This window comes from Cornus florida, unplaced genomic scaffold (genome assembly GCF_030987335.1).
Source record: "Cornus florida cultivar Cherokee Brave unplaced genomic scaffold, ASM3098733v1 CherokeeBrave_3.0.0_Hap2_Chr11, whole genome shotgun sequence".
Taxonomy (NCBI): domain Eukaryota; kingdom Viridiplantae; phylum Streptophyta; class Magnoliopsida; order Cornales; family Cornaceae; genus Cornus; species Cornus florida.
This window is the reverse complement of record NW_026775581.1, coordinates 81430234-81502322: the sequence shown is the minus strand read 5'-3', so window position 1 is coordinate 81502322 and position 72089 is coordinate 81430234. Positions and strand designations below refer to the sequence as shown.

Sequence of the window (72089 nt, the reverse complement as noted above, 5' to 3'; positions counted from 1 at the left end):
GTCACGAGTAGAGGTTGTTCGTGCTGAGCGGGGATCAGTCTACTTCATTCTTCCGATGCTACATAAGAGTTCCTTTATGATTCAGTTTCCTGTTTTAGATTACTATCATTTGTTTAGCTTGGATCTTCTAGGGGTCCACACAGTATGGATTCCCGAGTTCTATTTTGGAGGATCAATTGTATCAGGAGAGTTTATTAATTAATGGAAATATATTATGAGGTTTATTATTAGATTATCATTTTAGTTTCTTGTCAGCATTTTATTTATTCTTCTTTATTCTTTTGTACTCTGTGTTCGTTTATTATCAATTTGTTTTGATATCCTCGGGTATTCGGGCGTGGGCCTGGCCAACCTGCATTCGGAAATCCGGGGGTATCACAATAGACTACTTTACTAAGTGGGTGGAAGCAGAGCCATATCCGAGCGTTACTCAAACTCATGTGAGACGATTCATTTGGAGTAATATTATTTGCCGGTTTAGTGTTCCGAGGTCAATCGTCATGGATAATGGGACCAACCTTGACAGTAAGCAAGTAAGAGAGCTGTTGGAGGAATATGGAATTAATCAAAAGTTGGCGGCAGTAAGTCACCTATAGGCCAATGGACAGGCGGAAATTATAAATAGAACAATCTTTACTTGTATCAAAAAGAAGCTAGAAGAAAGGAAAAGAAGGTGGTTAGATGAACTACCGAACGTTCTATGGGCCTACAGAACGACCCTTAGACGACCAACCCGAGAAAGCCCATTCACCATGGCGTATGGTACCGAGGCAGTTATACCAGTCGAACACTTAGTTCCGACTGTTCGAAGCTTGGCATGGAACCGTGAGCATAATGACAGTATGTTAAGGTTTAACCTCGATTTGCTGGAAGAAAAAAGAGATGCAGCAGCGGTAAGGCTCGCATCCTACCAGCAGACACTTGCGAACAGCCATAACAAGAAAGTAAAGCACAGAAACTTTAGACCAGATGATCTGGTTCTGAAAAAGAAGGTGGGGATAGTCAAAAAGATGATGCCACCATGGGAAGGCCCATACAGAATTGTAGAAGCCATAGGAAAGGGGGCATATACCTTAGAAACCATGGCCGGAAGGCTGGTTAACAAGCCTTGGAATGCTACTTCTCTGAAGAGGTATTATCAATAAAAAGTTGAGATTCAATACTGAATTTTGTTCATTTTTAATTGAATACAGTCGAATGTACAAGTTTCTGAGAGTTATAAAGATTATACTCCTCTTTAAAAGGTTGAGCAAAGTAAGTGGCAGCTGTCACTATGAGCCGAACGCCAAACACTTATTTTTAAAAAAAAAAAAAAAAAAAAAGAGGGGGCCAAGTGGCAAGTGGTATTCTAGCCGAGCGCCAGGCACCTGAGCAAAGTAAGTGGCAGCTGGCACTATAGGCCGAACGCCAAACACTTGCTAAGAAAAAGAGAGGGCCAAGTGGCAAGTGGCATTCTAGCCGAGCGCCAGGCGCCTGAGCAAAGTAAGTGGCAGCTGGCACTATAGGCCGAACGCCAAACACTTGCTAAGAAAAATAAAGGGCCAAATGGCAAGTGGCATTCTAGCCGAGCGCCAGGCGCCTGAGCAAAGTAAGTGGCAGTTGGCACTATAGGCCGAACGCCAAACACTTGCTAAGAAAAAGAGAAGGCCAAGTGGCAAGTGGTATTCTAGCCGAACGCTAGGCGCCTGAGCAAAGTAAGTAGCAGCTGGCACTATAGGCCGAACGCCAGACACTTGCTATAAAAAAAAAAAGAGTTTACATAAAGAGCTTGATCAGAAGTCGGCCATCTCATTAATAAAGTTCAGAGAGTTAAAAAAAAAAAAGATGAGGTGTAAAGATGGCGAATATACCAAAGTCAGTACATTTAAAAAAAAAAAAAGAGAGAGAAAAAAGAGTTCTAACTAAGAGGCGTTCGCCTCGTCAGCCTCTTGATGACGCTGCGCTGTCTCCTCATTATTGTTGGTATCACCATCCTCACGAGGTGGAGAGTCGAGGTGAATGACTGAATCGTTCTGTTGAGTCCTACCCTCAATAGCGTTGGAAGAATCATTCCGCTGAGGGTTATCTTTAGCAGTAATAACAGATGGAGTCAAGGTGGACAGGGGAAGAATGTCCAAAGTCAGAGCAGCAGAAGGAGTAGGAGTGATCTGAGAAGAGGCAATCTCTTGGCACTCATCAAATATGCCCTCGACAGCGGAGGAGTCTGGATCGATTTAAACACCAGGAGAGTCAATATCCAGTTCCTTGTCAACATTATCAGGGGTAGAACCGGTCTGACCCTCATTCGGAACACGATCGGCGTAACCCTCTCGGAACCCCTGAGCATATTTGAGAGCTCCAACTTTAGAAAACCGAGCATGCAGAGTTAGCATACCACTGTTTACCCTACTGATGGTATCGAGTAAAGCGTTGCGCTCGTCCAAGGCCCTTTTCTCAAAAGCCATCCAAGCGGATTGTTCATCACTCAGAAGGCGTAGCAGTTCTTCCTTTTCAGCCTTAAGGGATTCCCGCTCGGTATGCCAGACACTCTTTTCAAGCTACAATGCATTCCTCTCATCCTGAAGAGAGTCAGTCTCCTTCCTCAACGAATCCCTCTCCTTTTCAATCTTACCAAGCTGAACCATCAACCCGGTCTTCTGAGCAGCCAAATCATCGTTCTCCTTGTTCGCTGCATTAAGGCTGTCAGAAAGTGCGCGGACCTTGGCATTCACATGCTCCACTTGTTTCTGTATAGCCATCATCCCGTACAGGGTCTGTAGAGATATACAGGACAACTGTTTAAGCCGAGCAGATGGTTAGAAGAAAATAAGTGTAAAGAGTGTATAAAGACTTATTGACTAAGGGGCAGAAGTTAACTCCATGGCGAATAAGGGAAATCGGCTAAACACTTCCCTCTGAGACAGACCTTTGGCCACCTCAATGTCCTTGGGAGTCCACATGCTCCTGTAGTAAGCCATTGCAGTCTGACCATCTTTGAACATGGTCTCGGTCGGTTTAACAGACGATCCGTCTGTTCGAATGAAGCGAGGGTTCCATGGTGCCGTTCCTGAAGCGGAGGCATGCCCAGAAGGGGTAGGGGGCCTAGTCTGAGGAGGTCTCGCTAGGGGTACCATATTCGGCCCAAAGGACCTAACCCTCTAAGACAAAGGAACGTCATCAATGCTGAGGGCACTGTCAGGTTGGTGCCTCTTTCCTCTGGCCTTTTCCCGTGCGAAAGCAGTGGTAGAACCAGGAAGATTGTTGACAGAAGGGGTAACGTTCGGACTGGCAGTCGTTGTGTTAGCGACCGGGTCAGCAGCCGTCGCGGATGGATCGGTGGAAGGAGTGGTATTAGAAAGGGTAGCAGAAGAAGATGCTGAAGCCGGTGAGGAATTTGATCCAAGGGTTATAGCAGGCCTGGGAGCAATTTTCTTCCTGCCGAAGGAAGGGATCTGGAGTTGGCTCATTGTCTTGCCGATGACTGAGATATCGAGGAGATTGTCTGAGGTGAGGAGGTCCGAGCATGAGGGAACGTTGGTCAGAACATACCGCTTCAGGTAGTTATCCCTATCCCAGCACACACCGTAGCTCAAATCATCACAAGGAATGCCTAAGGAATGGCACAAGAAAGTACAAAAATGAGGAATACAAATCTCGCAAGGACAGTCACTCTTATGGTTTTTATATTTCTTGTAAAAAGAGACAGAGCACTCTCCAAAAGTGCTCGGGATAGGGAAATCCTCCGCAGCTGGAGAGAACCAGGCTCCCCTAACCCCAATTATATTTTTCCTCCAGCCCTTCTCGAATTTGATTTTATCCTTGCAGATGGACCTCTTCTCAATGGGGAAAAAGTGGTAAAACGGTTCATCAGTTCTGATCTTGCTGACCTTATAACAGAGGAGAAGATCTACGAGGTCCAGATCCAGACCTCTGTCACGAATCAGGAGTAGCATAACAGACAAAATCCTAAGGAAATTGGGGTTTAGTTGCAAAGGGGAAAGATTTAGCTTGTTGAAAACATAGCAAAAGAAAGGATGCAAAGGAAACCTAAGGAGATTAAGATGGAGGAGTGAAAACAGGACCTCGCCGGGAAGAAGGCCAGCACCAGTTCTAATATTCACCTCTCGGGGGCAGTTTCTAATTTCTACATCATCAGGGAGGTGAAGTTTCATGCGAAGAACGTCTAGATCTACTGTCATGGTGAGAATGAATGAAGATTCTGAGGAGGAGAAATAAGTCTTCCAAAAGAAAAATGCAAATGAAACTAACCTTAGAAAGTGAAAACGGCAGAAAATACTGCAAGGCCACTGGAAGAAGAATCTTTTGCAAGAGATCGCCGGAGAGGATTCGAACAACAGAAAGTGAGATGAAGACGGTAAAGAGGATTGATGGAACATCTATGAAGCTTATAAAGACAAGGTGAGCCCAAGAGCAGAGGGGTTAAGAAAGCGATGAGTTTTTTGAATCTCGAAACGCCGACCCCTAAATCTAACTGTCCATTCTCCCACACGATCTTCTCGAGCCGTCAGGTTATCATTAGCAGCCTCTAATAATTACCCCCTAATCAATAAGGGGTAATTATGGGGGCAGTTGAGGATGCAGCAAATGGCATGGGCCGGATACAGTTCGCTGGAACGGGATCGGGTCGAACAATTGAAGTAGAATCCATGCTAAAGTGCCCGGAATGGGCCAAACCTGGGGAATCCACCGAGGAAGATCAAGCCCAGAAGGAAGAAAACCTTTGAATATAGGCCCAATGTAATCAGTTAATAACAATAATGGTAATGGCCTATAAATAGACCAAGACAGGTGGAAAATAAGGGGGGAATTTTTCTGGATTCTATTGAAGGGTAAGAATTCTAGAGAGAGAAAGAAGAAACTAATTCTTGCATCTTCACCAAATAATTGCAGAAAGAAGATTAACAATCTAGCAATTGAAATCCAGTATTAATCCATGTAATTGCATTGAAGAATTTAATATTCTAACAATTAACATCCAAAACATGCATAGTTCAAATTTAATATAACAATGACCCTATTATGTATTTAAAATAAGTTCTATAATAATATTATAGTCCAATAAATCGCTAAATTAATTTAAGCGATTTAGTTCCCTCCATCCGGTAACAGCGTACCAAGTTGTATGCTTATCTTCTGTTTTATCTTTTAGCACAGACCCACACACTATGCCACAAGTCCAAATTATTAATTAAAAGACTTCATCATACATCTAAAATTTAATTTAGATTCATATTATAGCCCATTAAATTGTCAAATCAAAATTAGACAATATATTTCCTTCCAGCCATTAACCGTACGAAAAGTTGTTAAATAGCGCACTGTTAATTCCACTAATACCAAGAGGGTATTTGATATAATTCAAGACCTTGATTACATCATAAATTATTTATTCAAAAGCCCATTAAAATTTTAAAACTATTTAAGAACCCCAAGTGTCCAAATAGTAGCCAAAAAAATCACTATACGCATCAAAATGGAAGAGCCTGCTCTAGAAAAATAAAGCAAGCTCCAAATCAGCATAAAGCCGGTTCTACCACCACCTTGGAGCTGGCTCTAAACAGGTGGGAGCCGGCTCTTGGCATTCCGGAGCCGGTTCTCTCTCCCCCTGTGAGCTCCCCTCCGTTTCAGCTTCGTTCTGAGCTCTGTTCCAACTCCGGCCAATTACAACCTTTCTGTTTGATTTTAAAACTAATTTAAGAGTCTTATTTAAGCCTAGTATCATATCCAAGATTTGATTACAATAATTTGAAACCAATTATAGAGATTAAACAAAGCCATTAAACTAGTATGCTTGAAGAACAACACTGAAATCTAATTTAAGAAATTTCAGTTCTCTTCCAAACCCTCTGTTCCTCTTCACCACTGAACCTAAGGATCTTATATCAATCCCAATAACATCCCCATGGTTCATTTACAGAGATTGAAAATAACTCCAAAGACTAAAGTTACAACAAAGCAACATGCTTAAAGAACAGAAAACTGAAACGAGACATGCATGAACTGTAACAGATTGGTTTTCAACATAAACAAATCATTCATATGACATATATTAAACATATAACTTCCAGTTATTGATTGATTAAACCCTAGAGATAATCTAGGTGCATAGAACACGAGCCAAAAAGAAGGAGAAAGAGAAGAAATTGTCTGTGATTTTAATTATGAAATCCCGACGTCGTCTCTAAGTTTTCCGGCAATTCTGAACGCCGTCAAGCTTCCTACTACTCCATCTCTAATCCTTAATCAACCTCCTTGGTCATCTCTGTACAATTTCTCTTAAGCCTCGCTCTGTTTCCTCACAACTGCTCTATGTTTCTCTCTCTGTATCTTTGGTACGTGATAGGGTTTGTACGTGAATAGAGTTTTTCCAACCCTTGATACAGATTATAACCGTGTATTTATAGGCACAAAAATAACCTAAGTCTACTTAAAACCCTAGACCGTAATTTAATCGGCCCATAGAAAACCTAAGTCATACTCTGTCGGCTATCAATACAGAACTCCTAAAACATACGTGAAAACCTACTTGCATAACCAAAACATTTAACTTATTTATTTAACTTATTTATTAATAAAAACAACTAATAAATCCACGTTAGATAATTAAAACATTCAATTAAAATAAACACAACAATTGAATTAAACAAAACAACTAAACAAAAATAATCAAGGAATTCATTTAACTCAAATAATTCAAATAAATTCAAATAATTCAAATAATTTCAAATAAACAAGCAACAAAACCATTTAAAGAATTAAAAATATAAGTAAATACTTAATTAAAATACCATGACTATCCTTTTAAAATTAGGGGTATTACAAGGAATGACCCTCTCCTTAAGTTTGCTATTGCCTTTAAAAAATGACTTTAAACATTCAAGATAGATATCAATTAGAAGCAAATTAATTAAACAATAAATACACCTGAATCTGCAAACCTTTCTTCATTGAACTTGACTGATTACAATGATGAATGAATTAGAAACACTTGATTGAAATGAAAACTAAAGTATTGAATGCTGAAAGATGAACTAAGTACTAAGCTGATAGTGATAAACTGAACTTGAGCAAATAAAAACTAAACGCTAAGTGATATGAATGCTAAATGTTGAACTTTAGAAATGGTGCTGGACCCCTCCTTGTGAAACTTGAGTGGGTCTTTATAGAAGCCTCCACCTGGTGTTGTCCCTTTCAAATCATTTCTTTAGAAATTAATTGGTTGTAAGCTAAAAATGACTTCTCCTAACCACCTTGCTGAGTTGGTCAGGTTGACTGACTTGCACATCTCTCTATGGGCAGATACAAATATGTCTGACATTGTATTTTTGACTTAATGGTGCATATTCTTTCATGCTTGATGATTTTGGTCTTCAAGCCATTTTCAGCTCTATGCACCTGTCATGCTTGGCTTGATTTGTACATTGGCTTGGAATCAACTGATTACTGACAATTCTGACTTTTTTCATCAAATGTATGTGAGAACCTTCCATCTGTAGTTTTGAACCTCTAGACCTCTGACATGATCAAGTTGTCCTTTTCTATTTCAAGCTTTCTTTACGTTTCCATACCTGACTTGTTAAGTTCTTGAAACATTGGGATTCACAGCCGGTCTTCATTTGAATAATAGCAAAGATTCTTCAAGTAATTATGACAAAAAGAGATATCAAATTCATCTTATCCTGAGCTTGTCCGTCAATTAGGCGTACTCTCGATCATTGGTAGAAACTTCCAACCCCAGTTGGTCGAGAAACTTCCTTAGGTCATAATGACTGAGAGATAAATGTCCGAGACTCCTAATCATGACCATAGTTGGCTATGAGTCTTGGTCATGATCATAGTGATTGAGAATCTTGGTTGAGATTCATGATCATGACCATTATGACTGAGAGTCTCATGATCATTATGACTGAGAGTCTCATGATCATAGTCATTGTGACTAAGGGAGTTATGACGATCGATCTTCTTCAGGGTTTGTTTTCTCGTCAATAAGCTTCATGCCCAATTTGCTCTTGATCGAAATCAAGTTCTGATACCACTTATGTTGGCTATAGTTTCAACCAACTAAATAATTCTATGAGAAAAATGAAGAAACAAATATTTTTCTGTATTGAATTCTTTATTGTGTTGATATCTCTTAACAACAAATCCCTTAGACTATATATAATATTATCTCAAAAACCATTGAACTTATCAAGACAATTCTCAACCACTCACATGATGCATGCACTTACTTGATACATGTACAATAGTAGATATATACATGAATAAACCCATGGCATTGATTTAACTTTAACACCATTGACCGTAAATGAAACAAAATACATAGTTTGTAGATGGCAACTGATCTTACTCCAATTTAGTGTCCATTCTTGTGATCCGCCCGCCTTTAACCTCAGATTGCTTTGACATTTAACCGTGTAGCAGAACAAGTGTGCAAACCACAATTCATTGAGATGCGGTTGAACAATTATATAAGCAATGAAAATTCAAAATTGCAGTTGTAAGCACAACATGATGTTTTAACCATCACAAATTCACAATCAAATCTTTGATGCCTACATTGCAAAGATGTGAAGAAATGTAAAAAAAAAAAAAAAAAAAAAAAAAAAAAAAAAAAAAAAAAAAGGATAAAAAAGAAGATTCAATAAAAATAAAGACCACAGTGTGTATGATGTTGGAAGGAAGATTGATTCTCATAATCATTCTTGAGACAGTTACTGCTACACTTGTGATCTAGCACTGCAGTATAATACAGAGCAAAAAGAATAAATATTAGAAGAATAATAAAGTGTAAGTAAGCTTCAGCAGATACTTCTAAATCAACAATAATACCAATCTCATCAAATTAATTTACAGCACTAATCTGAAATACTAATCTAAAATTCAAATTTGGAAGGATCTCAAGTTTAGAAAGCCTGGGACTGATATGAGGAACAACTAACCTGCGAAACTAGTTGTCATAGGTAGTTTGTGACCCACATGTCCAGCTCTCCTTTTTGGGGAGAAATTATTAGGTAGTTCCTTGCAACGTGCCAGAAATTATTAGGTAGGACCGGAACTTGTGATACCCCCCGGATTTCCGAATGCGGGTTGGCCAGGCCCACGCCCGAATACCCGAAGATATCAAAACAAATTGATGATAAACGAACACAGAGTACAAAAGAATAAAGAAGAATAAATAAAATGCTGACAAGAAACTAAAATGATAATCTAATAATAAACCTCATAATATATTTCCAATAATTAATAAACTCTTCTGATACAACTGATCCTCCAAAATACAACTCGGGAATCCATACTGTGTGGACCCCTAGAAAATCCAAACTAAACAAATGGCAACAATAACTGTCTAAATCAGGAAACTGGATCATAAAGGAACTCCTATGAAGCATCGGAAGAATGAAGTAAACTGATCCCCGCTCAGCACGAACAACCTCTACTCCTGACGAACACCTGAAAAATAATGGTGGGTCAGGCCCACAAACAAGTTCTACTCTACTACAGTCCAAGCAGATATCCGATACACGTATACATCCTAGTCAATCCAACTGTAACTAGTAGTCCGTATATATATATATACATACACTAAAGGAACCTCACTAGACTATAGGGTTGTCTCAACCTGAATAGAAGGCAACATGCAAAATGTACATATAGTGGGCATGAGTACCTAAACCTACCAGGGTACACAACTACACTATATCTAGCTACACATCCCTGGCGATATACGCACCCTAACCACTGATCCTGAGACTCAAGTTCATATCATGGCACCATACTTATATATATATAATCTAGTAACCATCCTATCCAGTATAAATTAATCCTCCATAAGTCATTCAACTTGTTCAGCTGACCTGACTTGAATATAAGTAGGACTTAACATTTTAGTTAATTCATTCCCTTATATAATAAATTAATCATCCATAAGTCATTCAACTTGTTCAGCTGACCTGACTTAAATATAAGTAGGACTTAACATTTTAGTTAATCCATTCCCTTATATAAAATAGGTAGGACTTAACTAATAAGTTAATCCATCCCTAGAATGCCACCGTCCCATACCGGTGCATTAAACCACACAATCCAACAATTGATGTAACAATTAAGGAAATACATCAAACATTCCATAAATAACTATGATAAATATGATATCAAGTTATCACATAATAGGAATGACTTATTATTTCTTTAAACTTCCTATATCATATGTCCTACACAAACTGAATCTTATACATGATGATATTTTATTATACCGTTAAATAAGGATTCTCCATATCCAATTCATCCTACACATTTAATCTCAATTGCTAAAATATTTTAAAAGATTAAATCCATTCGTTTGTTTAAAACATTCAAATAGCAAGCATCATTATGATTGAGTCTATTTAAATTTATTAAAACCCAAACCTAATCCCTATTTAATGTTTAGAAATCTTAGGCATGTTTCTACGTTCCATCATTCCACAGATATGAAAAATACATAATTTAAACATGTAAAAATTCACATAAGAAATCAAATCAAAATCATGCATTTTATCAATTCATAACGCAAGAACAGATATGAACCAATTTTATAAAAACCTATGTTTTAATCCAATTAAACATGCATAATTATTTAATTTTATGTGTTTAATAAATCCTGAAATTTCTTAGGCATGTACAGAAACACAAATCAAAGGGAAAGAGATAGAAAAAGAACTTGCCTTAAACTTTCGGATTGAAAGTTAAACTTCTTCTTCCTTGATCTTCTCTCTAAAGGGTTTTTTCCTCATTCCTTCCTCTTTCTCCTTCTCTCTCTAACTCTCTCTCTCTAGAATATATTACGTGATATATTTTCACTCCTTTTTCAACATATAGTTGTGTATTTATAGGCTAAATAATAACCCTATTCCTTTTCCTAATCCAAGTCAACTTAATAAAGAAAAATAAAAAAAATAAAAAAAAATATTAAAAAGGTAACTTAAAATATGTTACGTATATAATCTATCTATATCCTCATTAAATAAATAAAATATATACATCAGATTATTTATTTATACTAAAGTTACCATAATATTAAAAAGTAACTTAAAACATGTTACGTATATAATCTATCTGTATCCTCATTAAATAAATAAAATATATACATCAGATTATTTATTTATACTAAAGTTACCATAATATTAAAAAGGTAACTTAAAACATGTTACGTATAAAATATATGTATATCCTTATTATATAAATATATAAAATATATACATCAGATTATTTATTAATACTAAAGTTACTATAATATTAATAAATTACTTTCCTTTTATATATATGTATATACATATATATCTATATATATACATATACAACTATCCATGGGTAATTATCCATACCCATCCAACTTTTTATCCAAGTAGTTCATGGGGCCCAATTAGTTAGCCCATTACCACTAACCATAACCATAAAATAAAATAAAATAAAACATTTAATCATTTAATTTATAATTAATTACAATTAATCAAATACATCATTTAAGCACACAATCTAATTAAACAAATAATACAAATAACACCTAGACAAAATACAAATAACACATAGATAAGTAGCCAATTAATCAAGTAACACTTAATTCAATTAAACACATAAACAATTAGTTAAATAATCAATTAAACAATTAAAAAAAATACAATAAAAATAAATAAATAAATACCGAGACTGTCCTTTTAAAATTAGGGGTATTACATTCTTCCCCCCTAACAAAAGGAATTCCGTCCTCGGAATTCGCCCTTACTTCCTTCCATTATTCTTCCTTTATGCTTGGAAACTGTGAGCGAAAAACATCCTCCTATTCCCAAGTAGACGTAACCTCACTATAAAGGCTCCACTTAACTCCAATATACCAAGTGGTAGACAGGGTTCCTATATTTTAAAAAACACAATAATCATACGATGCGTAGGCTGTATCAAATGACAACGTAAGCCTCCCATGTCGACAAGGGAATGATCTACATACCTCCAAGTGCCATAGAATATATGCACAAACTCCTATGCACCCAGCGCTAATAATTTGGTAACGCTAATTCGGAGGCAACTGCCTCAATTGCGAAACACAATCTTCTAAAAGTCAATGTAATAAGTAAAATTGACCTTTCTCCAAAAATCGCCTTTCTTCCTACATAGAAAACAGAACGAGCAAACTACTCCCTGATAGAAAACTCTAGTATACGAGTTCAACTATTTACAACATCCTATTGTTGCCTCCCAACCGCGCGCAGTTCATTATAAAGGGAAGTATCTATTTTCGACATATTTTTAAATGAAGTCGAGATCTGATTGTACAACCATTACTTCCATTTCCAACCAACAAATGAGAGGTATGCATTGTGAAAGATACAAAACCTCCAAAGTTGTCACACTAACCTCCTTGTGCCAACTATATCACAGACCAAAATTTCGACAAGTGAAGTAAACACTTCCAACAGTCTATGAAAATCTAGGATATACGCCTCAAACATATCTTTTATGGTCTAATTTAATCTCTCGATTAATTCCTCCATCTATATATATGAAGTAGAGTTGCTGCTCCAAAATCTTCATAAAGCTCATTTGAAATAGCACTTTGCATCCACTAATATGGACATCCACATGCTATAACACCATTATCACTGAACTATATAACTACTATGAAGTTCTAAAATAAGCATCACTCAAATTTATGTCCTCAACCGATCTTTCTCAATCCACCACACAGATTCCATATGGAAAATTGAAATTCCAAATCAATATCGATCCTTCCCATCGACCGTCACTCCTTTTTAATTCAACTTCCATATTTGTTATAGGAAGTGGCTAAAGATTCCTACGATATCCGATGATCAACTTTCCACCTTTGTAGCAGGTTTTACACTTAGGGCAATTGTATATGCATCCTTATCTGTACCTGTTCACCAAAACTGACATTTGATGTCGTGATGTACCTTCTAACCGTCTGGGTGTACCAAGAAAAATTATAAATTTCCATCTCAGTCACCCGACAGTCATATCACTATTTATAGAAACTACGAACTCCTCCTCCAATACCTTAAACTCCATCTGAGTAAGGTAACACCTTCTCTAGGGTCAACTCCGATATTCAAAATTGACCTCCTGAACTACCTTGGTAATAACAAGTGTTATTATTCACACTGTGCATCCATCTAAGCCGTCTCATGATCCGTTATATTCATATGAACTGATATCTTACCAGCTCGATCAAAATAGACAAAATGAAACTGATTTAATTTTATCAGTCAACCAATATCCCATCTAGAATCCTAACCCTTGTGTAAAATCAGAAATCCCGCAACTAAATCCGTAAAATGCTCTCTCATTTCCACTTTAGTATAGGAAATGGCTGCAAAGGATCTAGTGATCTTTGATGATCCATCTCTACTATCTAATAAATATTAGACTTGGAGATAAATCACTATGTCCATTCTCTTGCCTATCATGAAGCATCATGTTTCCACCAGGATGAAGAACTAAAAGTTGTGAAACTCAGTCCGTGCATTCTCCATCCAATTTGTCTATAGAAAGTACCGTTAGTCTAGTACCACCAGCTTTCGTATATACCCAACTTTTAAATTGGAGTATCTTCAAAAGCGAATTCTGTAACTAAATCTATTCACCACTGATTCGTGATAAACTTGCCGATATTGAAAATCAATCGGTAATTCCATTTATCAATAGTTAATTATGACTTTAACTCAACAAAAGTCAACAAGTTACGACCTTTCCATACATACCATGCATCTCATCTTTATATAAGTATTTGGTCTCACCATCTTGTCTTTGACACACCCTGCTTCTTTAAGGCAAGTTAATGACAATCCGACTTCTTTGTCTAACTTCAAAAGAATATGAAATCTTCCCATCCTCTACATAATTCATCAATTTCCTTGTAACAGCTAATTGTTGCAAATTGTGACTAAAAAAATAATTCCATTTTATTTATGGAAATGAAGAGACTTAGTTTCCTCCTCCATGTGCAATACCGGCAAATTCCTCCCAATGACATACCCTCTTGAATAAATTCTTGATTAAGAATTTACTGATGAATATTTATTCAGTCTCCTATCCTCACTCGGTGTCATTCCAATAAGTACTTAATCCAGTACTAAATCCTCCTTCTGACTTGGTAACAACTTCTGAAATTTTCAAGAAGATGTTCAGCAAATCCAGCACCTCTGATATATCATCATGGCATTTTAGTGATCTTTATTTACCACTACCTCACGCATACCGAAACATTAACAATCAGCAATATCATGACGTCGTAATATGATACGAATCCATACCTAACGTAAAGTATATCAAATTAATCATTCTAGATTGTTAGACTTGTAGTGATGGTTTAATTATCCCATCCCAGAATACACCATAATGACACATGTCCAGGTCCAATAGATTGGTTAGATTTATGTGTATCTACCAAATCCTATGACCGTATGCTCACAAATTTAGCGTAAATAGCACTATGACTCCATGTTATTAAAACAATAATTGGTTGATCACACACTTATGTCCCCAACTAAACCACATACCAAATCCCGAGTAATTAACAAAAAAATAAAATAAAACACGTATGATAAACACAATAGAACAAAATATACTCCTACTTAGGATATCGTTCTTTCTAGAAAAGAAAGTCTCCTTTGAAATCAACCTTACTAGATTGTTTCAAAATTTCCTTTTATAGTTTCGTAAATAATCATTCAACCTCGAAACATATCCTTTAAAACATCGCTTAAAAGCACAAATGTTTTCCTAAGCAAATACCAAGGGATTAACCTTCATCCTCCTTATATGCAGAATGTAAACTGTCTTACTTGACTTTATAAATCGAATTAGAACGTCACAACATAATACCAATGCCTTTTTGTATGTGATTTAAAAATTATGTATTTCGTTCTGATAAGAACACATCCGATCCCCAAACTCCTAAACAATACTTCTTATATACCTCTTTTAGATATGATAAGAAAACTTAATTATTTGTAGATTGATCAACCCCAATTCTACTAATAACATTAGCTATACTACTAGCAATTCAGATCACCTCGTGCAATCATCCCTCTTCAAGATTTACTACCCTCTCTATTGGATACACATAAATCTCCTCCATTAGGATCCTCTTCGGCTCCTACTCCTTGCTTGTCTCCTTTTTGAGATCAACTGAAGTCGTGTTGGTCCCGATATGCAGTGACCGATCACGTACACCTAAATCCTTCATTGGCTTATACTTTTAAAGCCACGCCAAACAAATACCCGAGGATATCAAAACAAATTGATGATAAACGAATACAGAGTACAAAAGAATAAAGAAGAATAAATAAAATGCTGACAAAAAACTAAAATGATAATTTAATAATAAACCTCATAATATATTTTCAACAATTAATAAACTCTTCTGATACAACTGATCCTCCAAAATACAACTCGGGAATCCATACTGTGTGGACCCCTAAAAAATCCAAACTAAACAAATGGCAACAATAACTGTCTAAATCAGGAAACTGAATCATAAAGGAACTCCTATGTAGCATCGGAAAAATGAAGTAGACTGATCCCCGCTCAGCACGAACAACCTCTACTCTTGACGAACACCTGAAAAATAATGGTGGGTCAGGCCCACAAACAAGTTCTACTCTACTACAGTTCAAGCAGAGATCCGATACACGTATACATTCTAGTCAATCCAACTGTAACTAGTAGTCCGTATATATATATATACATACACTAAAGGAACCTCACTAGACTATAGGGTTGTCTCAACCTGAATAGAAGGCAACATGCAAAACGCACATATAGTGGGCATGAGTACCTAGACCTACCAGGGTACACAACTACACTATATCTAGCTATACATCCCTGGCAATATACGCACCCTAACCACTGATCCTGAGACTCAAGCTCATATCATGGCACCATACTTATATATATATAATCTAGTAACCATCCTATCCTGTATAAATTAATCCTCCATAAGTCATTCAACTTGTTCAGCTGACCTGACTTGAATATAAGTAGGACTTAACATTTTAGTTAATCCATTCCCTTATATAATAAATTAATCATCTATAAGTCATTCAACTTGTTCAGTTGACCTGACTTAAATATAAGTAGGACTTAACATTTTAGTTAATCCATTCCCTTATATAAAATAGGTAGGACTTAACTAATAAGTTAATCCATCCCTAGAATGCCACCGTCCCATACCGGTGCATTAAACCACACAATCCAACAATTGATGTAACAATTAAGGAAATACATCAAACATTCCATAAATAACTATGATAAATATGATATCAAGTTATCACATAATAGGAATGACTTATTATTTCTTTAAACTTCCTATATCATATGTCCTACACAAACTGAATCTTATACATGATGATATTTTATTATACCGTTAAATAAGGATTCTCCATATCCAATTCATCCTACACATTTAATCTCAATTGCTAAAATATTTTAAAAGATTAAATCCATTCGTTTGTTTAAAACATTCAAATAGCAAGCATCATTATGATTGAGTCTATTTAAATTTATTAAAACCCAAACCTAATCCCTATTTAATGTTCAGGAATCTTAGGCATGTTTCTACGTTCCATCATTCCACAGATATGAAAAATACATAATTTAAACATGTAAAAATTCATATAAGAAATCAAATCAAAATCATGCATTTTATCAATTCATAACGCAAGAACAGATATGAACCAATTTTATAAAAACCTATGTTTTAATCCAATTAAACATGCATAATTATTTAATTTTAGGTGTTTAATAAATCCTGGAATTTCCTAGGCATGTACAGAAACACAAATCAAAGGGAAAGAGATAGAAGAAGAACTTGCCTTAAACTTTCGGATTGAAAGTTAAACTTCTTCTTCCTTGATCTTCTCTCTAAAGGGTTTTTTCCTCATTCCTTCCTCTTTCTCCTTCTCTCTCTAACTCTCTCTCTCTAGAATATATTTCGTGATATATTTTCACTCCTTTTTCAACCTATAGTTGTGTATTTATAGGCTAAATAATAACCCTATTTCTTTTCCTAATCCAATTCAACTTAATAAAGAAAAATAATAAATATATATATATATTAAAAAAGTAACTTAAAATATGTTACGTATATAATCTATCTATATCCTCATTAAATAAATAAAATATATACATCAGATTATTTATTTATACTAAAGTTACCATAATATTAAAAAGTAACTTAAAACATGTTACGTATATAATCTATCTGTATCCTCATTAAATAAATAAAATATATACATCAGATTATTTATTTATACTAAAGTTATCATAATATTAAAAAGGTAACTTAAAACATGTTACGTATAAAATATATGTATATCCTTATTATATAAATATATAAAATATATACATCAGATTATTTATTAATACTAAAGTTACTATAATATTAATGAATTACTTTCCTTTTTATATATATGTATATACATATATATCTATATATATACATATACAACTATCCATGGGTAATTATCCATACTCATCCAACTTTCTATCCAAGTAGTTCATGGGACCCAATTAGTTAGCCCATTACCACTAACCATAATCATAAAATAAAATAAAATAAAACATTTAATCATTTAATTTATAATTAATTACAATTAATCAAATATATCATTTAAGCACACAATCTAATTAAACAAATAATACAAATAACACCTAGACAAAATACAAATAACACATAGATAAGTAGCCAATTAATCAAGTAATACTTAATTCAATTAAACACATAAACAATTAGTTAAATAATCAATTAAACAATTAAAAAAAATACAATAAAAACAAATAAATAAATACCGAGACTATCCTTTTAAAATTAGGAGTATTACAGAACTATCCAATAATTTCTTTCATTTTGGTGGGATACCATTTGTTATGACCCACCCAATGTCCTGACCTAAACGTCCCGCTCTCAATTTTGAAGATCAACTGTGATACAATTTGTTATGACCCATCCAGCTTTCACGTTTTGGTAGATTTGCTCACCATATCAATATTCTTTAACTGTGTAGGCGTGTTTTGGAGAAAAATGTGAGCACCGAGGAGGGAAAGAGTGTGGAAAGCAGATGCATTCTTCTGCTCGCTGTCTAACACCTATGGTGGGGGGTTTAGTGCTGAGGAATCATGTTGCTTCTTTCTTCTTCTGCTCTGCTGTTCTAGTGCAGAAGTTGGGGAAGCTATGGTGGTCTGAATCTGTTGGGCAAATGGGGGATATTTGGAGGTGATTGTCACAGTATTGTGTGATGTCATCCATCTGATCCATTGTGGATGAATGTTTTCAAGGATATTGAATCTTTGATTAGTTGTAAAGAGGGTTCTTGATTTGATTAGTTGGAGGGCAAATTTAATGTAGTGATCCAATATATTTTTAGCCCATTAAGGCCTGGAAAAAGTATCTAAAAAGCTCGAGATGTTGAATAAAGCTTTCTAGTACCTTAGTTGGGCTTTAAGTTCTGCAGACTCGTCTGAGCGAAGGTCAGCCCAATGTAATCCCATTATCTGATTCTAAAGCCCAATTCAATCTAAATTCACCGAGATCAGATTGGGCTCGAACCAGCCCATAATACAAGTCACTTGCATTTTTCCAGAAAATTGGATGAATACATTACAGGCTGATATAATGAGATCATATAAAATAGCAATTAAAAGGGTAAAGAAAGATTCAACATTTTATAAACAATATCGTAATAATGTGATATTCGTGCTTCATTTTTGTCTTCTTCTCTCTATTTGATTTTATTAATAATATAACAATCAATTTTTTCTTTAAAGTGAATTATACGAATACTGTTGAGATAAAAAAAATTCCGAATAATTCTTAGAGACAATTATGTCATTAAAGAAAAATAATAATAATAATTGGCGGTGAAAATATGGTTGGACGGACCTTGGAAATTATGGAGGGGGAAGGGGAGAGAAATAGCATAGGTATATAATTTTTTTTTTTTTTTTTTTTTACAAAAATATCACTTGTATGTAAAACTAAAATAAAAATTAAGGGAGGGCAATTGCTCCCACTAAACACATATAACAGATCCATGACCGTGACTAAGTGAAAGGGTACAAAAATTAATATATGTTGTTAAGAAGTTCTAAATTGTAATAAGAGTTACAGTTCTCTATTAACAAGACTTTTTATTCATGGATCTTATAAAAAAAATACAATCCTATCGTGAATAGTCAGAATTTAAGATTCTTGTGATGGCAGAGACCTTTCAATAGATTTACTTGTCTGGTGGTATTGGTATAGTAGTGTATGCAATAATGTAAAACTCTAACTCCTTTTAAACCCTAATAATTTGGGTAGTTGATTTTTTACGAGATAAATTATTAATAATTTGGGTAGTTGATTTTTTATGAGATAAATTATTAAGTTGCCGAGATCGTGTGGTCGACACAAATAAGGAGACGTCTTGCGATTAACGATGTCAACTTTATTTGAACTTTTAGTGTGATGACATTTTGTGCGGGTGTGTTGTGGGCGGGTGTGAGAGACACTGTCAGGCTATCACACTGGCGAGTTACGAGTGCACAGTCTCACATCGCCTGGATAGAGCAAAGGTGAAGTGGTTATATTTAAGTGTGTCACCTCCAATTAGTGTGAGGCCTTTTGGGGTGAAACCCAATAGCAAAACCGTGCGGGCTTAGGCCCAAAACGGACAATATAGCGTGGGTTGTTACATTTAGACTTGTTTATTTGTGTGTAAAATATTTTTTACAAAATATATTTTTATTTTTTGACATTTGTTTGTTGTAAAATATTTACGAAGAATAAAAAAATTAAAATTTAACAAATATAACTTAACAAGTTATTTTACACCGTCACGTCCAATAGACTTGACCTTAACCTTGACTTAGAAATTCTACCAAATAACGAATAAATAAAAATAAAAAAATATTTTATCTAAAAAAAAATTTCAAAAAAAGTATTTCATGTCGAAACAAACGCAGCCTTAAATAAAAATATTTTGTACATTATCCCGAACACTTAATAATTTATTATAAATTCAGAGTTGAAAGCATTAAAATTAATCCAAAATCAACTATTACTGAAGTGTCGGCCCTTGGCATGAGTCATGACTGGAAGTTCCCCCACTATGTACGTGTACCAGGTGGCATTTGTTTGTGGCCAAGAGACGGTTGAGAATTGAGATAAGACGTGTGATGCGTTGCTGTTTTCTTTTTTTTTTTTTTTTTTTTTGTGTAAGTGGCAAATATCTGACTCCTTAAGGTATGTTTGGTCTCACATCAGGCCAAAAGAAAAGAAAATAAAAGAAAGGTGTTAATTTTAACACTAATCATGTTTGGTGAGATAAATAAAATAAATTATTTTAATGAAATTTTTACTATATTCTTAGGCATTTGAAAGCCAAATATATAGATAAAAAAGGTGATAAAACAAATATTAAATTTTTGTTAAATACCATTCAAGTCCAAAGTAACAAGTTGAAAACAAAGATTAAGGATAATAACACCTACTCATCATGCATAATTTGTATCATTTATCTTTCTTTCTTTTTTTTTATTAATAATTTATACCAAACACAATATATATATTACATTCCTTTCTTTTTTCTCCTGTCAACCAAACTGCACCTTAACTCTTGACGGTGCGTTCACTTATAAATAATGCAATATCCCACTTCACTTCATTCCATATAATCTTTGATTTCAGGCTCTTTGTGGAAGCTTTAATGGAGTTCCAGTTCCTAGCCATCTTCGCATTTCTTTCAGTAAGTTTCTAAACTTCCATATATATATATATATATATATATATTATGAATAAGGACCAACCAGTGCACAATATTTCAGTCACTGCGAAGGTGTTGTTTTAAATTTAGAACCCATGAGCTTCCTGTTACAATAGGGGTAATATGACGTTGCATCAAGGCAACCCTCATAGGCATGTATAAATATAATATGATACTTTGTGTTTTTTTTTTTTTTTTTGAAAGGTATTGTGTTTGTTTCTTCTTTTTTGGGTAAATATTGTATTTGTTTGTTGCTGAAACAATAGTATGAGAAATTGAGTGCATTTCTATTTTTTGTTGCAGCTGGCACTGGTGGCAATCCATGCAGCTCCATTGCAGTTCAGTATTTTGTTTGTTTTGGCTGTGGTACTGATTCTATTATTCAGCTAGTTGATTTGTTTCAGTTTTTCTTTCCCCTCCTTGGGGACACCATGTACATTCTTCCTCTCTTTAATACAAGCTTACCCTTTAACCAAATAAAAATAATAAATAAATAAATAAAAAATCTATGCAGCTCTGACTCCTGAAGCTTACTGGAAGTCGGTGTTACCAAACACTCCTATCCCAAAAGCTATCATGGATCTTCTGCACCCCGTTCATCTTATAATCTATACCTCTATTTCCACGTGGTTTAATTGGAAAACAAAATAAAAAAATTTGTTATACTCTTTCCTAATTTATATCCCTCCAAATCCCTTATTTTCTTTTCTTTTTCTTCCAAAATTTTATACCAAACACAATACACCATATACTTGTATTTTATTCGAGTCATTTACTCCCTTATATCATGGTTAAAAAAATGGAGGATAAAAAAAAAAAAATTGTAAGACTAACAGGCGAGTGGTTTAGCGGTACAAGACTTCTACTTCTTAAAAGAAGGCTAGGAGTTCGAATTTAGGTGAAAACATGTGTGTGTGTGTGAGTATTAAATAAAAAATAAAAAAATAAAAAAAATAAAAAATGGTTGTAAGAAAACCTAATGTGTAAACGTTGGTGCAGGGAAAAGAAAGGCGGGAGTTGGCACCAATATTGACATAGACGCAAAATGTATTACATACTATGCTGCTAGTGATGATGAGGATCAATTTCATGACACCACCAACGTAGCTGATTACTTCTTGGAAAATGACATGAAGCCCGGCATGATCGATGATGAACTTGCACTTAACAAAATGCAAGAATGCAGCTACTCTCCTACCTCATCAGGTTGTTGAATCAATACCCTTCTCTTCAAAAAAGATGCAACAAATCTTGAATCAATTAATATCAATATTAGTGGTGAATTGAAATTGGATCCTCTAGGACAATTAAGGAGTGAGAGGATACAAAAATATGGGAATTAAAAATTCATATGGGAAAATAAATTTTCGAACGGCATATAAGTTGGGTTTTAGCTTGTGCATGCAAGGAGGGCATTACTCATTCTCAACGGTAGTGATATTTGATCAGAAGAGCAAGGGCGGATCCAAGGGCGGATCCAGGAATTGACAACGGAATGGGCTAAAATTAAACATAAATTTAATAACGCAATTTTTTTTTTCTTTTCTATAACATAATCTATATATATATTTGAATTCAAAGATTATAAAATATCTATCTAAGTTGTGCTCGACGAGTCTTTACGTGTCTGTCAGAATTAAAAAATTAGAAATTAATCAATTCAGTTTTGAGTTCACTAACCTTAATGATGCATTGAAGGCCTTAAAAATCAACTCAGTAGTGAATTGAAGCTTGAAGGCCTTCGAAATCAAGGCTTCAACTTGTACCAAGGGCGAATATCGGCGGAATGCAAAGGCCAGAGGAGGGCGGTGGTGGATGTCGGCGGAACGCAAATTGCAATACTTAGGAGTTAGGGCAGGAGTAAAGCAATGGAGCATATCACGAGTTTTTTTTAACCAAAAAAAAAAACATATCAGTAGTTCATGGCTTGTTGGGCTTTGAGTCTGTTTAGATAGGCCTTTATTTTAGACTTGGGCTTATTGGGGTGGGCTAATACCACTAATAATTTTTTTTTTTTTTTGGTGGGCTAAATTTACCCATAGTAATAATTAATAAATAAATAAAATTTGGGGTGGGCTGGAGCCCAGCCCAGCCCAGGCCTACCTTAAATCCACCAGTGCAGAAGAGTTATGCAGAATACATACTTGTGTAATTTAGCTAATGAAAATTTAGTTTTTCCTATGGCAGTGCTCTCATGAAAGGGTATTCTGCATAACTCTTCTGATCAAATATCACTACTATGTTGAGAATGAGTAAAGTGTGATTTGTGTAATTTAGCTAATGGAACTGGATTATGTTTGTTTGGATGTAAAATATTTTTTAGAAAATATTTATTTTTTTATTTTTTGTTGTTTGGTTCTTTGGTTAAGATTCCGTTAAGATTCCATTAACAAGGCACCCTTTCATGAGAGCACTGCCATAGGAAAAACTGAATTTTCATTACCTAAATTACACAAGTATGTATTCTGCATAACTCTTCTGATCAAATATCACTACTCCGTTGAGAATGAGTAAAGTGTGATTTGTGTAATTTAACTAATGGAACTGGATTATGTTTGTTTGGATGTAAAATATTTTGTAGAAAATATTTATTTTTTTATTTTTTGTTGTTTGGTTGTCAAAAATTATACTAAACCTTAATTTATAAAAATCTAACCAAAATAAACTACTCATTAATTTGTCTTTGCTAAATACAGAAGAATAAAAAGTAAAAAATAAAATAAAATACCTTTAAAAGTAAAATATTTTTTGAGAAATATATTCTTTAAATGTCCTGTAATATATTCAGGTGTTGAATTTCCCTAAAATTGAATATTCTTGGATTCAAACATGGTATTGGCTTCAAGAATTGTGGAATGATGCCACAGATTATGCCATAGATTGTTTAACAATTGGGCTATTCCACTGGAAAACAGCCGACAAGAATTGTGGAATAACCCCATTAAATTCTTCCCACGGGAAACCACTTACTTACAGTGGAATCTTTGGCCATCTTGGCTACTTGATGTGTAATCTCTCAAGACATGGTTCTTTGATTCAACTATAAAAATTCCTTCTGTTTAAAAAATAATAATAATAAAATTATATTTAACCAAAATAAATGAAGAGCAAATTTAATGAGGACGTAATTGAAATGACTCTCTTTCCATAATGCATTTTTTCATAAATTGAATAATGAGTTGATAAATTTTGTTAACAGAAATAAAAGATAAAATTAGATTCTAGTGACAGAATTAAAAAAGAATTGATCAACATTGACAGAGAATGAGCTATAGCATTACACCATCGGTGAGGGATAAAATCCCGTCAACTTGGTATAAGCTCTGAGCTTTTCCGGTGTTTTCCAGCATACTCTTACTCTAACGAACTGAAAACGGTCATCTTCCGATCCAAATCATAAGCAAAAATCCCACCATCTTCCCTGAAAACCCAAACCCAGAATATTGTCAAACAACACAGCGTGGCTCGTGGTGGCACAACCTATTATGAAACTCAAGGTCTAGGGTTTCCCAACTACGATTACGATTCCTCGCGTTGTAGGCAAGGAGGACCCCTGTGCGGAACCAACCCAATAAGGATCAGCAACCGCAAAGCATCCCTTTTGGGTAGACGGAGGAAACTGGAGCGGAGGCGGCGAAATTGTCTCAAACATATTGGTGTTGCTGTCGCCACCACCGAACCTCGCCTAAAGAAGGGGTTACCCTAGCCTATATGGGTCTTTGCACGCTAGTGGTGCACCAAACAGATAAATCTTACCGTCAAGAGCCGCCGCCTGGGTGTACAAGATTCTACTGGCACTGGGCTGAATCGCACTCCAGCGACCTGAGATATCGGCGGCGTTCACCGAACAGATACGAGAACCCTCCGTGATGACGTACACAGTGGAGCCCGAAGCCACACAGTTACACTTCAACCACGGGATGGCCGTCGGCGGCGTCGTCTTCCAGATCGGATCGATTGGCGTCGGCTGCTTTTCTTCTCTGTTCTTCTTGGTATCCCTTGTTCTCTGTTTTCTGTAGGGGTCGAAGTTGTGGTCACTGTCCCAATCGTCTTCGTCGTAGTTGCTTGATAAATTAACATGGTACCATTCAATCCCCACTTTGAGTCCATCTTCCTGCACCTTCTTCTAGGGTTTTTGGATTGGGGGAAGAGTTGAGAAAGCCAGGAGTATTAGCAAATAGCACGCACAACCTTTTTTATAATAATACCAAATTTCAAATTGGAATAGGAATAGGAATAGGAGTAGGAGTAGGAATTTTAATTTGCGGTAGGTAAAATTAATTATTATTATTATTATTATTATTATTATTATTATTGTTTAATGTTTGGAGTTAAAATAATACTGTATATAAATATCAATTAAAATTCAAATAAATCTCAATATGATTAGTTGGGAATCGAAATTGGATCCTCTAAGACAATTAAGGATACAAAAATATGGGCTTAAAAATTCTCTTACTCTATACGTTCTCTCTACCGTTTTCTAAAAGAGTAATTCTTTTTAAGATAGAAGGAATATATAAGTAAGAATTTTTTAAAAGAAACGTTCATTTTAAGAGTTAAAGTTTATCAAAAGAGACAATATTTTTTTAATACAGATAGTATATATGGTAAGAATATTTCAAAAAAAAAAAATTATTTATTTATTTATTTTTTTTTTTTTTTTTTGAAGAGTTACAGTTTCTGAAAAATGACATCCAAAATTAAATGATATATGTAATTTGAAAGTTACACATATGCGAAGTCAAAAGGTTTCAACCAGCCTGCAATGCACAAAAATTGAAACTAATATGGTTTGGCAAGCCCATTAGGGCCTGGAAAACTATAATGCTCTATGTATACCTGGAATAAAGCTTTCTACTACTTTAGTACGTATTAGGCAGTCATGGCTGTACGAAGGTCAGCCCAATGTGCTATAGCCCAATTCAATCGAAATTCATCAAGAGCAGTTAGGCTCGGACCAGCCCATAATTAATGTGACTTGCATTTTCCCAAAAAATTGGATAATGATTAATGAGTTGACAAATTAATTATCATAATTAATAAAATAAAATGAGATAAGAGTTGATGGATTATAGCGACCTATTTAATCTTAATAATGCTTTATAATTTTATGGTCTCATTCCTTGAGGATATGCATTCTCACAAAACAAAACATAAAAAAAATCACTAAAGGACACTATAAGATGTAATGGAGCATAAATAAAAAAAGCAAGTAAATCACAAAGAAGTCTATCCCGTCAGCATGTCCCTACAGACTCCTAAGGATTGTCATTATATTATTACTACAGTTTTATGTAAACGGAGACTGACGTCATCGTAATGACATTAATCCTTTACTTGTATAAAATTGTTCATATCATTTATTATTTCATAAAAAGTATTGCAAATATGTGATGAATGAGAATGACCCATGAACGTCGGGTCTATTCATGGAAGAACAATGAGATACAAACCGATTTGCGACTCACTCACTCACTCACAAGAGTGGTGAGATACTGTGCAGTCACCATCACTTGGGAAAGTGTCGTCCAATGCATTTGAGAATCATTTTTCCATCTGCATGAGGTAACCTCATTTTGCATGGAAATGAATATTGTTAACACACAATCCAACCCTCTGTAACTATTCATAATTATATATGTAATGTGCACATATATATATAGTAATGCATATATGTGTATTAATGCAGCCAAAGAGAAGGGTTCAAGTCTAAGAGTCGTATCAATATTACTTGTTAGTGGGTAATTCACTATTTTTCATATTACAGGATTAATTTAAACATTATACATTCTCAATATATTTTGTTACTTTTAAGAATGTATAAATATTTGGAATACATTTCATATTTTTGCCTGCAATTATACCTTTTTTTATGAGATTGGGCATATAGCTACCTGAGTTTTGGGGCTTTGGCAATGGACAAACCATGGTGGGCCTCCGTTTTCTATATCTTAAGCTTCTTTCACACAAACTCATGCTCAGCAAACTTAATTGACTATATATTGTGTTGAATGTCCATCATATTGATCGGTCTATAACTTTTTGTTTTTAAAGAATTTAATACCTTTACACATCTTCATGAATATATATTGATATTCGTCTGAATTCGTTACACTGCAATTGCAAACCATGCATACAACTTGTATGCTAATGCTTTTTCACATACAAAACCACAATGCTCATTATTTTTGTTTGACTACACTACCTTGCTTTGTTTGCTTGAAGCTTGTCTACTACATCCATCGCCCTTTTTCAAGTTCACCAGACAATGCTATAATTAAGTCCAATACAATTCCTAAGTTAATAAAACTATACATTTAATTGTCTGATGATTTTTTATGCCTATGATGTTCCTAAAAATTAAGAAAGTATATTGAATTTGGTGAGAAATACTGAATTTTTATTTTCCAAAATTGTGCACTGCCAAACTCGATGCGGGCGGGTTTGTCCGCAAATTTATGTTTCCAAAGTTCTGGGTTTAAGAATCATTACTCTATAATAAACAATAAGTTCTGTACTCCTGTCACGAGAGATCGAGACGTTTCCATAGTATCCAAAAATGGAGTGTAATGCAATAATGCAAGATGTAAACTCCCAACTTCCCACTAAACCCTAATAAATTGGGTGGTTGATAGTTCATATATAGATCCATTGTTGTACGCATTAAGATTTGATCCAAAAAGTCCAAGGCATTAAGAAGTGGCCATTCTTTCATACGTTCACTCACTCACTAAGCCATTACTAAACCAGCCAAAAATAGTTTCATATTCATTCATTCACCTCTCTTTCTCTCTCCTCTTTCTCTCTCTGGACAGCCAACACTTGGCATATATGTATAACTGCTATTTCCCCACCAGGTACCATTTGGCAGTAGTGCATTGAATGGTTGTAGGGAAGAGACAGTTGGGGATAATTAAAGGAGTTGTAAATATAGGTGATGTGTTGCTTTTTTGTATAGTACCATATATCTAACTCCCTTTAGCTCTTCACGTACGGTTCACTTATAAATAATTCCAACCCACTTCACTTCTTTCCATCTAAATCTTTTCTTTCAGGTTCTGAACCAATCTCTTTCATCATATATTATAGCTCTCTGTTGAAGCTTTAATGGAGTTTCATTTCCTACCCATCTTTGCAATTCTTTCGGTGAGTTTCTAAACTTCCACAAATCAACCTGCAAAAATAATAATAATAAATAAACTCTTTTGAGTTCTGTGTTTGTTTCTCTTCTATGTAAATCTATGTATTTCTGTATATATGAATAAGGGTTAGTATAGTGAACGAGGCTCTCGCCACTGCCGAGAGCTGTTTTATCGTTCTGCTAGCCTCATCTATATATATATATATATATAATATGATATTTTGTGTTTGTTTCTTGTTGCAGTTGGCACTGGTGGCAAGCCATGCAGCTCTAACTCCTGAAGCTTACTGGAAGTCGGTGTTGCCAAACACTCCTATGCCAAAAGCTGTCGTGGACCTTCTTCACCCCGGTTAGTCATACAATCTAAATTTCTATTTCTATTTCTATTTCTATGTGTTTGTAACAGTTCGAAATCCGAACTTGCAGTGGAGTAGAGGGTCTGAATCGGATTCTCAAAGATTTTCTTTTAAGAAAGTGAAAGTTTTGTAGTCATTGCTCTAATATTTTTGTCTATTTGGATTTGGTTAAGCTAAGGGCCTTTTCGGAAATAGCTTTCATTTTGTAATTTTGTTGTTAAACCTGTTAAAAACATAAACAAGTAGCGAAAACATCTTTACTAACACTTGTTATGTGCAAGTACAACATTTAAAAAAAAGTTCCAAATCTGAAAAAACAAATGAAATGCTTAGATATTTTTGCAACAAATTTAGTTAGTAAATATAATTCTATTTCAAAATAAATCATAGCATAACAAAAATAATGCTTCTCCTTCATGTAACATTGTAAAAACAAAACATAAATAATTACCAAACAAGTCCTAAGTTCTCTTTTGCACGGAAAAACAAGTCCTAAGTTCTCTTTTGCACGGAAAAAACAGAAGAATACTTGAAATATGTGGAGTCCACCGTAAATATCACAATTTCGACAACCCTCGGGCGTAGTAAAAACATTTCTCCCAAATTTTAAAAATTCAACAGTAACAAAAATAAGATTCAATTTTTCTGAAAGGTTTCTAAACTAGGTTAACAAAAAGATAAAATTGCATAGAATCAAGTACAAATACATCATGTAATCAAGAACTTCAAATGCTAATAATACATGCACACCAGTGTGTGGCATATTAATTTTTCCTGTTGCGAATTTGCAGAATGGAATGAAGAAAAGAGCACTTCAGTGGACGTAGGGAAGGGCGGTGTAAACGTTGATGCAGGGAAAGGGAATGCAGGAGGCGGCACCAATGTTGACGTGGGAGGCAAAGGCGTTGGAGTTGACAGTGGCAAAGGAACCAATGTTGGTGTCGGCAAAGGGGGCGTGTCTGTGCACACAGGCAAGAAGGGAAAACCTGTCTATGTTGGAGTAACTCCAGGGAAAAACCCATTTTTGTACCAGTATGCTGCTACTGAGAATCAACTTCACGACAACCCAAACACGGCTCTTTTCTTCTTCGAGAAGGACTTGAAGCCCGGCACGACGATGAACTTGGTCTTCACAAAAAGCACGAATGCAGCTACTTTCCTATCTCGTCAGGTTGCTGAATCAATACCCTTCTCTTCCAATAAGATGCAACAAATCTTGAATCACTTTTCGGTGAAACCCAACTCGATGGAGGCTGAGATAATGAAGAAAACCATCAAAGAGTGCGAGGAGCCTGGAACTAAAGGAGAGGAGAAGTATTGCACGACTTCGTTGGAGTCGATGGTAGACTTCAGCACATCCGAGCTCGGAAATAATGTTCACGCAATCTCGACAGTGGTGGAAAAAGAAACTCCACTCCAGAAGTATAACATTGCAGGAACGAAGAAGATGGTAGGTGAGGAAGCAGTGGTGTGCCATAAGCAAAACTATCCATATGCTGTGTTTTACTGCCACAAAACACAGACCACGAAAACATACACCGTTTCCTTGGTGGGTGCGGACGGGACAAAAGCTAAAGCAGTAGCGGTGTGCCACACTGACACATCAGAATGGAACCCGAAGCATTTGGCCTTCCAAGTGCTCAAGGTCAAACCAGGGACAGTTCCTATCTGCCATTTCCTTCCCGAGGACCATATCGTCTGGGTTGCTAACTAGTACTGCAAAACATAAACGATGATTCCCGTTAGTTCCTTCTACTCATTTGGTGTTTGTTTAAATTGTGAGAGTTCACATACTGTACACATGTAGAATTATATATATATATGTATAAGTATGTAGTACTACAACCCCCACCACATTGTCTGTAATGCATATGTATCTGTACGTTGCATCTAATTATCGAATAAGACATATTTTCATTTTGGTGGTATTACACTATTGATTTTCCCCCCCTCTTAGCACACGAAGGAAAAAAGAAAAATTATAATATTGGCATCGAAGTATACTGTGGTTGCCAACCATATATATATATATATATATATAGGGGCCTGGGCGAATTTAGTGGTGGTTCTGCACTACTCCCATGCTTCAAGTATTGCAAAAATGATCAATATGTCTTTGTAAATTCATCAATTCAATTTCGATTGGAACTCAAGAACAGAAACCAGTATTAATTAACAACATAAAAAATAACCATTTTAGAGGATACCCCTTCACGTAAGTAGCACCATTATATTCTTTAATTATTATCAAGAAAATATGCAATTTAAAATGAGTCAGGATTGCAACATAACACTAAGCAACCAATACAAGCGAAGTAAATCAGCAATCTCTTTGAGTGGACACAATTCAGTTGCTAGGTATACTCATTTTGAATGATAAGGAATTGAAGACAACAATCCATAATCAACTTCTCTTCTCAAATTTTTTTTTTTTTTTCTTTGGTTCATGCCAAGAAACGAAGTCATTATCTAACAAAAAAGCTTGGCCAAAACACCGTTAAATAAAAATAACAATTATCACACGGAAACAAAAATGCAAACAACTTGGGAAAGATGCCTACTGAATTAATTGGCATGTGCAAAAAAAATTTCATCCTAAGACCAGACATTTCAATTGTTTTCCAGCAGTAGATCCCACTTGCAAAACCTTTCAAAGTTCCAATCATCGCAATTAAGCATAAAACTCTAGCAAGTAAAATTCTTTTCGGAAATCCACGTAGAAATGCACATAGTAAGGTGATCTCCAACGAACAAATGGTAGAAACATCACAACTGCAATAAAGATGGTTGCATAAAGCATGAGAGCGCCTTCTGATCTACTCGACCTACACCTAAAAACGAAATGAGCGGATGAGAATATTCTTGATACACAAATAAAATGACAGGCATAAATGCTAGGCCATAGCAGATGGTACCTTACAACCACCGGCACATATTAATGGTCTGAATTTTGGTTGGAATCCGATCCAAAAGCTTGGATATAGATGGATCAGATATTTAATCAAATAATTCATTAATAATTCGAATCCGATAATTCATTAACAATTTAAATTCAAGAATCTAGTAGATCAACAAATCGTATACAAATTATGGTCAATCCGATAATAATCCGACCAACCAAATATAATATGCCACACAAATATTATGCACCATCAATTGGTGTGCATTTGATGAAAAAAGTAATCAAAAAATGTTATTTACATTGTGGTTAATAATGAATAGTATTGGCACTCTTAATTATTTCAGTTTTTCTTCATTTTTTAAATAATATTATCTTCTTTTTTTTCTTTAACTAAGAATCAATTGACTATTTTTTTTTTTTTCTCTTTTTGTTAATATTTACTAGTCTTCCCTCTCTTTCTCTTACTTTTCCTAATTTATATTATGAAATTTTAACAAAAATTACACCTTAACAAATTGAGTTATCGGATCAAATTTCTACTAAGCTGCATAATTGGATTGCAAATTTTCCGTATCAAATTCGGATCAGGTCCAGCCAGATTGGGTCCAAATACATGCATCACATCGGAGTCTTCGAGTGTTGAACTGCATGGCCCATATAATAAATGTTAAAACAGATATCCTACCTGAATTTCTGCAGCTCAATTGGATTGGAAGTGGGGACAGAAGACAGGCAGCAGTAAAAATCAGCCCAAGCTCCAGAAGACAGGCAGCAGTAAAAATCAGCCCAAGCTCCAGAAGACAGGCAACAGTAAAAATCAGCCCAAGCTCCAGCAGAATTCATGATTTTTTCTCTATACACAATTAAGAGGGGTGGTCACCCAGTCTCCAACCGACAAATTACACAATTTTGTCTGACACTAATACTACTCACATTTACGTGTATATAGGTCCAAAAGATTGATTATTATTGACTTTTCAAATCATCTTGATTTCAAAAAAACTTGTATCAAATCACAAATGGCTTTTCATCAATAGAAAGGTTAACCCACTCCACAGGGACATTATTTGTTCCCTTCCAATCCTAATCTCCATAACTCTAGCCTCTCCACTTCTCTAAATCCAAGCTAGGTCTTTGACCTCCGCACATCATTTATTCTTTCATCCTGTTGCTTCTCAAAATATTGTAGTTACAATTGAGTTAATCTATACACTTATATACCAACGTCTATAAGTTGAAACCTTGAACCTTACATTTTAGTTGCAAAAGACAAATAATATCACAGTACTACCACCGCATAAAAGATGAATGCTGACAATATAACCACTTTTCAATGAGCTGGTTCGGGAATAGAATTAAAATAACGGACCATATAATAATCTTGAATAACACAAATTATATCAGCGTCGTCGTTGTCGTGATCATCATTATCCTTGCCTTATTCCCATATGAATAGGTCGGGCACATGAATTATCTATCTCCATTCTTTTCTACTACCTGCCATATCACCTACTATATTTAACCTTTTTAAGTCATTTCTAATACATGGTACATCATAAAGCATCGGAAGGAAGAGAAAAGCATCAGAATATATGATAGATCAACAAGTATTTAGAGATTGGTTCCACAGAAGGAAGACAAAAGCATCTAGTATCTACAAACTGCATTGGAATATTTCATTTCATGGTGAGACTATATAAGTTTGATGAATAAATATTTCTCTACAGAAGAAATTTGACAATCCATATTTGTCATACCATTGCAAAGTAATCTTGAGATCCTTAAAGAACAATGTGAAGTCTCTCAAATTTGACAAACTTTTCTCTATATACATGGAGAACTAATTTTAAGCATCTTGGGAAACATCTAGGAAGACAGGAAGCAATGAGATAAATTTACACTCTATATTCTCAGCAACAATTTCTTCATCCCAGATGGCTCGATCTTCACCGAATTGAAAGAATTCAAATTTATTTGCTTCTCTAATTTGAGGTTAAAAATCCCTTCTACAAGTGTGATTCTGGCAATGGTGATGATTAGTATAACTGCACTTCAATAGGAATAATCATACGTGAGGCCAGCACTGGGATAAACAAGGGAAACCACAGTGAATTAATTGGCAGTATATTCCTAGTTCTGTTAACAAGAATTTAACTACCTTACTAGATATTCAAATCATTTCTCCCATGAAGAATTCAACCCCTTGTGAGTTGTGGCAGACGGGTCAATTGATGCAGACCTGCGTCATCACCATTCCTCATGCAGGTTTCTTCAAGTGTAAGAGCAGGAAACGAAACTAGACTAGCCTGTACTACTGGACTTCCACCCTTACCTGAGAACTCCAATAATAGTAATATTTCAACTTGAAGGACGAAAGGTTCACATTCTTTTTCTTGTCCTCCACTCCATAATTGTCTTTCTCTAACTTTTTCTAAACTGCCATCTATTTGTTCCCTGTTCACTAAGACTCTCCCCCACTCGTTTGGACAGACATTAAGCATCCTTTAAATGGAAAAATACTATTGATGAGGCATACATTAATTGAAAGGAATCAGGAAAAAAAATTAATATTGGCTCCAAAGAGGGCTTATACAATGCTGGGCATCTACGATTCAGAAATTAACTCAATGGCCCAGAAAACAGTTTTTCAATGACAGACATTAAGCATCCTTTAAAGTGTTTGCTTGAGTACATTTTTCTCCAGTTTAACCTAAAGGTCCTAGATAAATTCCATCTCCTCCGATCAGTTGTCATCATGTCAACATGAATAGGAATGCCTTCTCCTGTGGTTATGTCCAATATTGTTTAACCTAAATACATTCCTTCTCCTTCGATCAGTTGTCATCATGTGAACATGAATACGAATGCCTTCTTCTGTGGTTATGTCCAAAATTAGGAGAACATAGCACAACCTCATAGTTGCAACCACCATAGGATAGTTGTGGTATCATCTTGGCATGAAAACACCTGCTTACATAAAAAATTTCAAACGATAAGCCCATATGGAGCAAACGCCTAGGTATGTTAGTCGCAAAGAGTTATACAAGGTGAAGAAGACTCTCCAGAGAGCAAAATAATCAACAAGGCATATGTGATATAGAAAACTCACTCCTCATTGCCATTCGATTTTTTTATGACAGAGGTGAAGCACTGTCAATACATTATCTATATGTCAGGTCTAAACCTAATGATCTATGTACATGATCAAAATGAGAAAAAACACCGAATCAGCCACAATGAGGCACAAGGATAGGTGTGAAATATGCATCCAAGGTCATAATAGATTGAACTCTATGGCATATTGTATGCACAAAATAGACATTTTTGACAAGTTACAAGCTCTGCTTCAATCTCCTCTTTCACTTCTCTTCTTGCTCTTCATATTTGCATTTTAAAAAGAGAATGCAATCAGTCTTTTTAATTCTTCTCAATATGGCCAAAGAGTTTGTTTTTTCGATATATTTCAATTGTTTGTAAGTATGTTTCAACGAAACAACTTCATTTCGATGAAAACATATGAATTTTTGTTTTCAGCCCATGTTTTGTCAATTCATTAGGAAAACAAACATGTTTTACCATTTGGGGGGAATTCCTCATTAGCTGTAATAAGGTGTTAAAAAAATGGCCTGTCTATTTGCTAGAAGCTTGGTAGAGTGCCTGATAAGAGTGCTATATTATGCTAACAATTCCTTTTACCCTTGAACCAAAAACAAAAACAAGAAGGAAACTTAAACCAGCTGTGCCACCTTGTCCTTAAATTGAAGGACTAAATTACAGAACTAGCAAGGAATGGTTCAAACATCCCTAGGAGAAGATGGAAATTATCACTAGTTTCTTCTGCATCCAAAAAAGAGCATACCATGGGAGCAGTCATATCTCATACAGTTGGTTTCTTTTTCCCGTTGAACATATACTCAATCTCGTCTTTTATATGTTGGCTGATTAAAACTTAAAATCAAAAGGAAAGACAGAACCACGAATGAGTGCATCTGTGGGGAGCTTCTGCACTCAGAAGCATCAAAGATTTAGAACACATAGGAACATTTAAACCAGCATCTTTGTACACGACTTAAAGATTTCAACATATCAAATACTCCCTCCAACCCATAATTGTTGGGTTTTGGGGGATTCCAACTTTTAATGGTAGCGGGTGAATTTCCAAAGTTATCCTTGCTAAAAGACAAAAGAAGACTCCGTAATTAGTGCAGAAGTCAATGTCAAAAGGATAGTTTAGGTATATTATGCAAAAAGTACATCCATTCTTGGAATGGGACATGTGTTTTGTGACATCCCGATATAGAAAGATGGGCAAGAATTTTGGGACGGAAGGAGTATAATCTATAAATTTCAAAGAAGAAAAAAAAAAACAAGGACAGATATAGGTACATAACTGTAGGGAGAAAGATTTCTAGAGCTGAAAATTTGAACAAGTAGTAAAATATTTTTTACAATTAATACACACATATCCCAGCCGGTATTTGAAACATGCACCTCCACCTCTGGCAGTGGCAGGAGACAAAAACTCAAGTAACAACAGGTGGCGAACAAGTAGTCATAAATTTATGTTGCACAAGTGGTTCTACATGAACAATGCCATTATAATGTACATGTTAATTCACTTACAGATTCCAACTTATTCCAGAAAATGAAAAATAAATAATAAATAGAAAAAGAGTTTCTTGAGAGCTCAAATTTCCGTCTAAAGAATCTAAGATTCCACAATAAGATTGGGCTCCATAGAATATAACTTGACCAAAGTTAAATGTCAGCAGGAGTGTTACCAAATGTAGAATACTCGTGAATCTAAATTTAAAGAATGTATTTCACTTATTCATTTTAGAAAACTAGGGCTCTGCAGATCACGCACATTAAACAAACGAAACTTAATCTCCACATCAGACTATTTTTATGATGACAGGACCCAGAACATGATACCATTGGTCATAAATGAAACAAAATAAGTAGTTCGTAGATGGCAATTGATCTTACTCAAGTTTAGAGGCCATTTTTTGATCCACCTTTAAGCTGAGATTGCTTTGACATTTAACCCTGCAGCGGAACAAGTGTGTGAACCACAAGTAACCGAGATACTGCTGAACAATAATACAGGTAAATTCAATATTGTAGTTGTAAACAGAACATATGTCTCAACCTCCACAATCAAACCTCCGATGCCTACATTGCAAAGATGTGAAGCAGAAGTGTAAAGAAGGACAAAAAAGAAAATTCAATAAAAATAAAAACCTCAGTGTATATGATATTGGAAGGAATACTGATTCTCATAAACATTCTTCTCAAGGCTCCTCTGGAATGCCATATTTCAAAGCCGTTAAATGGCAAACTTCACACAGTTACTGGTAAACTTCTGATCTGGACCTCTCAGTAGGATTTGAACCCAGATGAAGTTCTGACCATCTGTCAGAGAAAAAGGACGAATGGATCTTGTAGGATTCCCAAGAAATTCTTCTTTTTCTTCCGGAAGCTCATGTTCCATGAATAGCCGGGAGATTGAGGAATATCCAGAAAAGCATTTCGATAATCGGTCTGATTCTATCTCAGTTCGCTCAGCTTGAAGAAAGCAAGGATCCCAAAGAATCGATCTTTCTGCAGTATAATAGAGGGTAAAAAGAACAAAAAATTATACACATATAAAGAAATTCTACAGAACATGAAGTGTAAGTAAGCTTCTGGAGATAATACTAAATAAACAATAATACCAGTCCCTGACCTATTTCATCAAATCAATTGACAGCACTAATCTGGAATTCATATCCATCTCATAACTCGTGTTTTTTCTTTTTCTCATAGTTCACTAACTAATAAAATCAGTCCCCAAAATTCTCGGAGTAAGGAACCTTCCTGAGTGTGTTTTACCATTAAACAGCGAATACCTTCCCCCAAGCTATCTCCATCAAATCAATAGACAACAAAATAGGAAATTCTTGAAACATCTAAAAAAATCATCTTTAATGCATATTAACAAACTAATTACAACAGTAAATTCACACCAAAAATCTCAGAGTTCAATATTGTTAGCATGGAGATCTGTACATGACTTGGAGTCACCAACAACAAAAATAAGCATTTGGCAATGAAAGGGTGCTTAAGAATCGCCTTACTGAAGAACTGGATAAGCCTTCAGGAACCACTATATTCAAATCACATAAAAACTCCACAATGATTGATGAAGTATACCTGCTTTAAAATCCTTCACAAGCTACATGACAATTCAAAACACAGAACAGTGAGAAATTTTAAGAAATTGGCAAAGAGAACCTCAATAGCCAATTGATTATCACCAGCATAACCGCATGAAGGTTCTTTCAGTGCTCTTTTCTTCTAAGTTTAAAGACTTTTTGATTGATTTAAGTCAAACTAGCTAGAACTAGAACTAGAACTAGATGTTTGTTCAATAAGACTAAGTTGGCAAATTTCTAGATGAAAACACGATTCATGTACTTTTGTTTTAATTCCTAGTTTAGATATAATTTGTCAAAAGTTAGTTAAGTGTAATTGCCTTCAAATTAAAGATGGATTTTATTCTACTACAAAGGTCAAAATGGTAATCTTCATCAACAAGGGTAAAAAGGTAATTTCACACTACGACGCACACTCACCAAAATTAGGAACATGCATTGCTATACATGGCATCTTAATTTCAAAGTTCTAAACTTATTTTGATTCCAAATATACTTGATTATGCATGGTTTTAATACGATGATCAAGTCTAGATCAGTGTACTTGATTATATATGATTATGCATGGATTGATCGAGATGCATAATCAAGTATAATAAATCTGAATTTAACAAGAAATTTAATTTGCTCTACAAGACTATTCACCCCCCTCCAGGTCTAGATCAGTGTACCTTGCACAACTCTGCATCAAAGCCTCAGGTTCCAATTATTACGTTTTCATAGGTTTTATCACTAGAATCATGTCACTCAGTTGAACTGATCCATTTCTTAGGTGACCATTTCATTTGTGTCTGTTGCGACACTTGAACCTCCTTTATCATCTACCAAAATGGGAAAAAAGAATCCCTTACCATCTGGCAAGATTATCACATACGCTAGCAGCAAGTTCTCAAGGACCAATGTGATTATCATCCATTTGTAAGTTCCTTCCAAAGCACCTCACATAACCATTTCAAACTTTTTTTGTTTTTCTTTCAACCCAAAATCACTAGAAATGGCACCTACAGATCATTTTAGATAGATCAACCTATCTCTTCATGGGTCATTATACTCTTTCTCCTCTGCAACATGTGAACCTCCTCTATCATCTGCATCACCAATGCATACCTTAAATTTAATTTTGACATAGTTAAATACACAACACTCGGACTTCCACCAGATAGCACATACCTTCATATCTTGTCATAACCTTTGGGGTTAAAATGTCAGGCAAGTCCAGAAACTCCTTATCAAGAGGGAAGAAGATCTAAATCCACCAAAAAACCGTAGAATTGAAAAACACATTAAGAAAGAGACATTGCACCATACCATCCATCACATCAAACTCAGAACGAACTTATTAAATATTTTAAGTATGAGATGACCAGTGGAAACCAGTCTTCCAAAGAAATTGTTGAAGCAACAGCATTTGTTTCGCACCTCTAAAGTTCTTCTGGAACGCTCCTTCTGCTTTATGTCAGGTGAGGACAAAAATAATTGCGATACTGCAACTCATGCAGTAAATTTTCCACCGAGCCCCATATGCAAGATTAATTTGCTTGACTAGAAACTTGGCAGGTTTCACTGCAGCAAAAGATACATCTTAAAATCAGAACATTGCTAAATGATAGCCCTTCAGACTTGCAAATAAAGATATCATCATAATTTAATGCACTTACCACCAATAACACGTGTCTCTCCAAAAAGCCATTTGTTCTTGAATCAAGAAATTCATTTTAGATTAAAAGCAAAGACGGCTCTTTGTAACCTAAGAATTGGGTGCAATAAATTCATCTTTATATTCTTCAACTAGAAAAGGCTCCAAAGATCCCCATGTTCGCCCAACCATCATCTTGACATGCAAAGGAACTAAAAAATAAAAAAAAAAGAATTAAGTGAATCTGTGTTCTTAAAATAATAAGTAATATTATTGTTAACAAAAACAAAACATTATTAGAAAAAGTAGAAGAAAGCAAGAAATGAACTATCAATTATAAAGTTCGTACCAAGAAGCGAGGCAGCACTTTCCATGCTCATTTGAAGCAACAATGCTGCTTCCTTTATAACAGAAGGATCAGCTTCCAGTACTAACTCATCATGGACCTGGAGAAGATATGTGAGCATAGTAATCACATTTCAGTCAAACAAATTTCATCCCTATTATATGAAGTAAATAAAAACCTTTGGTGCCTACAAGGTAATAAAAGTCCTACAAGGTAATAAAAGGAATGTTACATTGAAATGGACATGTGATACAAAGTCAACAAGGAACATGTTCCATCTCCACTACCAAAAGTCAGGCAAGATTATCCCAGTGCATAAAAGTCTAACAGCACAAAAATTTGCATGGGCATGGTGCAGCAGCCCAGCAGATCTTTTGAAAACAAAGTACAAAACAGCAAGGACGTGACAAACAACAAATATTAATTCCCATGCCCTCCCCACACAGCTTGAGTAAAATGCCTGATTCAAGATGCTTCATCTCAAACAGACAACCACAACCCACTGAGGAAAAACCAACGGGCCAGTGCCTAGCGGTTTCAGCCTCTTACTTCCCAAAGGGAGGTCAGGGGTTCAAGTCTCAAAAGAGACGTGTGTGAGTACCAACTAGGGAAAAATAAATAAAAACCCACTGAGGAAAAAAAAAAGTTTTAGAGAGATCCTTTCTTTTGTGTTAATCTAATGCTTTCTGTGCTAAAACTAGAAAATATGAAGTTTACAGTTCTTGTGTTGCTATCAGAAGGATAGACTTCAGATAAGCTCAATAACAAGTCGGAAGTCATTTGTTTGTTTAAGGAGATTTAGATAGAGAAAAAGGACTCCCACTTTCAGCAAACCCGTATATGACACCCCCCAAGTTCACATGGCATTAATCTCAGTTGAGCACCTAGCTGTCAACTGTCATCACTAATCTTTGGACCAGCTTTATAATGTGATAGAAATCAAGTTGAACACCTAGCCACTAAGATTACTACATGTAGCTAACTACAAGATTTGGACTAACTACAAGATTTGGACCCACCTAGGGATATGATCCCACAATGTCCCAAGTGAGAAGAAATGTTACCAACGATTTTTTGACATTTAGGAATTTTCAGTTCAGAGTATTCCGAACACTATAAATATTTAAAATACAATAGATTGCCTTTTGTTTCTTGTAGAGTTCCATTTTGCACCTTCAAAGTTTACATGACAAGATGGTTTGGCCTTGTATGCTGACATACATGTAGAGCTCTATTAAAGGAGTAAAAACCAGTAGATATTGTCAGCCCTTGTATGCTAACATGCACTGAGCTCCCAGACAATTGAACTTATGAGAAGTCTCAGTTGCTGCAATTCAAATAATTGGTTGTGCTTCTATTAAAAGAGTAAAACCCAGTAGATATTGATAACATTGACGGATTTTCGAGTGGCAACACCCAGAGCTGTAATGTATTGGGACCATTTTCAGAGACCACGGAGGAAATACAGTGCCTGCCTGTACAACTGGTTTCACTACTGAGGCAGAGATTCATGTGCTTTTGGAAGGCCTAAGGGAAGCTTCTTCCATGCATTCAAATCAGTGAAAATTGAGGACGATGAGGACTTGGTGCTATAGTGGGTGAGACTGAAGGACTTTGGACTTCTATGGTCATTTAGAGAAAAAACTGTAGAAACCCAACAATTGCAAGGACAAAACAGATTCTATTGCCAAGAGAAGAGCTACTAAATCATCTCCTTATTGAAGTCATATTTAACATCCTTGAGAGCTTGTGAGGAGGAGTTTGACGTGTCTTCCAATAATTTTTCTATTTTCATTATATGTGATTAGCTTTTTTTTGAAACCTATGAAGGATTCCTGATGTAGAACAAGAAGTGGAGAGAGAGGAGAGAGGAAGAAGAAGAGGGACAAGAGGTAAAACCCAAATCAAACACCACCGAAAATAATAAGCCTAAATAAAGGGAAATCACTACAGATGAAGGGTATTAAAAACAAAGTTAAAACAAAAAAAACTATCATCTCCACCAACGTATTCAATGGGTACATATAGCTCGTGACACAACATGCTCTTCATGTTAACTATCCATTCATTACATGTTCTTCTTTCTTCTAATAATATTCTTTCATTTGTTTCCTACGTAAACATAAGTAGACATTTTTCCCCCTTAGCTCTTGATATACATAAACTTTTGAAAGCTTTCTATAAAAAGGATAAAATTCTTAACTAGTGTTTAATTCAGTATGTGAATAATCTTTATCAAAATCTGCATAGCTCCATTTCTTAACTGTTGACATTCATACCAATAGGATAAAATTCTTCATTAGTGTTAATCTCAGCAACTGAGTAATTTTATTAAAATTTGTAGTTACTCCATCTGTTTATCATTTTACACTTTGCATATACTTTTTCTCCATATAATTTTGTTTGTATATAAGTTTTCTTTTGAAATTCAAATACCATTATCTAGCACTTCTACTGCCACCACATGGTCCTGCAACTGCTAGATGGAGGCAAACCTAACCTTTGGCACTATTTTCTTAAATGACTACTTTGTCCTATTAGCTCGTTTCAGTTCATTTCTAAATCACACACTTTTCACTAACGTATGTCTAGTACTCTAGAAGTATGGTCATTAAAGGCATAAATGTTGAAAAATCAAATATATTACATTAACAAACCAGAAATTTTCACTCTACAAAATCATATAAAGCAACATCTACATATTTTGTTGTGATTATACATAATTTGTTGTGATCGTGTCAAAAGTAGATTAAGATGAGCGCAGCATTAAAGAAAATAAAAAAAGATTATTTATTTCAATAATGAGAATATGACTAAGGCTATGGCCTTAAATAGAGCGGAATGGAAACATAGGATTCATGTAGCTGACCCCAAGTAATTGGGAAAAGGCTTGGTGGTGGTTGTTGTAACTTAGATAATGAAAATAATATCTGTACTTTAACGCAACAAAATGTCAAACTAACTAAGCATTAGGTGCACATCAAAAATTTGTTTCTTCTTTATCCTTTTTTTTTTTGTGCGCGCACTGGTGGTGGGTGGGTGGGTGTGTGTGGGTGGGTGCGTGTGGGTGGGTTGGGGGGGGGGGGGGGGGGGGGGGGGGGGGGGGGGGGGCGCGTAGACGCGGGGGGGAACTCTTCCACCATGTCAAACATCCAAAGGCTAGCAATGTGTAAGAGATCTTTCCAGATTCCACACTTTTTGAAAACTTAGGTCATGTCAAACAGATCTATGTATGTTGAAGACATCAGGTATAAGAATCTAAGTCTCCTGTGTAAGTGCCATGCTCCTGAGCACGTTCATCTATCAAAGTCTCCTATGTAAGTGCCATGCTCTGAGCACGTTCATCTATCAACACATTGCATGAAGAAGAAAAGAACATTGTGTGTGAGAAGCACCTGAATAAAAAAGTATTTAGATAGTTGACACTTGAATTGAAAAGTATACAGATAAATGACAGCAGTCTTCCAAATAACCTGTAAAAGAATTCGGCAGCGGCCTTTAAGAATGTGAAATTTTGCTGCAAATGCAGTGGCAGAATGAGGCATGTCAACTTCTCCAACAATCACAGAGTGTATATTTATCATCGCAGTTTTGATTATATCAGCGGCAGAGCCCTACAAACGCAGCAACCAGTACAGTATAACTATCTTTCCCGCTATCCTTACAACACCCAACAAAGGAATAAATAAAAGAAAATCAACCTGACAAATAGAATTCACAGCTTGTCTCTGAGCTTTAGATTTTTCTTTATTGTTTCCAATTCTTATTTTTGCCAAAAACCGCTTTCTTCCCTTGAGGGTTTCCACATATCTGTACCAAAACAATAAATGAATAATAGATGGTTTATACAGCCCTAAAGTAGGAATATTGATTCCAAAGAGAAGGCATGATAAACTATAACTATATATAAATATAAATAACAATTTGAAACATAGAAGTAATATGGCAACAAAGGGCTTCATAAATTTTTAAAAGTAAAGATTCTTTTATAGAACTTCCTAAGAGAGTGGAAGGCATGCACACGATTATGCTAGGGGAACAAAGATTCGATAATAAGATTCATATAATAACTCCCATATAAATAAATGTGAAATTCTAAATTTGGACAGTCAGACATGATCCAATGCTATAATATAGGCATTATGTCTATCCTTACTTGAAATTTGGGACAATTACAAGAATAGGAAGTTGAGAAAAAATGATCTCACCCTTTCTGACGGCATGATGTAATGGCCTCTTGAAGCCAGGAAGCCACACCGGGAAATAACCTTTTAAAGCTTTGAATTCTTTCTGCAGCCTCATCCGAACTGCATTCCAATTGTTCTGAGAGGGTATTAGCACCCATTCCATACAGAATGCCATAGACCAACCTCTTGGTTTGATCCCGCTCTTGAGAATTAACAGTAGACTCTGTTTTCCCTGTCCATTTTGCTGCTATCATGGTAAAGACATCACCATGTGGTTTACTAAGTAATTCAATTAACGAAGGGTCTTTAGAGAAGTGAGCCATCAACCGTAATTCTATCTGAGAATAATCTGCTGTTAACAGTAACCAGTTGTCCTGCAAACAATTTTCAGCAACTAAAATGTACCACACAGCAACTTCTGATCCTTACAGAAAAATATGCAAATAATAAAAAGCAATTACCTCGGTAGGGACAAAAAAATCGCGGGCATTGATTGTATATTGATCAGCATCTGAATTACCTGAGTCTTTGTCATTGTTATGCATTTTAAAGTCAACCTTATGCTCAACACACTGCATAACTCAAAAAATCATTCATAACACCAAGTATTAGCTTCTACTTATGAAAGGAGAAAAGGGATTGGTGAAAAGAACCAGACCTGAAGATTAGGTTCTTCCATTGAAAGCCGTCCAGTAGCTGTTGATGTTTGGAGCCAATGGCCATGCAGCGTATATTTCTGTGTCCTCATAGAAAGCTTAGCAAGCGAACAAATTGATCCCAACGTACAGTTTAATAGCTTTGCCAATGTTCTGTGCTCTTTAATGACAGGAATAATAGGATGTTCATGCCTGAAAAAAAAAAAAAAAAAAAAAAAAAAAAAAAAAAAAAAAAAAAAACCATTTAATGTCTACAACATAAGAAGTATGGGAATGAAACGATAAATAAAGCAAAAATCATGCACTATGACGCAATGTATCACAGAGTTCCCGCAGTGCAGCAAATGTTCCACCTCAAAAATCAAACACCATTTATATTAACATTTTCAGAAAGCAAAAACATGGGCCTTCTCAGATATAAGCCCCTCGGTAAAATCATTGGAGAAGTAAATTTTACCCATACTTTAGCCTAAAACTAAATCTGAAAGCAATACAATCAACTGCAAACATGAAATGAACAGGCAGAATGAAATTAGCACAACTGAGTAAAGGCAAATTACAAGCTAGAAAACCAGTTACACCTACTTTAAACAAAACTTGTTCAATTCCCTAGTCATTACCAATTTTAAGACCAAGCTGAAAACTACGTGTTACAAGAGTGCGTAAAAAACACTTTAAATAATAGGAAGAATGTTACAAATAAAATTACTATTGGATACAATATTGTCCGCTTTTGGCTCCCCCAGACCAGAGACTTCCCAAGAGGTCACCCATCCTGGTACTACTCCAGAATAAGCACGCTTAACTGCGGAGTTCTGATGGGTTCACGGCCATCATGGCTTTAAAACGTGTTATGTCGTATTGAACCTTACATTTAGCATTTCACCTTCCCCATGCGAAGTGGGATAATGACACCCTGTAGCCTGCCAGTGTGGTAGCTCATCTAGTGTCTCGCACCCGCCCACATCACACCCGCCCACAGAGGTCGTCACATTGTAAGTTCTTAAAATTTCACATGTTATTGAGAAAAGAAATCCGAAATAGTAAGGGTGCTTTGACACCATTTTGGAGATGAACTGCTTCTGATGGCCATTATATTAGTTTAATGCCCTACTTTTGGAACAAAACCTCTAGAATTATCTCCTGGAATTTTTTTGTCTCCAAGAAAGTAACTCCACACACCCATTGTACCCCTACAGAGATTTGAATACTCAACCTTCCACTTTGGAAGATGAGACGATACCAACTGAAGATGGGTGCGCATGGGATAATTTCTCCAGTATATAGAAGAACCAAATGAGGGAGGAGGGGAGAGACAGAAAGAGAGAGAGAGAGAAGGTGAACAGAGCTGCTTCCAGAAAAATATTAATAACCGCCAAGGCAAAGTCTTCTCATAACATAATGGACCACCATGTGGTGATAAAACCTACAAAACAATCAATTGAAGCATGTTGCAGAATGATATCATATTCAATAGAAGCACTAAATGCGAAAAAAATACAACTTCGATGTAGGAAAGGAGAATTGACAAAACAGACAACAGTTGATATTCACAAATGTTTTTCTTGTAGTAAGTTGCATACATGCATATCATTAAAGTCTAAGGAATCCACAAAATTTTCTACAGTCACAATGCAAGTTCAATCTGTTAATTGGGGTGGGGGGTGTGTTGGTGGGGGGTGTGGGGTATGAGTTCAATCTGCTCAAGTAAAGATTTGCAAGATTTTCTTTCAGCAACTAATTTCACTTAAAAGGGGAAGGGGACATTGAGATATATAACAGGGGAAAAATGATGATCCTTTTCAATACCTTAACAAATCCAAACAATGCTTGTCAGTACTTGGGTGTTGTTTCCCTTTATTGTAGCCTTCCGGTATAGGCAGCTTCAAGTGGACATAGAGAACATTTGCAATATCCGCCGCCGTATACAATGAAAATGTCATGCCAGCAAGCTTGTAAGCTTCCCTCTCAAGATATCTAAGTTTTTTTCCCAACACATGCCGTGCCTGAAGGCATCCCTCCATGTCAACACCTATTCCCCAAACCTCCATATCTGCAAGAACTTTAACCTATGCACAAGCACAATATTTAAGTTCAAATCACAAACTTCTTCCCACCAAAAAAACAGATAAAATAAGGAGGTCATAAAAAAAGAAAAGAAAAGAAATTCATATATAGGAACATCTATAAGAAATGGGAATATTGATTCTTCAAAAGAGGATTGACTCTTATTTGACACCTCAAACATATGTTCATTGAAATCCAATTCAAAAGAAAAAAGGAGTTTAATGAAACAAAACCAACATAATTGGGTCACCCTCAAGGCATTTCTTTCACTTTGGACAGAAAAGTAATTTAGTGGCTAAAATCAGCCATCCCAGACTGCTGTAGACAATCAAATACAAAAACTATCACTGAAGACTCCCACTGTATTCTTACATTTTAGTTTAAGACTCATTTTTTGTCTTGTTTTTCTTTGTTTCCAAGTGTATTGGAAATGGTCCTTTTCACTCTTCTTTTCTGAGTTGTAATCAGTGGGGCTATGCCTCCACTTTTTTTTTTTTTTTGGGGGGGGGAGGGGGGGGGGAGCAAAAAAAAAAGAACAACAACAGCATAAAGATTAATAGTGGTTTCAGTTGTCCAAAATCATCTGATTGCCTTTATCTTGTATATGTCTAAAATTCTTTCCCAATTTTCAAATGCAAGACTCAAATAAAAGGCTGCATGCCAGATAAGAAGTGTCATCCGTAATGGCATAAGAGCTCTCACCAGGGGGATTTCGATGCTCATAAGTGCTTCAGCAAGTCCTTCAGAGATTAGTAATTTCCATAGAACAGAACATAAGGCTCGTGTTTGTGCAACACGACGGCAGCAACCATTATGTGCAGCTTTTCGCATCTGATTTTTCCACCTACCATGCCGATTAGCAGCAGCTGCAGCCTCGCTGGATAATCTTTTCTTAACTTCCTATTTTTGAATTGCAAATTTAAAAATAAATAAATAAAAAGAGGTTGAATCATGATGAACTTCCAAACAACATTTCCATAAAAAAAAAGATTTTCAGCGTGTGAACTAACAAAAATAAAAGATTGTGCAGTGCCATACAATCAAAGGTATTCTTACACTAGCAAAAATAATTCAGACATAAATACATCCTGATATTTGTTAATATAATAATTGAATTTACCTTTTCCAGATTTGGACTAGAGCTTCTCTCCTCATCAGGCCAAAGGATCCATGCTGCAATGCACATGTCAATTCCATCTCGTACATAAACTGGAGCCAACAAATAGTATGAGCTGTCAATGCCTACTCCCATTGTTTTCACAGCAAGGTTCAGGTCACCAAGTCTTTGAATGGAAATGGAAGGAATTTTCAGCACCTGAATCAGAACTTTTAAGTTCCAACTAAACTTTCTGACACTTTTTTTTCCCATTATCGAACCTATCCTATTCCATCTTTGATTAGCTATCTCTAACCGATTCTTTGGTACTAGAATTTTCATGTTATCACCAGAAACACTTGTGGACAAGCTATCATTTCTTCGGCTATCAGATGACAATAGATCCTTAGGAAGATTGACATAGTATACAGGAGAATTTTCCCAACAAATTGCAATGCCATATATTTCGAAAGGAGCAATAGAGTTCACTTCAGATTTTTTGTGAAAGTGTATATCAAAATAAAACTCTTGGGTAGTGTCCCAGAGATCCAAGAAAGAATCAAATCCACCAAGAGCATGAACTGCATTGAGAGGACCCTTATCGCAAGTATTTTCACTATTACCAAGACAAGCATTTTTTCTTTCAGATATTCTATTTGCATTACCAGTACCTCTTAATTGGACAGAGGGGCCCATGTCTACATTATCAATATGATCAACAGTGGTATTAAGTTCAGAATCAAGACTATCAGACCCTTCAACAGCTGCAGCGGGATTTTCAGCACCAAAGTTACTTCGCATGGTAACAGTTAAGTTTGCTTCCATTGTAGCCCCTACGCCAACACGTGAGGTTTTTGTTGACTTCTCTCCTTCAACTTCAGAACTAACATTATCAAAATTATCACTTCCTTCCACAGAAGGCTCAGCAGGAACACCCTTTCCATGCCCTACACCGAGAGAACTACCAGTAGTCACTTCTACGGAAGAGGTATTTGCTTCTTTTCGTATGGTATTACCAGCAGCAGTTAGGGGTTGAGAAAACTGGGGAACATCAAGTCCAAGTGATTTGAAAGCAGAAAAGGCAACAATTCTTGCCTCTTCAGCTTTTTCAAGAACAATTTTGCGTGCACCATTCTTTATCTTCTTGGCTACTCCCAACTGTATCCGCCGTTGTGCTGAACCTTCTATGGTAATGTAGGAACATTGACCAAATTTGAGGATACAAAACAGAAGAAGGAAATATAATGCATTAATGCTATAACAGATAGGAACAAAAGAATTTTCAAACAAAGAAATTAAAATACGTGAATGCAACTAAATCTGGAACCAAGGAAACAAGTGACAACAGCATGCAGTAAAATGGACCTAAATCCACTGACATAAATTATTCATGGCACGTGATCAGGCCTTTAAAGATGTTTGCCTTCCAAAAAAGCAGGATTAATTACGCCACTAAAATGATTAGTCATAAAACAAACTCGTGTCTGTGTTTGCATGTTCAAACATTCTAGCATATTAGAAAGCGCAACCAAGATGAAATACGAAGAAAAAAAAAAAGCAATTGCATAAAAGAAGATCAATATTCTAAAGAACCGCTGGAGTTAGTGCCATGTATTCATGGCAATATTAAAAACAATTTTAGTTGTTAGGATATATATGCCCCAAATAACAAAGAATCCTAGTAGCTTATACCCCGCTACTTAGTCTGGTTTACGAAATATAAGTACATAAGTTAATCAAAAATATCTATCATTCAGCATATTATCTATCAATTATATTTCTAGAGAACATAAGAGACCACAAAAAATATCCCTAAAGAAAAATTTGTCATCACAGAAAACAATTATAGTTGAAAAACCATCAGGAACCATCACAGGAAAAGAAAAAAAAGAAAAAAAAAAAAAAAAAATTACCTTGTGCAGCCCATGATGAAGATTCAAAAAGAGCTTTAACAATTTCAGGAACTGATGCTTCAGCAATTGCTTGAGGTGTGCGCAAGCCAGCCTTATAAAGTGCTCTCGCTCGAGAACCCTAAAAATGCAGTAAGAGAAGCAATAATAATACTGATAATGATGATGGCGGTGATGAAACAATGACAACAATGATGACGACAACAATGATGAATAGATACAGTAAGGGGAATACTAAATAAGGACAATCTTGAAACTTCTTATGCAAAGTTCTCCATCAAACCCCAAGGAAAGCCCAATAGCTCTTAGGATTATCCGTTGGACCAAACTTTACAAAAATATACATATATTTAATAACACAAGAATCTACTTGCCTTAACATACGGAATGTTAGTAAGCTCTACGATCTCAGCTCTAACTCCAAAGGAAACTCGATTTTGAAACTTGGCAACCAAGCCTTCCAGATCATGCCAACCAAGCCTCTCACAAAACACGGAAACCATAGATGCGAACCTTCCAGCATTTTCTTGCAAGGCTTGAACCATGCCTCGAGCCACTTTAAAAGCTTCACAAACCTCGCCAACAGCTACTTCCTTTATCCCATTATTAAAAGAATATATCAAGCATAAATAAGAAAAATGCATATTATTGTGCTATGCAGATTAATCCAAGCACACACATAATGCACACATTAAAGCAATCGTATATAGGAGATGAAAGGCAAGGATATGAGGTTAGTTGTAAATATGGTATGAATGGACAAGAAGAGACAATAGCATTTTCCGTTTCCTTCTGAATCCTAGATATGAGGTGACACAAGAGAGGCACCCAAAAACATGTAGAAAGATGTGTAAATTGGCTATTCAATATTAATATAAAAACAGATACATATCAACACAAATACATTGTAGGTTGTGTAATTTAAACTTATCTAAGGAGATAAGAGGGAGGAGACAAAGAAAAACAAATAAAAGAGAGAAAGGAACGGGTTAAATTCATCATGTATGACAAAAAATTTCACCTGCACAAGTCTTGACAAGATGAGCGCGACATAGAATCTTTTACACACTCTGAGTGTTTGCTCATCTGAAAGCATACTATGGTCTGAAAATCTTCCCTGCAACCCTTTCACGTTATCTCTTGATCTGTTTTTAGTACGCATGGGTGCACCATGGGCCATGCGCATCAGAAAGGGTTCTATCACACCAACTCGATTGCCAACTGACTGCATCTCATGAAATTGAATGCAGGATAAGTGTCTATATATAAAAAAAAATAGGTAATTTGTATCTAGATTGGGAAAAAAAATCTCAAAAGCAATCAAAATTGAGGTAAGTTTCTCAAAACTGACACTGATAAACCATCAACGCCCACAAAATCTTAAAATAATAAAATGGAGGCAAGGCTTGACAAAATTGCTAGAATCACACAACAGCCGAAGCAGAGCACAAAATTGGACCACCTGAGGAATGAATTACATGCATTAAAGAAAAGAGACACGGAGAGAGAGAAGTGCTACATGAACTAACCAAAATATCATCGCAAGACCAGGACCCTTTTAGTAGTGGCAGTTCATTGTGTTTTTTAGACTAGCATTTCAATAATTTACTGTGTCCAAATATACAAGAATAAACTAGCATAATAGGAGTTCCAAAACCATAGCAATTATGTTAAACCAAAAGGTCCCTTATGTATAAAATGTGGACCTCAAACACTGACACCACAGCAGCCCTCAGATCCACAATTGTATATAAATAAATCTCTTAAAAAAAATAAAAATAATAAAAAATAAAATCAACTCAGCAAAGCCTTTCCCGAACTACTTGATAAAGGTTTACTATGAGAAAAGGAATCTGAACGCAAATAATTTATCACAAATTAATTAATGTCACACACAACTCATAAGTATTCATTTGTGAAAGAAAAATTGCACAGATTCTGAACATCTCTAGCAATTTAATTTCACATTAAGGATGTTAGCAATATATTTCTTTTGGACATCCGTCTGCTTATCCTCAAAGGATAGTGAAAAGTTCTGCTTTCAACTCTTAATTGTCAGATGCCAAGAGCATAGTTGCTAAGTCTTTTTGCATGTCATACCAGAGTCCAGCCTTGGTCATCCAAGGAGCTTGAATACCATTCTACTAACTCATCTCACAGTCAATTATATTGCATATCCATACCACTGGCGGTGGCAATTTTAAAAATAATAACAAATTAAGCTCTTCCAAGAATTTGGTTTCACCATTACCTGAGCAACACTAGTAATCTTTGGTCCCACCTAAAAGATGTATTAGAAGTTAAAGGTCAAACTCATCAAACAAAATGCCATTATACTTGGTAACCCCATCGAAAAAGGGTCCAAGAAGAGCTATAGACCTAACCTCTACATTTATTTGCTTGAGTGGTTAACCTCAAAACTAAAGTTCCCTTACAAGTAGGAAGTCAGCCAACATGTCATAAAGTAGTGCACATATCTAAAACAAAGTAAGGAAGCAACGAGAGAAAGTGGGCAACAATACAAGGAAAGGCACACTTCTTGGGAGTCCTTATGAATTACACATGCAACAGGCTACCATTAATTAAGGGAAATGCACCTTAGGCCGTCACAAGGATAGGAGAAGAAAACATCACAAATGACTTAGACAAGCCCTCAACAGACATACGGACTTCTAGTGGCTCAGCCAACACAACCCTAAAATAACACTGAACTTTGGAAAACCCAGAATATAAACAACTCTTGATGAATCCCACACACCACCTCTGAAGATTCTCAATGCATTGGACATTTATCAAAACACGAGTGACTACATTAGAAGAAAAATAAACACATTACTATTTGTAGTAACTAGTCACGGTGCAAACACTTTTGAACAACACAACAAAATGACTGTGGTCGATACACATTTCTAAAAACATAGTAAAATATCCACGAGGACAAATATATATATACACATAAACAATCTCAATTCAACTAAACCTCAACCCCAACTGTGACAGCTTCACGAATAGATACATACAAAAATATAGAGGAGTATCATGAAACATGTCTATGAAAAAACCAAGCCTAAAAAACATAAGACTAGTTCTATATATTCATAGGATACATATGAAAGTAATAAATTGAAAAAATTAAAAGGAAAATTTGAAACCAATTCGATACTAGTACTACAAAGCAATTTGAATGGAAGAATGACCATTAAACATACTGACTAGGACTAGCAGAAACCCAACAGTGATACAAAGCAAAGTTACCTGGTCAAGAGTAGGCAATTCCATAAATCTTTCATAATACAATTCCCAATCGGGTTCAACATCAACATTAATGGGTGTTACTAAGTACACCAAATGCAAATCAGATGCAAGCACAAATCCTTCTCTCGCCCTTGAAAGATCATCCAGCACAATCTAGAAAACAATCAACAAAATGCATAATTATATCCAAATATCCTTAAATCATCAACTTACAAAAGTCAGTTGCACAAAAGAGAACAAAGATGAAGACATGAGCAAACCGAACAAAAGAGAATGTTCAAGAATGCATTGGCACCACAATAAGCACAGATTTGAAAGTAGAGAGAGAGAGAGAGAGAGAGAGAGAGAGAGAGAGGAATTTGTAAATATTTACAAGTGATTCTTCTGGACAGAGAGAACTTCCAAAAGCCGCACGGCCAAGAGGTGTGGTACTGTATAACTTAGTGTCTTCATTCCATTCAAGAAACTTTCTATGGCATAACCACCTAAGAGAATCCTGTGCTGATTTCACCACATCTTCAAATGGCTTTGTGGAATTGAGAAGAGTACACCTAACATACCGATGAATATCATTAGCAGTTTGGACAATCCCACCAGCAACAACTTCTAAAATTGCATGGGTCATCCCATTCTTATCTTCAGACAGACAAGAGTGCAATGGAGGACAGCTGTCATTCAAGAGCCCCATAATTCTTTTGATCTCTTCTGGCTTGCATATTAGCACCTGGTTAAGGTGGAATCGTTAAAAAGAATAAAAATTGAGGCTACATTGAAATTAAATTGGAATAAAGCAGATCCCAAACCAAAAATAAGAAATTTAACATATTGCCCAAGAAAATAATTAATGTCCCGATAAAAAATTATAATGATGCATGTAGCAAATAACATACACTCTCCCCTTTTGTATCAATTCCAGTCCGTCCAGCCCGACCAGCCATCTGTCTGTACCGTGTCCCATCAATGAAATCACGACCAATCCTAGGTTGTCGGAAAATGACCCTCCTCGCAGGCAGGTTAACCCCCGCAGCTAAGGTAGATGTAGCAGTTAAGACACGTACAAGTCCTTTACGATAGCAGGTTTCAACAATCTCTCTTTCCTCAACCTGTATTAGAAGAAACAAACTGCCTGACCCTCTTTATAGGGATAACTGAATGTGCATTTCAAATCAATGAGAATAAATTCACATCTCAATAATCTAACAGACTGTACAAATAGAAAACATAAACAATGATATGGATTGGGACGAAAAAAAGAACAAGGAAGACCTTAACAGAGAGAGAAGCAAGAGAAACAGAATACCAAGCTAGAAAAAGAAAATTCATTAATTAAAGCAGTAACTTCAAAAGACATACCGTGAGACCAGCATGGTGGAAGGCAACACCAGAAGGAAGAGTTTCTTCTAATACTGGATCCAATCCTGCAGGACTCCTCCGTAGGGCATCAATGGCAGAACTAATATCAATGAACTCACTTTGATCACGATGAACACTGACACAAAATTTCTTGAGGAATTTCGAAACGTGCCTGGCAGTTGATTCGCATCCTTTTCGACTAGAGCAAAATAGGAGCACCGAGTGGCCATCTTGAACAACCTAATATCATTCAACTGGTCATAATTGTTTAACTCTACAACAAGAAAAGCTTCACTCAAAGTAGAAAGAGAAAGTCCAGACCTCACTGCATAATTCTACAATATGATCAGGATCTTTACCACCAAGGTTGGCTGTTTTTGAGATTGTCCGAACAATGTCCATTTGTTTGTTGTAAATTGTGTTACCAACTTTAATAAACTCCTCCAGTGGAACCGGGCGGAAATCTGTCTGGTATAACGCTGCCTGCAAACAGAGAAGTGAAAAATTGTAAAAGAATATACCAACACCAAGAAAGCAAAAGCAATCTAGCTAGTGCAAGGTAATATACATGTATATATGTGACGTAAAGTAGCTGAAACCTTATGTTCATAATTTTTTTACATAATCGTGCTATCAGTTATGGTCACATTCTCAGGGATCCGGAGTATCAGATAATACATACTAGAAAAGGAAATAGAAGTTTTGAACTATTAATCCATGCTCAGAAACTTCTAAAGCTCATCTTGGCTCGAGTTCTGACCTATCTTTCTTAAAAGTAGAAGAAATTCGTCAGAGCATCTAACAGGACACACTCAGACTCCACACACGCACGACATATACAGAGTCACTATGTTATCCACAAAGGAACACAAAAATCTAGCTGAAATACAAATCTATAAATGTTTCGGTAAATATTTCCCCCTCCCCATACCACATATATAGAACAGCCAAAAATATATTTTATGAATCTGGTCCAATACCCGTTCAAATTACACCAAAGGAGACACAAAGAAGCAGTAATCCATGCCCTTTCTTTCTTCTACGAATTCTTCAGCCTCTGAAGATATGCAACGAATCTGCCACTAATTTGGGGAACAGCAAGGACATAAATCAAGCAGAATGCCAACACCTCCTTAACCAATCTACAATGAACAAGAATATGACATCTCCTGTCCAGTGCCCATATTCAAAACTCACCCATTTGAGAATTTTGACTCTGCTCATCTAATTATTAATTATTATGATCTTTCCATGAGTGGCCAACTATGAAAAGTATCCCAACCTTGGAGGTTACCTCAACATTCCCTGCATCTTTCCAAGGAAAGCATACCTCTGGGGGTGCCACACAGTTCCTATTGTTCAATTTGAGGGTAAAGTAGAACCAAACCAAGCCTAATTGATCGAGTCAATGGAACTGTCTAACCAAACCGACTCAAACATACAATAACAGTTTGGATCGGTTCGGTATCACAAATTAGCCTTAATTAAAAGCATAGTTCAATAGTAACAAGCTTTAGACTAAATCAAGCATTATTCAATCCAACTTTTACGGCCTAATTGAAGAATTTTCCTACTACCTACTCAATTCAAGAGTTTATTTTAGCTTCTAAATTTGCCAATATTAATAGCAATAATGAAGCATATGCTAATATGTTTCAAAGATGTTGATAAGGGTAGATTAGAAAAAATATATATATAGATATAACCATTGTTTAGTGTGTTACGAGCCCATAATAACGAATTTTACCAACTAATTAAATGAAAACAAAAATATATATGTACAAGTATCACACACTATCTTACCAAAAGAAAAAGTATAACACATAACTCAATTCAAGTTGGTTTGTTTTTGTTTACCACTAGACTGTGAACCAAAAAGGATGGCAATACTTGACACGACACGCTAACACGACTCGGACATGACACGGGATAAGTGGGTTTGGGTTTGGCTTAATCATGTCCACCCGAATTGACACGGTAATTAAACATGTCATGTTTGTATTTGGCCCGTCAACCCGTTTATAATTTGATAAACCCGTTTAAGTCATGTTCGTGTTAAAAATGACTCATTTTGCTAAACATGACTAATAAACGTGTCGTGTTCTTGTCCGAAATGACTTAAACGTGTCTTGTTGTTTTGTGTCGTGTCAAGTCTTGACCCATTTATTAAACGAATTATGCATGTCGTGTCGTGTCGTGTCGTGTCGTGTTACCCATGTAAAAATCATGTCGTATTTGTGTCGACCCATTTAACAAGATACTCATGTCCTGCACGACCCACCAACACAAATTGCCACCCCTAAACCAAACCGATCCTATCAATTGTACTATTCTGAGAACTGGACTGAACCATTAAACACTACAATTGAACTAAACCAAATAAAAAAGATTAGCAATGGTTCCAAATGGATCAAAGGAATAAATGGATCATTATTTGCTTTATACAAGATTTCCAACATTTCCACAACTTCCGAATGTCACCTCATTCTCCCCTAATCTTTAAACAAGATTTCCAACAATTCCACCACAACTTCGATCTCCCAAACCATTTATCACACATGCCAAAATTTCAACCTCATTTTAATACCCCACGCATAATTAATCCCATCCTTCCATAATACCTTTTCAAGAAACTAACTCCATAAGAAGTGTTCACCTCCACTATGGTCGACCAGCCCCACCTCCCCCATACCTTTTGACTAGGAAGCAGTGAAGCACGAACACGCCTAAGAGGGCAAAGAATCTATGTCGGACACCGACACACGCAGGACACACCCCGACACATGTTGAACACGCTAAAAAACGTGTATGAATATTTTATATTTTTTCAAATATCCGGACACGCTTCCGACACGCCATAGATACGAATCCGACACACATGTCCCATTCTTTGGGGATTTTTAAGAAAGTTTTAGAAACAATGTTGAGTGAAAGTGTAAATATTAAGAGTTTGTTTAATTACATAGTTACTTAAAAACTTCTTGTTTCATAAAGCAATTTTGTATTCAAACAATTAGATATTTATTCTTATATTTTAGTTCAAAGGTTCGAACTCTTGCACAATCATCTTTGACTCTCTCGTTGTCCCACCAACCAAGCTTCGCTACCAGTGAATGGTCTCTTTATCTCTCTCTCCTCTTTCTCCTCTTTTCTCTCTTATTCTTCGTCCTCTTCCTTTCTTTCTTCTTGTTGTTCTTCACAAACCCTGAATACTTCTTTTTTTTCCTTCCATAATAAATTTTTTTTTTGTCTCTTTTTCCTCTATTCCCCATGAACTTCTTTTCTCTTCTGTGGATGCTTACCTTTATTTTTAACTAAGACCTACTTCTTTTTCTAACAAAACCCCGATCCTCTCAGTCTCTTGTGTTTTATTTTTTTTTTTTTTTTTTTTTTTTTCCTTTCTCTTTCTTTCTTTCTATCATTCTTTCTTTTTCCTAACAAAACACATTTTTTTTTTTCATTTTGAGATTGTAAAAAATAATATTACTCTTAATTTCTTAAAGTACAACGCCATATATATAGAAAATATATTTCTTATTTGCCGTGTCCGTGTCCTAATTTTTTAGGATTTGCCGTGTTATCGTATCCGTGTCGTATGGGGGCATGATATTCATCAAGCTTGGCCGTATGGGGGCATGATATCAACAACCCTGATGGGGACATCAGTATACCCTTGACGACCCCTTTGATGATTCTTCAGAGCCGCAATCGATGCTTTGATACCAAGTTGAAATATGAACAATTGAAAATAATAGAAAGAAAATAGAAAAGGGAGAGAAGGGTGAAAAAGATAAGAATGATTTTAGAAAGGACTGCAGAATGAGAAAATATCTCTCATTTCTGTTCCCATGTATTTATATTAAAACTAATAGTATAGTGCCCAAAAAAAAAAAACTGTACTTTTACCTAAATTTGCAAATAATCCCCTTGAATATTTTTTTGGAAATCCACACCTAACTATCACGAATCTTGCATAAGACCCCCTGTCGCCATTGTGCCATTGGAAAAGAAACGGTAGAATATATCACATGCAACCCATGTGACCCGAAAACTTTGATAAATGACCTTAATTTCCAAATGACAGACCCAAATCTCCAAATAAATTTAACTCGCCAATTCTTTGTTCTCTTCTTCTTATTCCCTCCTACGCTTTAATTTCAAAAACAAAAAACAACACTGACTATCACATACAAACCCTAACCCCGGAATTTTCCTTTTGTTGTTTTTATACATTGATTTGTTCTGAACTTTTAATCGCCAAATACAATTAGGGGTGGCAAAATTTGACACGACCCGCCAACAAAACACGAAGTTAGCGGGTTTGAATTGACCTTAATCATGTTCGTGGCATAATCACGTCAACCCATTTAACCCGTTTAATTAATCATATCGTGTTGGCGATTTGGAGCTCAACTCGTTGAACCCGATTAGGGGAAAAGCTACATAAGACCAAAGAGGGCCTTTAAACTCTCATGCCTTTCACGCCTTTCTGACGCAGCGGATCAATGGAAGCAAGTAAAATAATTAAGAATAGCAACGTATTCTTTAGACACCCGAAACCACTAGAAGAGATTGAGAAAAGCTCTCAGTTTTCTTATATTAATAAAAGGGAGAATTGATTCATAAACTATTACAATAGCATCTATTTATAGGCCTAAGCAAATCCTAAACTATATAGGAAATTAAATCAATGGAAACTTTCCTAAAACAAATACAAAACTATTTGGAAAATTAAAACAATAAAAAATTTCCTAAAACAAACACTAAACTAACAGGAATTAAAACAATGAAAACTTTCCTAAAACAGAGATAGAAACTAGAAAACACTGTACATGCCACTGTTCACATGTGCTACAGCATGCTCCCCTTCTTTAAAAGAACTCGCCGTCGAGTTCAACAGTGGTCGTCCTTGTATTTCACTGACAGTTCATCATATATAAGTATGAAAAAAAATTTCTATCACTGATGATTTGACCTTATTGCTTCATAAAGTTGCTTCTTAGTTGCCCAATCCCAAAGGAACACCAAGTGTGACAAATCAGTTTTCCTTGACAACTGAAAACAAAAGAAATTGTCTTGATCATATGTGCAGAAATTCGACCAGAGCATTACGGTAACCTTCCCATTGAAGACTTCAGTAAAGTCTTGTGTGTCAGCTACTATCAAGTTCTCCTTTTCTCCACCTTTAGGTAGACAAGCAAACCATTTTGTCCATGAGGGACATGCTAGTATAATTTTGCAAGGAACATGCATATTAGAAAAACAATCAACTAGGTCGATATAAATGACACCATCCTCATTCCAAGCACATAACATGGCAGCACCCCTAGTCTTTGTTATCATGCTCTCAACTTCTTCAATCTCATTAGTACCATTGCTCTTCAAATATGGGTCTATGTAGCAGTAAGTGTCTCCACATCCCATGCCAACATCCTTTTCTTTGTACTGCTCTACATCTAATTCTTTCAAACTATCCCTTTTGTCTAAGGACTCCATCTTTGAAGCTTTATTATTGGAAGTCCATTGAGGTGTATCTGTTGTGACTAAAGTAAGAACAATTTCATCATCCTCAACTACAAGAGGTGGAGCAACACAACTTTGCTTTTGATTAATCTCAATAATATCACTTGTTGGTTCAATAAAATCATTTTGACCTTCCTTGATGTCAAAATCCTTATTGTAAAATTTCTCCATAGTCTGTTTGACAAATGGATTCTTTTAACAAGAAGTATGATATTTTTGGTACTACATCTGCTCATAATTTGGTGGTAAGAAATTAGCCATCAATAGCCGTTTCATCTTGTACCACGACCGCACAGACTGTTTTCCTTGCCTCCCCCGGTTAATCTGTGTTTGTTTCCACCAAGTTGAAGCCCATTATTTAAATTTAAAGGCAACAAGCGGAACTTGCTTGTTCTCGGGTATCTCAAAATACTCGAAAAAATCTTCAACTTCCTCAAGCCAGTCCAAGACATCTTCAATATCAAGTTGACCATTAAAAGACAGAAGGTTAATTTTCATCCAACAATCTCGATGATTTGCGTCGACCCCGACGCCCCGTGATCTCCATGTGCTAGAACAATACCTTCAATCTGATCATCGCTCAAATTAGACCAAACGTCCTGTTGAAACTACGCTGATTATTAGCACGCTGAAGATGACCACGTTGATTTCCAGCCCTTTGTCGTGGCTGATTCACACCGTCAAATTGGCCCTTATCATGCCTATTATGAACCTGCACGCGATTCATGGCTTCAGTTAGATGTTCAACTGCCGTCTAAATCTCCAGTTTGAGTTCCTGACGCAATTGTTGGCATTCTCCCACAGTCAACGCACGTTCTCCTGGATAACCGTCCATGGAGAATGGCTCTGATACCAACTTGGCGCAGTGGATTAATGAAAGCAAGAAAAATAATTAAGAATAGCAACGCATTCTTTAAACACCCGAATCCACGAGAAGATATTGAGAAAAGTTCTCAGTTTTCTGGTATTAATAAAAGAGATAATTGATCCCTAAACTATTACAATAGCATGTATGTATAGGCCTAAGCTAATCCTAAACTATATTGGAAATTAAATCAAGGGCGAATTGCAAAAAACCCTCCTTGACTATCAACCGTTAGCAAAAAACTTCCCTTACGAATTATTTTAGCAAAAAACTCCCTTCAACTACATGAAGGGGGTATTTTAACCGATGTTTGTTTAAGGGTTATGTTTTGGACAAAAATACCCCTTAAACAGTTACCCTCATCAGCAACAGTTTTTTTTTTTCTCTAACCTCTCAATCTCCACCACAATCCACCTCCACCTCAGCCACTGCCACCACAATCCATATCCATCCAACCCTTCTATATCTCTATTATATGTATGTATATATATATATACATATACACATACAGTTATCATACATTGAGGAATATGAACCAAATCATTGTTTTTCTTTGAGATTACAACTTGTTTTTAGCTTTTTGCTTTGATTTATTGAAGCCCAATTGAGGAATTCGAAAACTGAATTAAGTGATTTGAAGGGATTGAAAAATGAGTATGTACGGGAGAGATCCGTGGGGTGGGCCTCTGGAGATTCACACGGCAGACTCCGCCACGGACATTGGATGAGACCCAGCAGAGCTGGCTGTTGGGACCGGGAAAGCAAAAGAAGAAGAGGTATGTGGATCTGGGTTGTATCATTGTTAGCCGCAAGATCTTTCTTTGGACGGTCGGGGTCATCCTCGCCGCCGGATTGTTAGTAAGGTTCATCACCCACTATCCTTAAAATGTATAAAGGCAGTTGCTCACCATCCCATTCTCTGCACCACGTACATTAAACCAAACTCACCATCCGCCCTACACTTACTCTGCAACTCTCTTTCTCTCTCTCCCTCTCCTCTCTGTCTATACATTATATATACATACCATTACATAATATATAGTAATATTACATATTTGTTTCTCTCTAAAGAAACAATAAACCAGCCCTGGACAGCTGAAACTCATACAAAATTTGAAACAATTCCAGAAATCTGCAATCCGGAATTTTGCTTTGTCTTTCAGGTTTGTATTCATCAACAATATCCTTCTCAAACAAGATTTAATTATATTGATTGTAATGGGCTTTCCAAACAGACCCTAAGTCGAGTTAGACTTGCCCCCAACAAGCATATGAACATGAGAATTGTTGCATTTCTGTATATACATTATATATACATACCATTACAAATATATATATATATATATATATATATAGTAATATTACATATTTGTTTCTCTCAAAAGAAACAATAAAGAAGAGCAAGAAAAAGAAGACAAGACACAACTCTGTCTTTCTGTCTCTGTACTTCCTCTGTTCGTTTTCTCTGTGTGCTGAGAAAAGTTCGAATAATTGACAAACAAAGACAAAAGAATACAATTTGAATTTGAAAAACATGTTGAAAATCAATATGTTACTTTTGATGCTCTTTTTTTTTCATGGGTTTGTTCTTCTGTCACATTGCGGTGGCAGTGGTGGAGGTGGGTTGTGGTGGTGGTGGGATGCAGGAGATTGAGAGGTTAGAGAGAGTAAGAAAAAAAAAAACTATTTAAGGGATATTTTCGTCTAAAATATAGCACCTTAAACAGATATCCGTTAAAATACTCCCCTCATAATAGTTGAGGGGGATTTTTTGCTAAAACATAAGGGGGGTTTTTTGCTAATGGGTGAAAGTCAAGAGGGGTATTTTGCAATTCGCCCTTAAATCAATGGAAACTTTCCTAAAACAAACACAAAACTATTTGGAAATTTAAAACAATGAAAACTTTCCTAAAACATACACTAAACTATTAGGAAATTAAAACAATGAGAACTTTCCTAAAACAAAAATTAGAAACTAGAAAATACTATTCAAGCCACTGTTCACATGTGCTACATCACTTTCACTCTCAGGGCCGCTTTGAGAGGAGTTTGAATGCCACATTCATTGCACTTATTCCGAAGGGGGGAGCGTCGGATCTTAGGGATTTTAGACCTATTAGTTTGTTAGGGTGCATTTACAGATTGATAGCTAAAGTTCTTGCTTTGAGATTGAGGGAGGTGTTGGATGGGGTTATATCGGATTCTCAAAAAGCTTTTGTGGGAGGTCACCAAATTCTTGATTGAGTTCTTATTGCTAGAAATGCGTGGATTCTAGGCTGTGTAGTGGGGTTTCGGGGTGCAATGCAAGCTTGACATTGAAAAGTCCTATGATCATGTTTCTTGGAGCTTTCTTCTTTATCTGTTGGAAAGGATGGGTTTTGGTGGGAGATGACAAAGTTGGATTATGTTTTGCATTTCAAGTGTTCGATTCTCGGTCCTTGTGAATGGAGCTCCGATGGGTTTCTTTTGCAGTTCAAGGGGTTTGAGGTAGGGAGATCTGCTCCTTTTCTGTTCCTCATTGTGATGGAGGCTCTTAGCAGAATGTTGAGAAGGGCGGTGCTTATGGGTTTCTTGAGGGGTTTTTAGGTGGGGAGAGTTGCTCTTAGTCAGTTGGAGATTTCACATTTGATGTTTGCTAATGACACTTTGGTTTTTTGTGATGCGGATGTTTCTCAAATAAGATATTTGAGATGCATTCTGATATGGTTTCAAGTTGTTTCTAAATTGAAGATTAACGTGGGAAAATTTGTTTTGGTTCCAGTTGGGGAGGTTCCTAATATTTCCGTTCTGGCTAATACCTTAGGTTGTTGCATTGGTTCTTTCCCTATCTCTTACTTAGGAGTTGGGGCTTCTTCTCGGGACACCATCGAGGAGAATGAGTTTTTGAAATCGCATGGTGGAGATGTTTGAGAGAAGGTTGGCAAGCTGGAACAAGTAGTATATGTCGAAAGGTGAAAGAGTGACTTTGATGAAAAGCACTTTGTCGAGCCTTCCTAATTATTTCCTCTCTCTTTCAGATTCCTTCTTTTGTTTCTGAGAGGATAGAGAGATTATAGCGGAACTTTCTTTGGGGGGGAGGGGATGGGGAGGAGTTCAAATTTCACTTGGTTAATTGGGAGCAAGTGTGTCGTCCAATTAGGAGTGGTGGGCTGGGTATCTGGTGCCTTTTAATAAGGCCCTTTTGGGGAAGTGGTTATGGAGGTTTGGTTTGGAGAAGCCCAGATTGTGGAAGAGGGTGATTGTGAGTAGATTCGGGAAGGACAGAGGTGATAAGTGTTAGTTAGAGGTGAAACGTCCCAATGGAGTTGGCGTGTGGAAATTCATCAGAAAGGGATGGGATGAATTTTCTAAGCATATCAGGTTCCAAATCAGAAATGGTAGCAGAATTCGTTTTTAGAAGGATGTTTGGTGTGAGGAACAGTCTCTTGCTCTCTCCTATCCCAGACTCTTAAGCATTGCCACGGACAAACACGCCTTGGTGAGTGACTGCTATAGTCTTGATAGTGGTAGATCATCCTGGGATGGGCGTTTTTTAAGGCATTTTCAAGATTGGGAGATTGAGGAAGTAGTTGGTTTTCTGTAGTTGTTGTATCATCAAGAGATTGTGAGTAGAGTCCCTGATTCTATGGTATAGGTCCCCTTTTCTAGGGGTCATTTTGAGGTCTCTTTCTTTAGATGTCTTAAAATCAGTGTAATTAAAGGCTCAATGCGCACTAAGGTGCTAGAGGTCCTTTGGAGCTAGGCACAAGGCAAGGCGCGCGCCTAAGTGAAGTGAGGCGCACAATTGAAATTTTAAACTACCATAAAAGCATTTGTATCTCATAAGTCATATCAAAATTTTAAAAATTTTTATCAAATATAAAAAAAGTAAATCCATCAACTGTATTTGCATTCAAGAACCATAAAACATAGCACAAATTTGTTTACTTGAAAGTTAAAACACAGAACAAAAAGAAATAAATCAATTAACAAAAAAAAGTGTTACAAGAAAAGAAGAAAATAGAAAAAAAGACGCAAAGACAAAAGAAGTAGATGAAGAGAGACAAGTAGATGAGAAGAGAGAGAAAGCGTTAAAGAAGAAAAGGGAGAAAAAAATAGAGCCCAAAAAAAAAAAGACAGAGAGAGGAGAACTAGATGAACTAGACAAAAAAAGAAAAGTAGACATAGATAAGAGAGGAGTAAAGGAGAAGAGAGGAGAGAGGAGAGAGAAGTAGAGGAGAAGAGAGAAGAATTCTTTTGAACAAAAGTTCCTTCTCTCATACGCTTAGGCTTTCTTATTTGGTTATTAAGTTGCCAAAAACGCCCTTTTGGCTTAAGAAATAGAATAATCATTTTAAAATAAAATAAAATACAGTGAGGCGCGCTTGACAAATAGGATGAGGCGCACACCTAGTAAACATCAGTGCGCCTGGGATGACAACAACAGCTAGACCTGTGCCTCGAGCCTAGGTGCACGCCTAGGCGCGCCTTTCATAACACTACTTTCGATTTCTCTAAGAGATGCACTCCCGTGGAAGACTATTTGGCATTCTAAGGCCCTCTTGAGGTGGCTTTCTTTGTTTGGACATCTGTGTTGGGAAAGATATTGACCCAGGATAAACTAAAGAGGCGGAGACAAGTTGCGGTCAACTGTTGTTGTATGTGCAAGAGAGATGAGGAAACGGTAAATCGTCTTCTTTTACATTGCCCAGTGGCTCGGGCTTTGATGTTTGGTTTGTTTGGAGTTCAATGGGTTATGCCCAAATCTGCTTAGAGGCTTGATTGAAGCCTAGAGAGGCTGTTTAGCAGGGGCTCATGTATGTTCGTGATTTATGGAGGATCGCACCTTTGTGCGTCTGGTGGTGTTTATGGCTTGAACGAAATAGGAGATCCTTTGAAGATAAGGAGACTTCTATTGGTGTGTTGAAATTCTCCATTATTAGCTCTATTTATTGTGAGAAATTGTAAATCCTCTAATGAGATAGTGGACTTTATTGACTCTTCGAGAGATTAGAGGTCCTATTTGGTCTTGTGTATCTTTTGAGGGATGCATTCCCCTTTTAAAGGCTTCTTTATATACAATCTTCCTTATCAAAAAAAAATGATAGCATGTGAATTGACGTAAGATTCATGTAGCAGACCACAAGTTATTAGGAACAGGCTTTGTTGTTGTTGTTGGCGGCGATGGTGGTGGCGCTCTGTGTGTGTGTGTGTGTTAATTTGTAATATCTTTTTGTTTATCTGTTGACACAATACATTAACAATGTGGCCTCATTTGTATATTTATCAAAGTTCAGGGGGCTTCTCTGTAGTTAAAGGGGGTTATTTGCAAATAAGTGATAGTTCGGGGGGGTTTATACTTTACTCTAAAATTAATGGTGGATACTATACACAACTACCGGTTGTGGAATATTCTACCATAGGTTGAAATAACCTAAAAATTTCCAATCGGGTTAAACTCTGATAAGTTAATAACATTGACATGTATGTGTGCCAGACATGAATTAGGCGACCACCACTTGCCACAGTCACAACGATAATAGACCGCGCCAATCTCCTGGTCAAATAGAAAATGAATTTGTTTGACCTCCTATACTAGGGAAATCATTTTGTAAGTCATTTTGCAGCTCTTTTACTGAGGTGCTGCAAAGTGATGTTTCATACTTACTTCAAGCCAGTCAGCAACTGCAGCCACATTTGGCAAGGTTGCACTCATCCCAACGATTTGGAGACCATGGGCAAGGTCAGCCTTACCACTGCTCATACCTGAGCTTTCTCCACTGGATGATTCCACATTGCCTTCACCAGCTGCATAACGAAGCTTTGTCAACAAAAGTTCCAAAAGATAACCCCTACTCTGATCACCAACCTGCAACAAACCCAAGGATGAAAACCATGTCTAAGAATCCATTCCAAGAACGAAAAAAAAAAATGAAAAACATTTTGAAAAGGAAACAGAAAAAAAAAAATATATATATATATATATAGTTGAAAAGATGATATAAGACCATATCCAAGGATCATTACCATATGCAGTTCATCTATCACAATTATTCCAACTTCTGAAAGGCGACCCTCTTCTAGCAACCTGTTAATTAAAGAGTTTGCCTTCTCAATCGTACAGACTGCTACCGAGGTATCTTTAGGAAGTGTTCCACCACCTTGGTTTCCATAGTAACTACGCACATGCTTATTGAGTGGTTCCAAGAGGACCTCCAGATGTTCAGCCTACACCAATTTGCACAGATCCTTGTGTAATAGATATATGTACAAAATTCAAGGATTACTCCTCAGAAGCAAAATCAACAACATGAAACAAAAACAACAATGCACCTTCTCTGCACAAATTGATACATATGGCAGTACAAGAAGTGCCATCTTTCCAATTGATAAGACTCGCCGCAACATCAAAATTTCAGCAACAAAACTTTTACCAGCACTATGAGAAAGGAAGAATCGTTAAGTGAAGTATAGATGCCACAAACTCAAAAAATTAAAGATTTTATATTGCTCATTGGACCAAAAAAATCCTTGTTTCATGGCAGGCCAAGAATTCATCATTTTTTGTATTTGCGCAATTAACCAATGTCCAACAAAAATTTAAGAAGAAAAGCAGCAACAACAACAACTACTTCGTCATGCAATACCATGTTGAGGACTAATATGTGGAGCGGGTTGGTTTGTCTTGAATCTTTAACAAAAGGTTGAAATACAATGGAAGAAGGGAGAAAGGTAAAAGAAAAAAATATAAGAGGGAACTACAAGAAAAATTACAAGAGATTAAGTGTAATGCCCATTAGTTAGTTATATGCAATCCTGAATCCACCAAACTATCTCAGCAGTACCCCTAAGATGGCACATGCATATCATACATGTTTGACTTCATTTGACAATGATTTGGAGATGCCGATACAACTTTCTTTCCTATCAGGCTTCATATCTACTACTTACATGTATAACTTTTGTAGCAACCAACTCAAAAATAAAGTTCTGAAATAGATATTCAAAATTTTCAGACGTATAAAAGAGTGATAATGTAGAGTAGACCAATCTAACAGCAACCTTGATATTAACTTCAATTACATCTATAAGAATACCTCGTAGATGCACAATATACAAGATTCCTTTTCTCTAAGACACCATCCACCTGAAGGCAGTCAACCTAGAGAACGAAAATGAAAATTAAATTTACATTGAGCTCTCAACAAAAAGGATACCAAATTAAATTACAATAACACCATTTTCAAAAATAAGTTTAACACAAACAAATGCAAGAAGTAGCATATCATTTTTCCAAGGCAACTTGATACTGTCACTTCAAATTCAGATACCAGTCAACCAGGATTTTTTTTTTTTTTTGAAAGTACCAGTCAACCAGGATATATATGATTGAATTCAAGATATGTTGTCCTAAAGAGAATACACAGTGGAAATACCATGCATGCACTATGCAAGAATGAAATAAGTTAATGACGGAAATGAACAATACAAGAAAGGACAGATAAGGACATGAGGCGAAAAGTTTACAAGAACAAAAAGTTATTCAGAGTTGGGATTCAAAGAAACATGTCAATTTTAGTTCTCATCAGCAGGTAGCATGTGCAAATGCATGAGTAATGTGTAAATGGTACTTATCTATGCACAATCTCTAAAGGAAGAGGAGTGAAAAATCATGGGTTCATAAATTCAGAGAGACAATTATGTGTTACAGTGTTGGGATAAAAAGTGAAACGAAATTCTCCCCCCTCCACCCCCAAAAAAAAATAAAATCAAAAGAAGAAGAAGAAGAAGTGAAATGAAATGAGAAGAGGCTAACTGACCATCTTCATCCATCTTAATTTTTTAATTATTATTTAACCGTTGGCTATTGTTCACATCTCTTAACTGTAATGAATAGTCTCAATGATAATTTTCTAGGATGGAGGGGCAATCTATTGATTGAAAAGTTCCTCAGAGTTCTCACATGATGTGTGTTAGCATATATGATATCCAAGTGCAACAATGATGATAATTTACAGTAGTAATAATATTATATAACAAACAAGAACAAGTATGTATAAGCACATTTATTTGTTAAATTGTATCATGGTCAAAGAACTATTAAAAACAATCTAAAAGACAGCCTACAATTTACAGTAAAAAACTGTCTTCCATTTTAGATGAGGCAGTAGGACGAGTTCAGGACAGGACATATTCCAGACATCATATCCTCAACAAACACCAACCCACTCCAAACCCATACATTCTTCAAGGTTCGAATAAATCGGACTTCCTCGCTGACCCAATTAAAAGAGCAATATAAATTTATGTTGGCACATAAACTTGTCTTATTAAAAAAACACTAGAATATATCTTTTAGTGCTTGTCTTGAACAGTTGAACCCAAACTAGGTATGAAATCTCAGCCCATACCAAATTGTGTAAATCAATAACCTGACCAAAGATAATAGAAAAGGGGGAACACCCAACTACTCTGCCCTTGTTTTCATCCACATCCCTTTATCTGAGCAGGACTAGCTTGATTAAAAAGTTAATGAAGATACCTGCCATGGATATAATTTTGATATTCCTCTCTTCTCATATATGCTGCATATTTCAGAAGGGAGCCAGTTGCTAAGATCTAAACGATCTTCTACCAGAGCAAAATTTGACGGAGTACTATCTTTGTTGCATCCTCTGATTTTCATATCTGGCGTATTAGATGTGATGCTATCATTATCTTGACTCAAATAATGTGCTTTCCTTTTTGCGACAGCACAATTGATCGGCATCCCTTGCACTTCATGCATTTCAGAATTGAAACAAGCTTCGCCACCATGGGTTGTAATATTAGTGGTTTGAAGACTTTTATTACTTACAGAAACACATCCAGTCTGTTCACCATCTATAGGCATAAGATCTTTCATGTTATCTACTAAACAATGAGTTGGGGTGTCCGCATCCAAATTTTTTTCAACAAATGAGAAGTCAAAATGCTTAACAGGCAATGGGGACGCTTCTTTATCCAAATTTTTTCCATGCTTTCCCAGTGACCCAAAAGAAGCATTCACTTCTGAATTACAGATTTTGCTTGCACCTTCATCCAATAATCCGTTTGATTTATTGACACACCCTCCATTCCGCATATTGTTTGAATTTTTTATCTCACATTGGCTCTTTAATAAATTAATTTCTTCAGCAACCCCAAAAGACAGGTTATCATTTGTAGCAAACAAACCATCAGCAACGTGAATTGCCTCATTCCAAAACGCTTCTCCAGGCGAAAATATGGAGCTTCCACGTGATGACCTGGGAGTTTCACGAGCTCCAGCCTTGATCGTCAACGGACCAGGTGTATCACATCCGGAGCCTGCGGATGCTTTATTGCATTTTCTCAAGCTCGCTTGATGTTCAATGGTACCATTACCCACAATCACCTGCCAAGCACATGTATCAGCATTAATCAGTAACATAGTATTCTAAGATCGGTCCCATGATTGCTTCAACTTTCAATTGAAATTTACCTCTCTGGAATAGTTGAAAACTGCTTCTCCAGATTTCGCAATGATATCAGTCGGTGCACTACAACAAGGGGTTTCACCCTTGGTCTGAGACTGGTCCCCATCAATGATGCAATGCCTTCTCTTGATTGATCTATCCTCCACAACTAGCACTGACGGACTACCATGTCTTTTGTGTGCATTTGTTTCCGGCTCAGACGGTGAACTTACACTTGATGGAAGCTCACTGCATGTAGTAGAAAACAAAAATGTTATTGTAGCAAAATCATTAAACAAACCACACAGGTACATCCCTCAGTAATCAGTGAAATTTGTATATAAAGTTATAAACTTAAAAGACTTCCATGTAAATGAAATAACAACTAAGTAACTACAACTGTCTAGCCTAATCTTGTTAAATAATACGGTGCTAGTTAAAAGGAAAAAAAAGATGCAATGCCTGCAATAGAAGGACAAAAAGTCAGCTGCAAACTGTTTAAGTTCAGAGTTCCCTGCACTGTGCACAGGATCTGAGCATCCCTTCGCAAGACCTCTGACTGCAAGGTCACCCACTTCAGATGGAACCCGAAATTGTTCCCTCTTGGCCTCTCCGGCAGCTTCAGAAGTTTGAGGGCACCCTTGGATCGATGAAAAGGCCTCTTTCTTTTCATCTTTGGAAGACAAATCAATTTCCAATGTGAGGTTTCTCTTGACCGGATCTTGCCTGGCAAATGGACCAGGAGCTTTGAGCAAAATGTTAGTAGTACGATTATCATCTTGTGAGGTAACCAAATAGCTGTCCAAAGAACCTTTGGCACCAGGAGACCCTTCAAGTGTTGGTTTTGCATCTTTCTCGATCCTCCGAGGCTTCAAACCTGGTGATAAGGATTTCTTCTTCTTTGAAGTAAAAAACTGTGCAGAGGAACACACAATAAAATAATTATATAATGAATAACACAAAATTAAATATTGTTCTGTGATTCCAATTTATCAAACCGAAAAACTACATATGGTAAACAAACAAGATATGTTAGCTATAGATAGCATGCCATATGAAATCAAACAAACTCATTATTTTGAGGATTACCCAGAATCAAAAATAAGAATATTATTAAAAAAAAAAAAAAAAAAAAAGAATGAAAGAAATGAAAATCTAACTATATCTAACAAAAATTAGTTTTACATGTAAGTAATTATTGGTTTTATCTGCAACTTTAAAATCAGAAACGAACTATTAATGTCATTCTTATTACCGTCAACAATCAACAAGCAACGGACTTCAATTAATAAATAAAGGAAAAAAATATATGAACTCATGAAATTAATCAAAAAAATAATAATAGAGATAGCATTCAAATTTGAAAAAGACACGCTACTAAAAGAATAAGATTCATCGCCACGTGGAACAAATTTAAGTAACATACTTCAATGAACTTATTAATACACACATATATATTGCATATACACAAAGTTACGTTTTTTAATGGGATGCGAATCTTGAAGAAGGATCTAGGATTTCTGAAAGACAAGAAAAAAGAGTTTGAAGAAGACCTGATCGATGCGCGTACGAGACGAACCAGACTCCATGATCGAACACGAGTTTCAGGCGATTCGCAAGCCCTAGTTTTCTCTTACGCTCGCAGTATTTTGCATTTGAATGATTTTAAAAGACCGCCAAGTAGTACTGATACAGAAGGTATAGAATGGTGAACCCCAGAACATTGTAAAGAATTCTTTAGTTTTTTTGCAATGGTGACCATAATCTTTTGCATATTTCGACTTATTACCCATTTTCTCTTGAAACCCATCCGGTTTGGAAACCCTACCCACAAAACTCAATAAAACTATCTTTTATTTAGGGATGTGCATGGTTCGTTCGGATTGGATCGATTTCAAAAAAATTTGGAACCAAACCGTTCTTAACGGTTTCATAAAAATTGAAACTGAACAGAACCACGAAACCAATTAAACCAAACCATGAGAAAACGGCTTGTTTCGGTTTGGTTTCACGGTTCTAAACTTTTTTATAATTCAACATACTATATATATAATTAAAAATATATATCATATATAATTTAAGTTTCTATTATAATATAAGTTTCTATTATATATTATATAGTTGAGTGGTTAAAAGGCTAATCCTATTTTTTATTATATAATACAATACAATATATGTATATATATAAAATTCAAAAAACGGTTTGGTTCGGTTTAGTTTGGTCTTGTAGAATTTTAAATCGTTACCAAACTGTTTATAAATAGTTCCATATTTTTTAAATCTTAACTAAACCAAACCATGAAAGAACTTAACCAAACCATGAAAGAACTTAACCAAACC

At 35.9% G+C, this 72089-nt stretch overlaps 2 protein-coding genes across 3 annotated transcripts; one reads left to right on the top strand and one right to left on the bottom strand.

Annotated features, from left to right (window-relative positions):
- Nucleotides 1-27790: 27790 nt before the first annotated feature.
- LOC132286108 (BURP domain protein RD22-like) lies at nucleotides 27791-30232 on the top strand. The gene is made up of 3 exons (XM_059788372.1): nucleotides 27791-27950; nucleotides 28189-28294; nucleotides 29093-30232. The coding sequence occupies exons 1-3, from the start codon at nucleotides 27912-27914 to the stop codon at nucleotides 30013-30015; spliced, it is 1068 nt and encodes a 355-aa protein (XP_059644355.1). The 5' UTR covers nucleotides 27791-27911; the 3' UTR covers nucleotides 30016-30232.
- A 3779-nt stretch (nucleotides 30233-34011) lies between these two features.
- LOC132283698 (helicase and polymerase-containing protein TEBICHI) lies at nucleotides 34012-71426 on the bottom strand. 2 transcript variants are annotated; one of them, XM_059785698.1, is made up of 31 exons: nucleotides 71303-71426; nucleotides 70212-70663; nucleotides 69776-69998; nucleotides 68816-69688; nucleotides 67371-67435; nucleotides 66607-66712; nucleotides 66301-66501; nucleotides 65942-66142; nucleotides 54228-54389; nucleotides 53907-54146; nucleotides 53444-53656; nucleotides 52927-53277; nucleotides 52554-52706; nucleotides 50320-50523; nucleotides 49673-49891; nucleotides 49302-49419; nucleotides 47413-48572; nucleotides 46995-47192; nucleotides 46035-46294; nucleotides 44228-44417; nucleotides 44031-44141; nucleotides 43591-43943; nucleotides 43084-43192; nucleotides 42856-42996; nucleotides 39386-39482; nucleotides 39059-39248; nucleotides 38820-38963; nucleotides 38571-38646; nucleotides 36448-38488; nucleotides 36193-36252; nucleotides 34012-34170 (listed from the first exon to the last, which is right to left on the bottom strand). In XM_059785698.1, exons 1-26 carry the CDS (start codon nucleotides 71336-71338, stop codon nucleotides 39148-39150), a joined length of 6537 nt encoding a protein of 2178 aa, XP_059641681.1. In that variant the 5' UTR covers nucleotides 71339-71426; the 3' UTR covers nucleotides 34012-34170; nucleotides 36193-36252; nucleotides 36448-38488; nucleotides 38571-38646; nucleotides 38820-38963; nucleotides 39059-39147. The 2 variants fall into 2 exon arrangements, with proteins under 2 accessions (XP_059641681.1, XP_059641680.1); XM_059785697.1 differs by lacking the exons at nucleotides 38571-38646; nucleotides 69776-69998; nucleotides 70212-70663; nucleotides 71303-71426 and having other exon boundaries at nucleotides 36448-36807; nucleotides 68816-69474.
- Between the last annotated feature and the right edge of the window lie 663 nt (nucleotides 71427-72089).

Excerpts from the sequence above, each read along its gene's own strand:
- LOC132283698 (XM_059785698.1), bottom strand. The coding sequence starts at position 71,338 with ATGGAGTCTGGTTCGTCTCGTACGCGCATCGATCAG. Across the intron at positions 44,418-46,034 it reads CATTGTTTGGATTTGTTAAG|GCATGAACATCCTATTATTC; the intron begins GTATTGAAAAGG and ends TTTTTTTTTCAG. Across the intron at positions 43,193-43,590 it reads ACATCATGCCGTCAGAAAGG|ATATGTGGAAACCCTCAAGG; the intron begins GTGAGATCATTT and ends GTTTTGGTACAG.
- LOC132286108 (XM_059788372.1), top strand. The coding sequence starts at position 27,912 with ATGGAGTTTCATTTCCTACCCATCTTTGCAATTCTTTCG. Across the intron at positions 27,951-28,188 it reads CCATCTTTGCAATTCTTTCG|TTGGCACTGGTGGCAAGCCA; the intron begins GTGAGTTTCTAA and ends TTCTTGTTGCAG. Across the intron at positions 28,295-29,092 it reads CGTGGACCTTCTTCACCCCG|AATGGAATGAAGAAAAGAGC; the intron begins GTTAGTCATACA and ends GCGAATTTGCAG.